This window comes from Mustela putorius, unplaced genomic scaffold (assembly GCF_011764305.1).
Source record: "Mustela putorius furo isolate JIRA1106 unplaced genomic scaffold, ASM1176430v1.1 tig00003870_pilon_pilon_pilon, whole genome shotgun sequence".
NCBI lineage: Eukaryota > Metazoa > Chordata > Mammalia > Carnivora > Mustelidae > Mustela > Mustela putorius.
Window position 1 is genome coordinate 1,632,882 of NW_025422022.1, and position 64,069 is coordinate 1,696,950.

The following is a 64,069-nucleotide window of genomic DNA, read 5'->3' on the forward strand; positions in this document are numbered from 1 at the left end:
GAAAGAATTTTTTAAATTCTAGAAATCAAAAACACTTGTGAAAGAAATGAAGAAAAGGGATGCCTGGGTGGCTCAGTTAAGTGTCTTCCTTCCACATAGGTCATGACCCCAGGGTCCTGAGATTGAGCCCTACACTGGGGCCCCTGCTCCCACTCATGCTCTCCCTCATTATCTCCCCTTTCCCTCATAAATAATGAAAAATAAAATCTAAAAAAGAGAGAGAGAGAGAAAGAAAGAAATGAAGAATGAATGGGCTTGTCAGTAGAATAGACAAGGCCAAGGAAAGAATCAGGAGCTTGAAAACAGATCAAGAGAAACTTACCAACTAAAATGCAAAGAGACAAAAATAATAGAAAAAAAATTAAATAGAATCTCCAAAAACTATGAGACAATTACAGACAGTATAATATATGTTTACTGGAACTGCTAAGAAGAGAGAAAAAAAGAACCAAAGAAATATTTGAAGTAATAATAGCTGAAAATTTTCTGAAATTAATGACAGACACCAAACCACAAATCTAGGAAATGCAGAGAACTAGAAGCAGGATAAACACTTAAAAAAAAAAATACATCTAGGCATATCATATTCAACCTGCAGAAGATCAAGGATAAAGAAAATATTTTGAAAGAAGCCATAGAAAAAGAATACCTATAGCGAAACAAGGATATTAATTATATCAGATTTTTCACCAAAAACCATGCAAACATGAAACTGTTGGGAGAAATAAAAACCAAAATACCAACCAAGAATTCCACATCAAGTGAAATTATCCTTCAAAAGTGAGAAGACTAGGGGTGCCTGGATCACTCATTTGGAAGAGCATGTGACTCTTGATCTTCGAGTCCTAAGTTCAAGCCCCATGCTGGGTACAGAGATTACCTAAATAAATAAACTTAATTAAAAATTTTTAAAAATAAACAGAAGTGAGAAGACTTATCCACCAATGTCCAAAGGGGGAAGATAAGTAGCAGAGTTTACTCAGGATGAGGATTTTAGGAGGCAGAATTTTTGAAAGGCAGATAGAAAAAGGAATTAAGCACATAATCAAGAAAGAATAAGTGAAAATAATGTAACATGGAATCTACGCTAGGCAGAGAGAAGAGTAAAAAGAAAAGAAAATATGAAAGAAAAAATGCATTTAGGTATCCCATGAGATCGAAAATGCTCCATTGGACAGCTAACATCATAATCAATGGTGAAAAACTAAGAACTTTTATCCTAAGGTCAGGAATGAGACAGGGATGTCCACTCTCACCTTTTATTCAATATAGTACTGGAAGTTCTAGCCACAGTAATCAGAAGACTCACTATTTGCAGATGAGATGATTCCATATATAGAAAACCAGAAAAACTCCACCAAAAACATTACTAGAAGAACTAACAAATGAATTCATTAAGGTTGCATGATACAAAATCACTGTGCAGAAAGCTGTTGCATTTCTATACACTACAAAGCAGAAGAAAGAGAAATTAAGAAAACAATCCTATTTACAATTGCAACAAAAATAATCAAATACCTAGGAATAAACTTAACCAATAAGGTGAAACAGTTGTGTTCTGAAGGCTATAAAACACTGATGAAGATACTGAAGACAGCAAATGGAAAGATATGCCATACTCATGGATTGAAACAACAAACACTACCCATTGGTCCATACTACTCAAAGTAATCTACACATTTAATGCAATCTCTATCAAAATACTAACAATATTTTTCACAGAACAAGAACAAATAATCTAAAATTTGTATGGAACTACAGAAGATCCCTCATAGTCAAAGCAATCTTAAAAAAGACCAAAACTAGAGGAATCACCACTCCAGGTTTTAAGTCATATTACAAAACTGTAGTAATCATAGCAGTATTGTACTATAACAAAAAATGACACATAATTCAATGGAACAGAATAAAAAGCCTAGAAACAAATCCACAATTAAGTGGTCAGTTAATCTTTGACAAAGAAGGCAGGAATATATAGTGGGAAAAAGTCTCTTCAACAAATGGCGTTGGGAAAACTGGACAACTACATGCAAAAGAATCAAATTGGACCACTTTCTTACACCAAACACAGAAATAAACTCAAAATGGATTAAAGACCTAAATGTCAGACCTGAAGTCATAAAAATCCTCAAGGAGAACGCAGTAATTTCTCTGGCATTGGCCATAACATCTTTCTAGATATGTCTCCCAAGGCAAGGGAAACAAAAACAAAAATAAAACATTGGAACTACATCAAAGTAAAAAGCTCCTATACAGCAAAGGGGGCCATCAACTAAACAAAAAGACAACACTCTGAATGAGAGAAGATATTTGCAAATGACATACCGAGAAAGAGTTAGTGTCCAAATATACAAAGAACTTAAATAGCTTAACACACACACACACACACACACACACACACACACAATCCAGTTTAAAAATGGGCAGAATATGGGGAGCCAGGGAGGTTCAGTGGGTTAAGTCTCTGCCTTCAGTTCAGGTCATGGTCTCAGAGTTCTGGGATCAAGCCCCACATCAGGCTTTCTGCTCAGCAGGGAGCCTGCTTTCCCCACCCCCCTGCCTGCCTCTCTGCCTACTTGTGACCTCTCTCTCTCTCTGTCAAATAAATAAATCTTTAAAAAAAAAAATGGGTAGAAGACATGAACAGACATTTCTCCAAACGAAGCTATCCAGATGGCTGACATATGAAAAGATGTTCAACATCACTGTTCATCAGGAAAACGCAAGTGAAAACCACAATGAGATATCATCTCACACCTGTCAGAATGGCTAAAATCAGAAACACAAGGAACCAGTGTTGGTGTGGATGTAGAGAAAAAAGGGACCCTCATGCACTTTTGGAGGAAGTCACTGTGGAAGACATTATGGAGGTTCCTTAAAAAATTAAAAAATAAAAAATAAATTTAATTTTTTAAAGATTTAAAAAATAGAACTACCACATGATCCAGTAATTTCAGTACTGGATAATTACTCAAAGAATACAAAGAATATGAATTTGAAAGGATATATGCATCTCTATGTTTATTGCAACATTATTTACAGTAGTCAAATTATGGAAGCAGCCCAAGCATCTATCAATGAATAAATGGATAAATAAACTGTGGCATATATACACACAAAGGAATACTCTTCAGCCATAAAGGTGAATGAAAACATGGATGGAACTTGAAGACATTATGCTAACTAAAATGAATAAGACACAGAAGGACAAATATTGTATGATTCTGCTTATATGAGGTAGCTAGAATAAGCAAATCATAAAGACAAACAGAATAAAGTTTACACTAGGGCACGGGGAAGGAGAAAAGGAAGAGTTATTGTTTAATGGGAATGTAGTTTATGTTGACAATAAAAAGTTGGAGATGATAAAAAGCTTTTGTGTATAAATAGTAGTGATGAGTACACAGCACTGTGAATGTAATTAATGCCACTGAGTTGTACATTTACAAATGGTTAAAATGATAAATATCATGGTATATATATTTTACAATTTAAAAAAATGTTAAAAATAAAGGGAAATAGTTACCCAGAAAACTAATTAACTGACAAATTCTAAAATTCATATGGAAATGGAAAGGACCCAGAATAGTCAAGCAATTTGGAAAAAATACAAAGTTGAAGGACTTATACTACCTGATTTCAAAACTTGCTATTAAAGTGGGGGTCCTGAGTAGCACAGTCGGTTAAGCTCTGATTCCTGGTTTCAGCTCAGGTCATGATCTCTCCCCACACTCTCTGTCCCTCTCCCACCCCATCTCTAAAATAAATAAAAATACATCTTTAAAAAAAAATTTGCTATAAGGCTACAGCAATTAAGATTGTGTAGTACTGGTATAATAACAGACATACTGATCACTGGAACAGAATGGTTAGTCCAAAAACATACTCATACATATATATCCATTTGATTTCTCAGCACAAGGACCAAGGTAATTTAATAGTGTTGGAACAATTGGATAGTCATAAGAGAAAAAAAATTAAAAGAATCTTATCTCACACTATAACAAAAAAATTACCTGGACAAGCTAAAATTACACAATGTCTAAGACAAAACATCAAAGAAAAAAACAGTTTCCTTTACTGAAAATAGATTTCTTGCATAAGAAACTGTATGTGTTGCAACAGATTCAATTTAAAAAATGGAATTAGTAACATATAGTTAATATGACTTTAGAAGAGCATTGAAACAAAAACTATTTCAAGGCAACCCAAAAAGTTAAAATAAAATACTCCCCTAAAGCAGTCAACTGTTTTCAATAATGCTTTTTAAGTTCTCAAAGCACTTCATAATTAGACTTATTTTTATAACAAGTTTAGAGAAGTTATTGCTTTAAAAGCCTCTGTTAGATACTTACCTAAAGCTATCTATTATCAGCCACTTTTCTTACAAAATATTATGTCTTAAATCACAGAGCTAAAAGTAACAAACTTCCAAAGAGTGATAGTTGGACAGCAGTTAGCCAAACATGTAAGAGAAAAGAAAGAGGATTAGTAAGAAAACCATGTAACTAAGAAGATAAATGATCATACCAGTTTTTTTCTTCCATAAATTACCAACTCAGGGATAGTACAAATTAATTAAAGAAGTGGGTAGTTGTATTCTTTTTCCATGTTTCTTTTTTAAAGATTTGTTTATTTATTAGAGAGAGAAGGAAGGAGGGGCAGAGGGAGAGGAAGAGAGAGTTCCAAGCAGACTCTGTGCTGAGCCTGGAGCGAGACACGTGGCTCAAAATTAACAGAGATGTGTATCAAATCCTAACGCACAGTGGAGAAGTGACAAAATTAAAGCTGTGCTAGACCACTCAATAGGAATGGTACACTGCTAAGTTTTTCAGTTACAGAGTACAATAATAGGCTCCCATGGAAGAGCATTTCCTAGGACCCAAAAGTTGCTCTAACTCATACAGAAAAACTGGAAGTGAAACAAAACAACTCATTATTCTCAAAACCCTTTTAATTACCATGGACTATCAGGAGCCACTGCAAAGGAGCAGAAAGAAAAGAGAATTAAAGGCAATATGTCTTAAACAATCTGTTTTTAAATCCTGTCTCTGACAACTTAATGGCTATGTGACTTGGAAAAATTACCTAACCTCTCTGTTCTGCAGATTTTTCATCTGTAGAATGAAGATAATACTGCCTACTACATAGATTTATTATGAAGGTTAAATGAACTAATATGTTTAAAACACCCAATACAGTGTCTAGTACATAGCAGGCACAAGTGTTTGCTGTCATCATCATTATAATATTATCATTATGGAAAATGCTAGGAAAAACAGATTTTTCAAAATTATTTACAAGAAGTGGTTAGGAAGATCAATTCAGCATATAAAGTCTGATGCTGATTTTAATGTTTGACAATTAATAGCTTTCAAGCCCGACATTCCCCTATCCTCCTTGTTCCACTTCTGAGCAAGATGATAAAGTCCAAATGTCCCCTATTTTGGTGTAAAATCAAACCACACCAGCCTGGACTCAGGCATGAGAACTTCACCCCTTAGCCACGATAACCCCAAGTCTGTCTCCTTTCCCTGCTCTCTAAAGCCATTTTCTAACCAGGTTAGGAGGCAGCTGTGCTCTCGCCAGAAAGCCTCACTGTGTGCATAGTACTTGCTTAGTATATTTGCTTAGTATATTTGTGGTATCATCAATCTCATAATTAAATTCTGAATGGGGTCTATGCTTCTATGCATGGGTTTCCATAGAGAGAAGAACTAATCCAAACAAAAATTAATTCTTCATTTTCACAGATCTCAGGATTATCAAATTATTCATAAAATATATTGATCAAAAGGCAAAAGAATATATATTTGAGGAGGGGCTCTATACTATTTCCAAATCCAAACTCCATTATTAAAATAGTAGTACAGAATATTTTAATTTAAAAAAATTTCCTAAATTTCATCCAAGTTTTGCCCTCCTTCACTGATCCTAAGTTTTTTGTTTGTTTGTTTGTTTGTTTGTTTTAGATTTATTTATTTTAGGGGTTCCTGGATGGCTCATTTGGTTGGACCCATCTTATGGGTCATGAGATCTTGCCCCATGTTGGCTCTGCGCTCAGTGGGGAGTCTGCTTTGCCCCTCCCCTCACTCATGTTCTCTCTCTCCCTCTAAAATAAATACATCTTTAAAAATAAATGAAGATTTATTTGTTTTAGAGAGAGAGTCTGTGTGGGTGTGCAAGTGGAGGAAGGGGCAGAGGGAGAAGGAAAGAAAATCTCAAGCAGATACCCTGCTGAGCCCAGAGCTGGACATGGGGTTTGATCTCATGACTCTGAGATCATGACCTGAGCCAAAATCAAGAGTCAGATGCTTAACTGACTGAGCCACTCAGGCACCAGGTTCTGCCTAAATTTTAAATGACTAAAAATAATCTATGAAAGCATCATTTTAGGTCTAAAAAAGAAAAAAAATAAGGAAAACCTCAAAAATTTGAAACTGGGAAGAAATGTACCAAATGTTAGTAGGATAATTTCTTGGTGGGAGAAATATAACCTATTTTTCACTTTATGGTGTTCCATATTTCCTAGCTTTTCTCCTAATAGCAAGCCACTTACAAACTGATGCAACTTTGTGGTTGTTGTTTTCTTTCCTTCACATTCAGTGTGCAAATATGAATAAGAATTGTAGGCATGAGCACTGAAATGCTTAGGAATCCCAGGAAAAATTTTATCTAAAAAAAAGCGCAGCAATATGCAGATAATCTATAATCTTCAAAATGATTGTGAAGACCAATCTGAAATATTATTTTAATTCTATGAATTTTAGTTACTACAGGTATTATTTTAAACCTTCACCTCTATATTTACAGATCAATATACATTGATGATCATAAGATCAATATATCAAACTAAACCCTATAGATGAAAAAAGCACAAGAATGAAGTTACAATTTATAAAAGAGTACAACGCTAAAGGATGGAAATACTGTCTCAAATATAAAAATCATCCTTGCATATTCATACTGGCCTCATATTTGTTTAAGGTAGCCTTCTCTTCCTCCAAGTGTTTTACCCCTGCTCTCATCTCTTTGGTAACTTTCAGTAACTAGTATTTGTATATAACCTTATAGACTACAGTGTACTTTTCACATATATTGTGTAATTAAGGGGAACCACTCAGAATATTGAAACAAACCCGGTAATGTAGTAGAGTTGTCTAAAGTATTTCAAATAGCATGCCTATAATTTCTTGTAGCAGTAATATTATAACCTGGCATTTATAGATTTTTGTTCCTGGAAAAATGAATGAACTTATGTGTACCTAAAAATTAGAAGCCATCTCACTGGCACCTTCATTTTAGAGTTTACAAGCCATTCCTATATTCTGGATGCATTCTATAAAGTTCTTAGTATTGAAGTATAGTTGACATACAATGTTAATTTCAGGTGCACATCATGGTGATTCAACACTTCTATATATTACACGATGCTCACCAGAATAAGTGTAGTCACCATCTGTCACCATGGACATATGTATTTCCTATGCTGTACTTTTCATTTCTGTCATTTATAACTGGAAGTTTGTACCTCTTGATCCCCTTTACCTATATCACCCTTTCTTCCAGCCCCCTCGCCTCTGGCAACTACCAGTTTGTTCTCTGAATTAATAAATCTATTTCTATGTGTTCGTTCATTTGTTTTTTAGATGCCACATATAAGGGAAATGATATGGTGTTTGTTTTTCTCTGACTTATTTCATTTGCATAATACTCTCTAGGTCTACCCACATTGCCACAATAGCAAGATCTCATTTTTTATGGTTGACTAATATTCCATTGAGTACATACCATACCACCTTTAGACATTCATCTACTAATGGACATTTGGGTCGCTTCCATACCTTGGCTATTGTAAATAAGGGTGCATACATCTTTTAGAATTAGTGGGGTTTGGGGGGAGTAAATATCCAGTGGTGGGGAATTATGAGATCATGTAATATTTCTATTTTTATTTTTTTAGGAAGCTTCATATTGTTTTCCACAGTGGTTGCACCAATTTATACTCCCACAGTGCACAAGTGTTCCTTTATTTCCACATCTTTGCCAACACTTTTTTTTTATATAATACCTATTTTGACTGATGCAAGGCGATATCTCATTGTGGTTTTGATTTACAATTCCTTGATGATTATAGAGGTGTTGAGCATCTTTTCATGTATCTGTTAACCATCTGTATGTCTTCTTTGGAAAAATTTCTATCCATGTCCTCTGACTACTTTTAATGGGATTACTTGATGTTGAGTTGTAGGAGTTATTTATATATTTTGAATATTAACCTCTTATTGAATATATCATTTGCAAGTATCTTCTCTTATTCAGTAGGATGCCTTTTTGTTTTGTTGACAGTTTCCTTTGCTATGCAAAAACTTTTTATTTTGGTGTAGTCCCAATAGTTAATTTTTGAACACATTAGGACATTTAATACAAAGCGATTTCAATTTTCCCTAAAATACTACCTAGGACTTAAAACTTGGGGCAGTGCCAACTAACCAACCAAAGGAAACAGTGGACTTACTTCCATGAAGAAAACCAAAGTTGCTACCAAAAGAGGAAAGAGCTCTCAAATGAAAAGAGAGAGTCCGGTAGCCAGTATCTTCTTCAAGATATAAGGAAAGTAAAGAAATGGTTCTCTTATAGAAATAATCCAATTCTGTCAGCCTTTTGTATGTCTTCTTTGGAGAAGTGTCTGTTCATGTCTTCTGCCCATTTTTTGACATGATTATTTGTTTTGTGTGTGTGTTGAGTTTGAGGAGTTCTTTATGGATCTTGGATATCAGCCATTTGTCTATAATGTCATTTGCGAATATCTTCTCCCATTCTGTGGGCTGCTTCTTTGTTTTGCTGTTTCCTTTGCTGTGCAGAAACTTTTGATCTTGATGAAGTCCCAAAAGTTCATTTTCACTTTTGTTTCCTTTGCCTTTGGAGACTTGTCTTGAAAGAAGTTGCCATGGCCGATGTCAAAGAGGTTACTGCCTATGTTCTCCTCTAGGATTTTGATAGATTCCTGCCTCACATTGAGGTCTTTTATTCATTTCAAATGGATAAAGAAGATATGGTCCACATATATAACAGAGTATTATGCCTCCTTCAGAAAGGTTGAATACCCAACTTTTGTATCAACATGGACAGGACTGGAAGAGATTGTGCTGAGTGAAATAAGTCAAGCAGAGAGAGTCAATTATCATATGGTTTCACTTACTTGTGGAGCACAAGGAATAACATGGAGGACAACTAGGAGATGGAGAGGAGAAGGGAGTTGAGGGAAATTGGAGGGGGAGACAAACCATGAGAGACTGTGAACTCTGAGAAACAAACCAAGGGTTTTGGAGGGGAGGAGAGTCGGGGCTGGGTGAGCCTGGTGGTGGGTATTATGGAGGGCACATATTGCATGGAGCACTGGGTATGGTGCATAAACAATAAATTGTGGAACACTGAAAAGAAATAAAATAAAATAAAATGAAAAAAAATTGGTAACAAATGAAAACAACCCAAATGAGGGAAAAAAAAAAATTCTGTAGCAGATCTCCTCACGGATAATCTCTTGTCAGATTCTCTCCTAGTAAGAATCAGATTCTCTACTAATAATCTACAACAGGAAGTCAGTCATCAGTTTAATAAACACCAAAAGGAAGCAGTATCTATTCCAAATAGTTTGTTGAAATGGCAGAAGGCTATAAATAGACAGAAAATAACTTGAGGAAGCAGTGACAGATACTGACAACATGTTTCCCCAGGGTATAAAAATGGCATATGCCCTGGAAGCTTTGATTTTATGTTTTCTTTGGTCCCAAGGACGTTCGTAGTACATAGCTATCTAGCATTTCTTCACTACTTTAGATTTGTGGCTATTAGGTTATACATTTTAAATTGTGCCTAGCTCCCTACTAATTTAAAAAGTTCAAAAGCAAACATCTATATAATTATATTTTATAACAATTTCAACAAGAAAACATTACAGAATACATTAAAACCAGATGATTTAACAGAAAAGAGAGTAAAACACACAGCATAGGCTAGCCCAAGAGAAGCAGCAGGGAAGACATAACCATTGGGAAAGCAGTCTCGTGCCCACAGTCCTTCCATCCCACTCAGCCATATAAGAACAGGCCTTGGGCAAGAACACTTCCTTACCGAGGCAAAGAGTCCACACAACCTGTGTTGATCTTATCACCTTGTGTAGGTAGATAAATCCCTGTGCTCCTTTGTGTGTGCTCCTTTGTCCTGCTGAAATGAGTGCCTCAGAGGCCTGCCCCTAGCATTCAGTATTTCAGTCTCCACAGGGGGGGGGTGTCAGGCTATTTGTCCTGCATTGGCTGTTAGGGGACCCACTGGCCATGGGGGACCAAAGCACACTATTAGAGCTGATCTTGTTCTGCCTCTTCCGTACATAAGTAAAAGCACTGCTCCATTCAGTACTTGACTGTGTTGTATTTTCCTTGGCGACTATGATACCAAGACACAGCAGGCAGAAGTGTCTGGACTTCTATTCCTGGTGCTAGCATAATGAGAAGCTATTCTGTCCTCCATATAGTTGGAGTCTTCTCTGGACATGGGTAACCGGTACCCAGGGTTCGACTTAACAGGAATGGCTAAAGTAATCCCTCCCTATTTTGTCTATTTGATTAACTTTTCTAACTACCATTGTAGTTCTCTAAGTATGGTCCATGAATGATTAGGGGTCCCCAAAACTTTTCTGTGGGGTTGACAATGTCAAAACTACTTTCATAATACAGGTTTCCCTCATTATCTGAAAGCAGAGCATTCCTGTGAAACCTTCCATTAGGCAAAATGGGGTAAAGCGAAGAAGTGATTATCATTATTTTTTTTAAATGTTTTAAGTGTTTCCAGACCCCATAAAACCCCCTTAGGCTATTCTTATACCCTGCAACTCATCTTGCTAATGGATGCATTAAGTAAGTTGAGCTAAAGCACAGATGCTCACAGACACAGTTCAAAGTTATAGTGACTCCGCACTGAGATGGTGAGTATAGTTCCTGGGGAAAGAGCTTGGCAGTGCTGTCCTCCCTATTTGGGGGGCATAGCCGCTGTAACTGCCCACTGCAAAACAGATGCTCACAACTATTTCCATCTTACAGAAAAGTGGAAATCCTCTAAGGCTTTCATTTAGTTAGTAAGGAAAGACTATGACATAGGTCTTTCATAAATCCAAGATGGCAAAATGCAAACTTCCAAAAAAACAAGGGACACCTGTAATACCAAGATGCTATTTGCTTTTGGCTGTGCTGATATTGTACTGATGGCACAAAATCAAAGGTGGTAAAACCACTGGCACCTTAGTACACCAAAGGCAGTGGCATCAAACTGTACAAGCAATTCTTGTATTCTTCATGGTTTTAATTCACAGTAAACAGACAGTAAGTCTATTGAGATGTATCTTTAACTTTACAAAATTAGGGACATATAGACAGACATAGATTAAAAGGAGACAATGTAATTCATACACTAGAAAATCATTTTCCACTTCCATGTGCTTTGATTATACCAAATTGTATCAAACTGCCTGAAATTATGCAAACGACAAGAGGTTAATCATACAGTTGCACTAAGATGCGCAGGTGCCATGACTGTTCATGTCTAAAATACAATTTCCAGAATATCACTGAAGATGAATGAGTAAAAACAGCAACAACAAAAAGAAATGTTCTAAACTTATGAGTGAAATTACTGAGCAGATTTAAATAAGTCATCATAATGATAAGTCTCCTGAGATTACTTCCACGTTCAGCTTCACAGAAAGCTAAACATTATGAACACTAAAAAAATACACTAAAAATGACTGATTCCTTTTCTTGGTGACTGATTCTTATGCACTCCCACCAATCATTTAGTTTCAAGAAAACTTTTTCCATATCAAGCACTCTTACTAGCATTTGAAATTTTAAGTGTCCTCCCTTCGAGTTCTAATAAGTCATGTGTCAACTACAATAGAAACATATAAATCCAAAAAGTCTCTTTTGGCATTCACAGTGTAACAACTTTGGTCTAAGATACCATGCTACATAGAAGGCTTCTCTCATCATAACATTTTAACAGGTGAACTCATGTCATTTCTTCCTTCTTTTCTGCCTTTTATCAATTCTCTGTTTTGAAACGACTTTGGACACTTTGATTATACCAAGATTTTAAGATTGTATACTATAAACTCATTATAAACCAACAGTAGTAAAGCACTCTGAGTAGGTCTTTTATTTTTCCAACCTGAATTTAGCTCAGAGGATATTAGCCACAAGAGAGAAAAGCCCCTCAGCAGGAATTGTCCAGCTTCTTCAAACAATGTTCTTGCTTCATGTGTCTGGGGTACATGAGGACTATTGTTTTGACCGCCTGGAGTTAGAATCTGCACATAGCATTTTTTGGGAGTACTCTACATTGATAACAGAAAAGGCATCTTTCTTAAGTTTTTTATATTTTTTTGTCTTGTTTTCTGAATAACCTTCATTCTAAAATTGTTGATGTGTTGTCTGAGTCAAAATTTATTTCTAGTTCAAAACCGTAATGCCACCTATGTTTTAGAAGAAAATTAAAATGTAGTTCTTGAGGTTTTTCTTTGTGCTCTGGTAAACTGGCAAAGCTTGCACCTATATATTTAATGAAAGTATTTCAACCAGTTGCAACTTGAGCTTCAAGTCCTTCCCCAGGGAAGAAAAAGGGTTGGGCATTATGATTTCCTCTGATAATTGTCAGGATCTCATGAAATTTACTAGAATTTAAATTTGAACTCATTGACAACACAGACCTACAAATAGAAGGAAAAAAAAAACAGAGAAAAGAATGTATGATAAGGCATTTTAAGACTGGTATTAAATTCTCTTGTTCTCACAGTTTTATTGAGATACAATTAACATACAAAGGGGCTAATGTTAAATGTGGTAGAGACTACAAGGCATAAAATTTAAAAAATAATCTATTGTGTGAGGTGCCTGGGTGGCTCAGTCAGTTAAGCGTCCGACTCTTGATTTCAGCTCAGGTCATGATCTCAGAGTCATGAGACTGAGACCTCTGTTAGGCTTCGTGCTCCATGCAGAGTCTGCTTGAGATTCTCTCCTTCTCCCTCTGCCCTTCCCCTCCTTGCATGCCCTCTCTCACTCTCATAAATAAATAAATAAATAAATTCTTCTAAAAATTATCTATTATGAATGTGGAGGGAATAATGTTGCTAAAAAGACATCTAGTCATCTGTAATTCCACCCACTAACACAATGATACACTTATATACAGGTCTACCTCATAAATTTGCTAGCTGAGGGCTTTTTTAATAGATTCATTTTTTTAGAGCACTTTAGCATCACAGAAAAACTTAACAGAAAGTACAGTATCACCATATACAGTAGTCTCTCTTTACCTGCAAAGAATATGTTCCAAGACCAACAGGGAATGCCTGTAACCTGATAGTACTGAACCATGTATATACTGTTTTTTCCTATACAAACATACCTATGATAAAATTTAATTCATAAATTAACACAGTATGAAATTAACAATAATAATACACTGTAATAAAAGCTATATGTATGTGGTCTCTCTCTCAAAATATTTTATTGCACTGGACTCCCTTCTTCTTGTGATGATATAAGATGATAAAACATCTATGTGATGAGAGGAAGTGAGATGAATGATGCAGGCACTGATGTAGTGCTAGGCTACTATTGACCTTCTGAAGATACAGCTGAAGGAGATCATCTGTTTCTGAACCATGGTTGACCATAAATAACTGAAACTATAGAAAGTGAAACCATGAATCGGGGGCAGGGAGGACTACTGTACTCTCTCTCCCACCCCACCCTGTTTCCCCTATTATTAACATCTTGCATTGGTGTGGTACAGTCTTCACAATTAATGAACCAATATTGATTCAATTCAATAATGAATTATTATTAACTAAAGTCCCTGGTTTCCATTAGGCTTCACTCTCAGTGTTGTACATCTTATAGGTATGGACAAATGTATAATGACATGTATACATCATTATAGTATCATACTATGCTATGACTTCTTTTACATACTAAGATTTCTTTCACTTAGCAATGTGCTTGTAATATTCCTCCATGTCTTTTCATAGCTTGATAGTTCATATCTTTCTATCACTGAATGGTATTCCATTGTACCAGTTTGTTTATCCATTTAAAAACATAGCCAAAGAAGAACATAGTCTACTGAAGACTATTGCATACAGTACATACAGATGTCTATTTAGGAAATTGCTGCAAATAAAAAAAAAATTTTAAATATAAAGTGCCTTAAATTCTAGGCAGATTTATAGAATTTTAAAAATTTTAGTGAAATGAAATTTAATGAATGAAATAAATTTAATGAAAATTAAATCACAATATATTATTGAGCCTATAACACATGGAAATGTAACATATTTGCTAAGGAGGTGGGTAGGAGCAAAGCTGTATTGGGCTAAAGAAATTATTTCAAATGGTAACATGAACCCACAAGGACAAGAAATGAAAAGAACCAGAAATCGTAAATAAGAAGGTCAAGGTTAGGGGTGCCCGACTGGTTCAGTTGATAGAGCATGTGACTCTTGATCCTGGGGTTGTAAGTTGAGCCCCACATTGGTAGAGGTAACTTAAAAATAAAATCTTTTTTTTTTTTTTTAAAGATTTTATTTATTTATTTGACAGAGATCACAAGTAGGCAGAGAGGCAGGCAGAGAGAGGGGAAGGGAAACAGGCTCTCTGCTCAGCAGCGGGGCTCGATCCCAGGACCCTGGGATCATGACCTGAGCCGAAGGCAGAGGCTTAACCCACTGAGCCACCCAGGCACCCCAAAATAAAATCTTTTTTTAAAAAAAGTCAAGGTCAATATAATAAAAGCTATAAATATGTACTTGCTCTCTTACTGCTTCTTTAAAAGATATAAAGTAATCATTATAACAATGTATTGTTGGGTTTGTCACAACAATATATACAATATGTATAACAATTATGCCACAAAAAAGAGGGAGATACGGAATAAAATTAATTTAGAGCCAGGTTTTTAATCTCATAGGAATTAAGTTAGCACGAATCTAAAGCTGAGTCTAGTAAATTAAGATGTTTATGGTAAGCCGTAGAGCAACCACTAAAAAAATGCTTTTAAAAAGAGTAAAAAAAAAACAAAAACAAAAACAAAAAAACCTATGAATAAACTTAACCAAGGAGGTGCAAGATTTGTACTCTGAAAACTAAAATACATTGATGAAAGAAATTAAAGATGACATAAATAAAAAGAAAGGTCTTCTGTCCTCATGGATTATAAGAACCAATATAGTTAAAATGTTCATATGATCCAAAGCAAACTCAATACAATTCCTATGAAAATACCAATAGCATTTTTCACAGAACTAGAACAAATAATACTAACACCCGTGTGGAAACACAAATGATCCCAAATAGCCAGAGCAACCTGAGAATGAACAAAGCTAAAGGTATCGTAAGTCCAGAATCTCAAGTTATACTACAAAGCTATGTAATCAAAACAGTATGGTACTATCACAAAAACAGACACATAGATCAATAAAACAAAATAGCCCAGAAATAAACACAGGCTTATATCCTAAATTAAGCTATGGCAGAGGAGGTAAGAATATACAATGGAAAAAAGAAAGTCTCTTTAACAAATGGTGCTGGGGAAACTGGACATGAAAAAGAGTGAGGCTGGATGACTATCTTACACCCTACACAAAAATAAACTCAAAATGGATTAAAGACCTAAATGTGAGACACAAAGCCATAAAACTCCTAGAAGAAAACATAGGGAGTATTTCTTTGACATCAGCCACCACAAAATTTGCTAAATATGTGTCTTTAAGCAACAAAAACAAAAGTAAAAATAAACTATTGAGACTACACACACACACACACACACACACACACACAACTTTTGCACCTCAAAGGAAACCACCAACAAAATGACAAGGCAACCTAGTGAATGGAAGAAGATATTTGCAAATGATATGTCTGGTAAGGAGTTAATATCCATAATATATAGAGAACTCATATAGCTCAACACCAAAACCAAACAAGACAAATAATCTGATTAAAAATGCACAGAATATCTGAATAGATATTTTTCCAAAAAAGAAACACAAATGGCCAATAGACACATGAAAAGATACTCAACATTACCAATCACTAGGAAAATGCAAATCAAAACTGCAATGAGATATCCCCTTACACCTGTTAGAATGGCTAGAATCAAAAAGACAAGAAATAATAAGTGTTGGCAAGGATGTGGAGAAAATGAAACCTTTGTACACTGCTGGTGAGGATACATATTGTTGTGGCCACTGTAGAAAACATTACGGAGCTTCCTCAAAGATTAAAAATTACAAATAGAATGATCCAGCAATTCCACTACTGAGTAATTACCCAAAGAAAATTAAAACACTAATTTAAAAAGATATATGCAGGGGCACCTGGGTGGCTCAGTCAATTAAGCATCCAACTCTTGGTTTTGGCTCAGATCATGATCTCACTGGTGGTGAGATCAAACCTAGCATCAGGCTATACATTCAGCAGGGTACCCGAATGATACTTTCTCCTCCTCCCTCTCCCCCCACACGTATGTTTTTTTTCTCTCTCTTTCTGAAATAAATACATCTTAAAAAAAAAAGATACATGCATCCCTACACATTATTTACAATAGCCAAGATATGGAAGCAATACAAGTGTCTATCCATAGATGAATAGAGAAAGAGGTTGTGATATATATATATATATATATATACACACACACACACATATATATAAAATGGAATACCATTCAGCCATATAAAAGGATGAGATCTTGCCCTTTGCAACAACATGAATGGACCTAAAGAGTAAAATGCTGAGTGAAATTAGAAAAATACTGTATGATTTCATTCATATGCAAATTTAAGAAACAAAACAAATAAAAAAAGAGACAAAGAAAAAAATAGATCCTTAAATACAGAGAAAAACTGGTGGTTGCCAGTTTTGGTGGTTGCCAGTATGTTAATTATACTTAAATTTAAAAAAAAAAAAAAAGAGACAAAGTGAACAAATATCATTAGAGTAACTGCTCCATTAGGAAATATTCACCTGATGCAAAATAAAGCAGTAAAAGAGGGACAGAGGAACAAAAAAACACATTAGATATAGAGGGAAGAAAGTAACATGGCAGACATAACCCAACTTTATCAATAACATTGAATGCAAATGAATTAATCATTCTAATCAAGAGACAGAGGTTATTAGACGAGATATAAAAGATACAACTATGTGCTGTCAATAGGAGACACTACAACAGTGATCTATCATGCCAGCAGCAATCACAAAAGGGACATTTTGTAATGATAAAAGTGTCAATCTAAATGGAAAAGATTTGTAAACATGAATGCACCTAAAGAGAAGTGAAAGGAGAAACAACTCAACTCAAAAATTGAAGTTTTTAAGACCTCACTTCCAATAAGACACTAAGACTCCAAAGTGTGATCTGACTAAAACAGAACCCTTATTTCCCACTTAAAATCTGTTCCGCCTTCAGTCTCTCTCTCTGGAAGCAGTAACTGCATCCATCCAATTGCTCAAGCCACACACCTCTAAGTCCAGTGACTTAGACTCTCTTGAGCCCCACATCCAAAGAATCACTGAATTCTATAGCTTGTCCTTCCAAAATATACCCAGAATCCAGCCACTTTTTCCATTTCCACCCTACTTGAAACCACCACCATCACTCAGGATTACTGAATTACACTCCTAATTGGATTCCATCTTGCCTTTTCTGGTGCCCTGCTGTCTATCTCCACACAGCAGCCAAATGGACCCTCCAAAATAAATTAAATCAGGTCATTCCTCAGCCCTAAACTTATTCTATACATTTGAAATGAAATTTAAATTCTACTACTTCCCCTTCCAGCTTTTTTCCTATTCCTTAATGACTTCACTTTCTTCACACTGAACACTTTGTTTATAATGCAATTCTTAAAAATAACAATGTACGTATGTATGTATAAAAGGTGAGAAAGAATAGGCAGTACCATAAAATGTGAATAATTATTTATAAATTATAGTCAAATATAACTTTTATTGCAAAAAAATTTCTTAAGTTTCCATGAATAATTTATGTAGTAAAGTATATAAAAAGTCTATGTAGAAAAACCTTTAGGCGCAATGTGGTGATAGTATTTAACTATATACCAAATGTGGGAATAAACCATGCATGTCACCAAAAAAATCGTAACAAAAGAAATTTAAAAATACAAAAATCGAAAAAACTTTATTTGTAGAAATAGTGTTTACTAATATATGATCCAGGCGTTCACATTCATTGTTTCAGTTAATTCCCATAAAAACCAATTGTGATGAGAACCATTATTCTCATGCTACTGATGTATAAAATGAGGCTCAGAAAGGTTAAATAAAATGTTTTAAGTGGCAGAGTGGTGAAGCCCAGGTCAACTCCCCTTGAATGGTCATGTTCTACATACAATTCTAAATAGCGTTTCATCATGGTCATATACAATAGCGCAAAACTGAAATGACATACACATCCACCAACAAAGGAAAAGAGACGTCACCTAGTTATAAAAATGTTTACTGAAACTAGAATTATGTAAAAATAAATGGGTGTGTTACATGAAAAAGCGAACTATAGCATTCTACTCATGAGTACAATTAAACTTGGTATTTTCATATGGGAATTGGCCAAAATAAGCCAATATGTTAATGTTGGTTCAGTTTCGACAATAGAACTCTGGGTGGTTTTGTTTTGTTTTGCTTTTTGTATTTTCCAGATTTTTCGTGAATGCATCAGAACTGTTTTTAAAACAAAACAGAAAACTAAATTTCATGGAACAAGAGTAAAAGTTTTTGTTTAGTAATAAAAAAAAAAATTCAGCCTCCAGTGTCTTCCCAGTTACGGATCTAAACTAGATAAAATCTTAAGTATTATCTAAAAGGGGATCTACATTCTTTTAACTGACATCTGAGAACTCTCCTCGGAGTAGGAGTTTTCTTCAAAGGATTTTATGATACACTTTTCATTTTGTTGGTAGCCTACGCTAAGAGGATCCAGTTAAGAGCTTGATTGATGACTGTGCAGCTAAGGCGGTCCAAACGTAATAATCTCTTGCCATGGGAGGAACAGAATTCAAAAGCACTTTCAAACTACCCCTGGAGTGTGTATCTTGAACGAAAATAATAATACTTAAAAGGAACCAAAGATGGTAAGGAAAAAAAAGTCAAGAGTACATGCTTGTTCCCAAAACCTTGTCTCTGGGGCAGAACACTTTGTGGTACTGTTTGGTAGCGGGGATCCAAGCGTTGTGGGTTTTACGCTCCCCGTCTGCAAAACACAGTCAACGTCCGCTTTTTTGAGTTCGGCCTTCGCGGGGGTCAGCAAAGCGTGCTGGGTCCCCTGGGCCCTAAACCGCGGCTTTCGGACCTACTCACAACCAGTCGGATTGGCCCCGTAGCTCCGGAAAACCGCCCTGGCTGGAAAGGTACCAAGAGCGGCGAGGCCGACGAGGGCAAAAGAGCGCAGGCTCAGGGCCCGAGGAAGGAAACGCCGCAGAGGTTGGGCGGTTTCTCCAGGCGCGACGAAAACGTACTGATCCGAGAAAGTAGAGCCCTGCACCCGGGGCGGGGAGTACAAGGGACCCCGCGAGCCACTGCCGCCCTCAGGCACGCCCACCCCTTTCGCCAGACGCACGCACGCACGCACGCACACACGTACACACGCACGCGCGCTCTTCCCTGGGCGCGCGGACGGAGTGCCCACGGTCAGGAAGCGCGAGCTCGCCGAACCCGTGCCTCTTCAGGGACTTCCGGCCGGCGGGTTCGGCAGCTACGCTGTCCCTCCAGCGCGGGCTGGGTCTCGCTGTGTCTGCACGTTTCCGGTGCGGCGGTTCCCGAACTCTGGGAGGAAAAGCACAAGAGTGAAAACTTGGACTTAACATTGTCTCTTAATAAACGTTTGCTGACTTACTAAAGTAGTAAGTGCTGTTTGCCTTAATTTTAACTCCGCCCTGCCTAAACCCCATTCTTCCAAAACCAACAGTTTCGGGTGCACTCTTGACAAATCCCTCTTAGTGCGGTAGTAACCTACTAACTGTTAGTAACCGTGTAAGGGAAAGCGAATGGGCGAGAAAATTCTAAAGGAAACTTGGCAGCATCATTTTCTGAAGTGTTTTGTTTTTGCTTTTACTACGCTCTTTTTTAAAAATTTGAAGGGTTTGTCCAAATCTGAGTTTGAACCAGTCAACGTGGCTTCAAACCTGAACAGCTTGGCGTCTATTCTCCCCACCTGTTCTCCCTTACCCACACTCGTACAGCATGGTGAGCATTGTCGGATCACTCTGTTACACATTTGAAACTAATAAAACATTGCATGTCAGTTACACTTACATTAAGAAATTTTTTAGATGGTGAGTGCAATGTGTAAACCTGACGATTCACAGACCCGTACCTCTGGGGCAAGTAATACATTATAATGTTAATAAAAATAATTAATAAAAAGTTTTTTTTTTTTTAAAGAATCATACAGCAGAGGTGACAAAGCAGATAATACTGTGGTTGAGGAAATTGAGATTTGCCTATGAGCTCTCAGTAATAAGCTACTCAGCAATAAGGAAGACGCTACAGCCTTGGAACCCAGGGACAACAAAATATCCGGATGCCCATCCAGTGCTCTTTCCATTACTTTTAACTCAAAAAAAAAAAATTTGAGTATTAAAGAGCTGTGTGTGTTGGGGGAGGTGGTGCTCAACAAGTAGATGCTAAACAAATGACATTTCTGTGGGAAGCAGCAGGGTAAGAGATGGGAACGACTGGAATTAGATTTCACTTCATATCCTAGCTTCACACTTGGGAACTAAGTCACCATAAGTTACCTTACCTCCTGGTACCAGTGCTCTAGGCTTCTTTTGCCTTAAGGTATATTCTACTTTATATCCAAGATGAGATCTCTTACAGATTTGCACTTACTTCCAAGAATAAATCTGAAATGGGTTTGCACCTACATACACTATGTTCATCTATTTTAATTTTAAAATTTATTTTTAAATAATTTTTTTGTTATTTTAATAAAATCTGAGCCAATCTGGATACAATGTCACATGGCCTTGCCTTCATGGGGGCTAGGGCAGAGAATATAATAAACCATAAATATAAGACTGAATTCAAGCTACTTTTGAAAAGAAATATAGGGATAAGAATTTAGAGGCAGAAAACAACCAGAACTCTGAAATCCCAACCCACACACTATTAGTACATAAATAGATATATGGTTGAATATATAAACCATCTTCCACCTATTTCTGAAAACTTTTTCCTATGAAGAATGTCTTCCAAGTTATACCTGAGTCTCATCGTTAAGGAGAAAGAAAAATCCTTCCCAAAGAAAGCAATATAATTAAGGACCATATAAAGAAATGCTACAGTGGAGTCAGGCAGGAGAAGGAATCCACAAAAATCAGTAGTTATCCAAGGATTAATGTCCCATATTTAGAGAGTCCACGAAGGTAAAAGGTCTAACATTTTGAACACGTTTAGGTGTAAGCCAATGAGGGACTCATTTTGTACAAACATTTGTAAATCTTCCCTTCTGAAAACCAAGATATATAACAAGCACAGATATTCTGAGGTCAAATTTCTATGGTGAAACCAAACTCAGTTTGGTTTCAAAAGCGATCGTCACCCTGATTTTGGGTTCCAGAGTATAAAGAAAGATTTTTGAAAGAGAACAAATATAGTAATCAACGTGGTGTTAAAAGCTCTCCAAGAGCTAGTAAATACTTTCTCATAAAATGTTTCATTTAATTGATTACTGTAGAACTCATTATAGAAAAAAATGACATTGATTTGGATCAAAAATACTACTGAACCAGCAAACCTAACGACTCTCGAATTGCTACCCCCAAATTAAGCAAAAGCTGAAAGGAAATGCAAAAGATTCAAGTAAATGTATTAATAATAATTCCATATTAAAAAGACATTTACGTTCTAGATACAGTCCTAACCTCCCAGAATTCTCAAAATGTATTTCTACAAACTTTCCCTTAATGCCATTTCAGATTGGATTATCTAGCCAGTAAGACATTTACTATGTCCCCATGCAACCCAGCAGCAAAATCACTGTTTGCCCTCGCTCTTTTGAAAATTAACTCAACTCGTAGGCCCCTCAATGAAACTTGCTCTCGAAACCGCACACGAAATACCGATATCCGACTCCCTCTCTCCCTTATATAGCAAGTTATCAGAACCAAATGTCCAGTGCCAAGACTGACAAACGGGTAAGCCAAAAGCACTCACCCCTAAACCCTTAGCAGGTGCCGCCTATACCTCCTCACGCCCAACCCCCGTCCCGGAAGTTGCGTCATGGCGCTCGTGCGCCATGTCCCCGGATGCACTTCTATATCCGGATTCTTAGAGCGGAATCAGAGCTCCGAGGTTCCCTACGCGGTTAGCACATGCGCGAGGGCTGTGCTCCCTCTTCCTCCACTTCCACTAGCTTCTACCGTCCGGGAAGCCGCCGCCACCGCCGCCGAGGAGTCAGGAAGTTCAAGATGGCCGCCGCGGAGACTCTGTCGCTGCGGGAACAGCCAGAGTAAGTAGTCTCCGCGAGCGGTGCGGAAGGCCGGCGCCCGGGAGACTGCCGAGTGGGAAACCGCGGAGACCTGCACGGGCGGGCGGGAAAGTTAAGGCCTAACGGCGAGAGCCAAACTTTGCCCTTCCCCGCGCGATACGTTGTTGGGCGGGAGGCGTGGGGGGCGGGCGGGCGGACGGCCTTCCAGCTTCGCTCTCCCGGAGGCCGCGGCTGTTGGGTCGAAGGCGGCCGCGGCCTGCCGCGCGTCGTTGCCCTGGGAGGCGTACGCGCGAGCGGCCTCTACAGGTCCCGTGCGCGAGGCGGCTGCCACGACTGTGCGGTCGCGCCTTAGTATTCCTTCCTCCGGGACCGAGCGGAGCTCCCTGGCTGCAGACTCAGTGGCATCGGAGTTGGGCACCCGAGGAGCAGTGAAGGGAGAGGGGCAATCCACAAGACTTTGCAAGTCTTAAGACGTCCTGCCGTCGTCCCGCTGCTTGTGTCCTAAAGGACTTGAAAACAGGAAAAAGGGATGCTAGGGCCACCCTCTTTGACCCTCCTAGAGCTATGTAATAGTTTGTCGCTAGCGGGATACTTCCCCTGTGTTTTTACTCCAGAATCATTCGTTAATTTTTTTTTTCCTCCTTTGCGTATTGGCAGCTTATTTGCCAACTTCCAAACTTGAGGCAAAGTAAGATCAAGTTCTTGGTTTTGAGGCCTGACATTTTTGGCCTGAGTTTGTAGGGCTTTGGGAGTACAAGAGGAAGAAGGAGTAGCTGCTTCCAAACCCAGTTTTTATGTCTGTAATTAAGCTAACGTAAGAATCGACGTGGCCAAGTGAAAACATAACTTGTATATGCTACAAAGTCTAATCATTGCTTAAAAGTAGTATTTTGTTCTGCTCATGTTGGGAAAACTCAAGAACCGAAAACAGAGTGGATTTTAAAACAATTCATAGAGTGGTCGTTTTATGCATTAGCATTATCTGATTTTTTTTTTTTTAATCCATTTTAGGAAAGAGGTAGATATAGACTCCCAGCAGTTAGGGACTGGGAAGAGAAATTTTTACTACCAGGCTCCCCAGCATTTCATTGCTATACATTCTGTTCTAGACTCCTCAATCATTTGCTTTACTCAGAGAATTATACTGTTTTTCATTAAGGGCTTTTGAAGATTGCTCTATTATCTTCACAAATTGACTTAGAAGAGAGCAGATGGATTTTCAAGTTTTAATAAAACTTCACCTTTTTGTTTCTCATTGAGTCCACAGTGTGGCACGTTCCAGTATTTATGCCAATACAGTACAGATGTTATGCAGCTGTTTCTTTCTAGTAACGTCTTCAAAGTTCTATAGTATTATGTCCATTTATTTGATTTCAGGGACTGTTCAGATTAATTTTGAGGAGTGCTTGAGTCATATTTTATATGCATATTCAAACTCTAGACTTAATAATTAGCATTTATTTATGCCTCTGCAGTATGAGTGCCCCTGAAATAAATGGTCCTTAATTCCACCTCACCTCCCCCACAGAACTCTTGTTATAACTGGAGTATTTGGTCTGTAAGTGTCCCACTTAGTTGGAAATGTTTAACAAATAAAATAAATTTTGTATGAAAGCAAGTACTGTGTGTGCTTCTTATAGTGAATGCTGGAATGTAGTGTCTAAACAGTTCTTTTAGAGGACACCAAGTAGTTTACAATTGCATGAACTCTGTTCGAAGTGGAACATTTGGGAAGAAATAAAAAATTTTAAGTAGTTCAAGGCCTTTTAGTGGCTTTTACGTTTGTCCATCTCTTTAGCTCAGCCTCTTTGATGGTTTTAAACATTTAAATTTTTATCTGCATTCACTTATTTGCACTTACCGAGTACCAAATACTGGTCAAAGCACTGTTCAAAATATCCTTATAACAACCCTTTGGATGTAGTTGCTGTTTTACAAATGATTAAACTAAAGCACAGAGAAATTAAGTTAACTTGCCCAAGGTCACATTAAGTGACAGATCCAGGATTTAAATCCAGGTAGTCAAATTCTAGAGCCCTGCTCCTAACTATTCTGTTGTCTAGCCATCCACTATACATGGTGGCTCCTTTTAAAAACAGCCTTTAAGGTTTGAAATCCTTTTTATTGACTTCCAGTGTCCCAGAAAAGGTCCATTTTATTTTGATGTGACAGCTCTAATTCTTTGAAGCTTAATTTTCCACACCCGATTTGGAAAAGGACGGGTGGAGGAGTTCATTTTAAGACTAGTTGGTTTTTTTGAATCCATTCTTATTTTTACATCTACATTAGTTCCGTATTAAAGTAGTTGAAGTTGTCAGAGAAACAGGCTTAATTACTTTCTTTGTAAAGAAGTAATGGCATTCACTTTGCTCGCCATTCTCTGTTTCCAGAGCATAAATTGAATAAGATGTCATTAAGAGTATTCTCTTTTAAAAATTTGAAATAGGAAATTAAAATAACAGTAGTGGTTCCTAATCAGTCTTTATTTTAAAGTTGTTTCATTGTACCAGATGCTCAGAGACCTTGAATGAAGGATGAAACTTACACGTTGCATTTAACAGTAAATGATAAAACCAGTCTTTTAATATTCGCATATAGTCTGCACTTCAAATCAGCTTCGTTTCCAAATAATGTGATTTGAAGGATATTACTCAATTCTCAGTAAGTACTGTTTTATGGCAAACTTGTTATAGACCATATTGGTTTAAATATAGACCTTCTAAATGTGTAAATTGCCAAAGTGTTAGATTGCAGAACGTAAATGCTAAAATGTAAATCCGCATATATGGAACTTAAATACCTGTGTTTATTACAGATATGAACTATGCAAGAAGACCATTTTGTTATCAGGGTACCTTTCCGTAAAGTTTTAGAAGAAAGTTGTTGATGTTGAACCTAAATTAGCTGCTTTAGCACAAGCTTGTTAGGTGTAATATGCCATCAATTCACTGAGTTCACAATTTCCTGATTTATGTATCAGACTTCAGCTGGTATTTTCTATGGAATTTGCATTGAGAGAGCAACTTGAGGGTGAAGGTCTACGAACCCTAGCATAGGAGAACTCTAGAATTTTTAAGGTTAAACTAATGGGCCCTAAGTGCTTTTCGGCACCTTTGTCAGTAATATAATCATTTCTTTAGATAACATTCATTAAGTTACATTAGAAACTAGGGCCACTCAGATAAGTAACTCTGAAGTGACACTGGACATCACGATATAGCTTCTAAATTCTCAGAAGCTTTAGGAGCTAGATTTTCTTTTGAAGGAAATTACTTCCTCTTTGGGTAAACTCTTAAGAATTTTGATTTGCAATTCCTCGAACACTTGTAAATTGTAGAAAGCACTAGAAGAGGATTCAAAGAGTAGATTTTTCTTGGGGAGGGAGGTAATTAAATTTAAATCATTTTGAGGTACTGCATTCACCAGATAGGTGTATGCAGTGGACATATAATTGAGCAAAACCAAAATGTTTCCTGTCAAGAGATCAGTGTAGTATAGGCAGTGTAAGCCAAGCTGTAGTCTAGTGAATACAATTTTTATGTGTTATCTATATAAATCATTTCATTGACACAACAAATTACTTACTGAGTACCTGGTTACTATAGGTTCAGAAGTTGACTAGGCCTTAGGGATAGAACAGTGAACTAATAAGTAAATTACAATTCTGCTCTCACAGGGCATATGTTACAATACAGAGAGGCAAACAAGAATTAGGTGGTGGCAGTTACTTCAGAGAAAAAAAATAAGAGCAAGGGGATATGTCTGTGGTAGGGTGAGGGTAATGATTAAAATGAATTGGTGAGGAAAACTTGACTGAGAAAGTAATTTAAGCAAAGATCTGAGGCTGGGGAAAGGAACCAGTAATGTATATGTCTGGGAAAAGCATTCTAGGTGGAGAAACCCTGCAAGGACCAGTACCAAGGCCCTGAGATAGGTTTTTTGTTTGTTTGTTTTTTAAAGATTTTATTTATTTACTTGACAGAGATCACAAGTAGGCAGAGAGGCAGGCAGAGAGAGAGGAGGAAGCAGGCCCCCAGGGAGCAGAGAGCCTGATGCGGGGGCTGGATCCCAGGACCCTAGGATCATGACCTGAGCCGAAGGCAGAGGCTTTAACCCACTGAGCCACCCAGGCGCCCCCTGAGATAGGTTTTAACTGTTTAAGGCGAGCGATGTGGCTAAAGCATAGTGAGTGTGGGAGGAAAGTAGTCAGATCAGTGTGTTGGGGAGGTTGGGCAGATAGTATGGGGCCTTGTAAACAGTTATGGTTTTTACTCTGTGATAGGAAGCAATAATCAACTGTCACACAGAGTAGTGATATGATCTGACATTTTAAAAGCATCCTCAATAAAATGGAAGAGCTCTTGACTGACTTGTAATACTAGCCTTCTCACTACATTGATGTATGTTTGACCAAAGGCAGGACCCTTTAACTTCCTTGAAACTTAGTCTCCTCTGTCCTGGAGACTTAGACAGTATTTCTTCTGTAATTTGTGTGGTAGCCTTTTATATATGAACTTATTGCTACAACAAACCTGTGATTTATCAATACTGTTATTTCCCCAGTGTACAATTAAGAAAACTGAGGCATGGAGGAACAACTTGCCTTAGGTTACACTAGGTGTGTCATGTTGGAAACACCATTTGAACAAGGTAGTTTGACTCAGTCCATGCTTTTTGACCATTTCACTGAAAATAATATTCTTAGTGTCAGCCCTGACAGCTCTGCAATGTCGTAATGAGAAAATCTATTTATCCAGTAAGAGTAATCTCTTTTGAGGCACTTGGTTTGTGCTAGGCACTATCATGAGCCTTAATAACATCTGTTAACAACAATGCAATCCTGACAGCTTGCTTTGAGTAGGTACTGTTTTCTCCATTTTGTAGATGAGGTGCCTGCAGAGCAGAGATAACTGAAATTTGCCCGAGGCCACACAGCTAGTAAGTATTGCAATCAGGATTTGAACCCAGATAGTCTCACTCTGGAGACTGGTTCCTGAAGACACATTAGAGGGTCTTGAGATAGTTTGAGTTTTAGCTTATTGACTAGAATTTTGTACTTTGAGACTGAGATTTTATATACCTGAAAATTATTGTCAGCCTTTAAGCAGGTTCTCCATACTTGTCTCCATATCTTAAATTAGCCTAATTCAGTTTTTCTCACGTTTCCCCCTACAAGTTGAGTTTTGGGGGGGGGGGGAGACATACACCATCACTTTCTAGATTGATGGGAGATTTCAGGTGAAGGGATGTGGTTACTTATATGAGGATACGGCCTGTAAGGAATAAAGCTGAAATGACTTTGTATTGGGGCACCTGGGTGGCTTGGTTGGTTAAGCATCTGACTCTTGGTTTCAGCTCAGGTTTTGATCTCAGGGTCTTGGAACGAGCCCCATGGAGGTCCCCATACTCAGCAGGGAGTCTGCTTAAGGATTCTCTTGCTCCCTCCCCCTTTGCGCACTCTCTCTCTCAAATATAAACCTTAAAAAATAAATCTTTGTATCTTTACTTAAATCTGTGATCTCCCCTCTCTCCTCGCCATAATAGAACCATACTGGGTTTAAGTCTTAGAAAATTTGACGATCCCGGAGAACCTTACTGTATTTATTCTGTCATCTTCATTCCCCATTAGAGAGAAGTCAGTCCATACTAAAGTCTGTCATCCAGAAGATCCAGCTTTCTCTGCAGCTCCCTTCAGTACTCACAGTTCACAGTACCAAAATCGAGATTGGCAGTCTGACAAAAATTAAGGTTCTTGCTATGTGGTAGTTGTATGTTTTTCATGTTCTCCACACCACCTCACTATTACCAACTAAGAACTTTTCAAGCATACCTCTAGTATGTCACCTCCCTCTCCAAGCCTTCCAAGTTTACTGAAGACTGAGACCTGGCTGGGGGACCGACCAGACTCCCCTCTGACTCCTGCTGTAATGGCAGTGTCCTTACAGACCACTGTCTAGCAGTCTAACCCTGTAGATCTGGGCCTCTGACCCCAATGAGCCTCTGACTCTCTATCTCAGCCATTCTAGGAAGAATCTCCTGTAATATCTTTTTATCTCCTGGAATTGGTGCATTTGAGATCTTAGCATTTAGACCGGTTTCTTTACAAGTTTGATGCCTTGGCAACACTGATCTGCTTATAGTTTGCTATTTATAACTATACCTTTTGTCACCTCCCCCCCCCCCCGCCCCATCTAAAGTATTATTTTCCTTGTTAATTTCTTACTCATTCTTTAGGACATTATTACTCAGCCTTTATTTTCTGATCCATATTCCTTCTCAAATATTTCTTCTCACCTTTCAGAGTCTCTGCTTAACAAATAACTTGGGTTTTTCTGTGATCTTGATCTTTTTCAGAATGATGTTAGGTGATCAGTGTTCCATCATGCCCTTATTTGTGTCTTTTATCACTGCATTCTTCCAGTGTTTCATGTGACTTTCTTTTCCTTGAGGATGGCTGGTACTAGTCTTACAGATCTTTGTTTTCCTGCTACCTCCCTAAATGCCTGTATTAAGTGTACTAATTTTAAAAAAATTAAAAGAAATTGAATTCCGGGGTGCCTTGGTGGCTCAATCAGTTAAGGGTCTGATTCTTGATTTCGGCTCAGATCATGATCAAAGGGTCATGAAATTGGGGTGCCTGGGTGGCTCAGTGGGTTAAGCCTCTGCCTTTGGCTCAGATCATGATCTCAGGGTCCTGGGATTGAGCCCTGCATCAGGCTCTCTGCTCAGCAGGGAACCTGCTCCCCCCCTCTCTGCCTGCCTCTATGCTACTTGTGATCTCTCTCTTTCTCTCTCTCTGTCAAATAAATTAATAAAATCTTTTTAAAAGGGGGTGGGGGTCATGAAATTGAGCCCGGGATTGACTTTGTTCTGGGTGTGGAACCTGCTTAAGATTATCTCTCTCTTCCTCCTCCCTCCCCTTTCCCCTTCCTTCTCTTAAATGAAAAAAAAAAATTGAATACCTTAGTTCTTAACTTTGGCACAAATCACAAATTTACTAGAAGTAAGGAGTACATAACTTGAAGGACTTAGACAAAATAATCCATCATATCTTCCTCCAAAAATAGTGTGATTATCAGAATCCAGATGATTTAATGTCTGGGATGTGATGTTTTAGTAGGAAATGATTTTAAAGGAGAAGGTTAAATACTATTGTATTCTGTGTTTAGCCTGGGGTTAATGAACTGCAAGGATTTAGCAAAATAATTTGGAATCAAACTCAGCATAGTCTAAACATTTAAGCACAAAAGTTACCCCTTTGGTGTAATTAATTTTATTAACATTATCTTTGCATGGCACCAATCAGTATGAGCATACTTTGGGAAACTAATCTTTCATTTGAAATTTAAAGAGATTAAATAGCCCATTGAATAAATACTGGTTGAACTGTAAGCTTTGGCTGATATTGAACTATTGTTGACCTACAGGAGATCCTTTGATGTGATTCAGTCTAATACCACATGGCTGCTCAGTGACCACTTCAGGCTGAGCTTTAAAGCTCCTGGTCAGATCACTCTGAAATTTTAACCCTTGGAAGGTGTGTTACATTCAACATCAGCCACCACTGCACATTGATAGAATGCCTGTTTTGGATATAGCTGAATACTGGTTTTAAAAAGAAAAGTATACTTCTCAATTTAACGTGGGAAAGATATGGGGGGTGGCGTGTAGATTTGATTTTAAGTCTGTGTGGGAAATTATGGTTTAAAAACAAGTTACTGAGTGACTGTAAATCAATATTAACATTTTATTATACTGGTTTTGGACTTTCTTTTTATTAAGTGTGATTATTTTAACCTCCCTCATGTATGTAGTCTGTGTATTTGAGTTCAATCATTAAGTTAAATCACTAAGTCAGTTTTTGCCATATATCTTTGCAGTAAAATGTCTGAAGCTGTTCCAAAAATATTTCAGTGACTAATTTCATGTATTACATTGGGATGTATTTTATTATTATTTTGTTGTGACTAAATGCTTGATAAATGATAGAATTTTGAAATGTGTTTGATACATTTATAGGATAGAAGATGCTGATAATTCCGAAAAGAGTGTAAATGAAGAAAATGGAGAAGTATCAGAAGACCAATCTCAAAATAAGCACAGTCGTCACAAAAAAAAGAAGCATAAACACAGAAGTAAACATAAGAAACATAAACATTCCTCAGAAGAAGACAAGGATAAAAAACATAAACATAAGCATAAACATAAGAAACACAAAAGAAAAGAAGCTGTTGATGCTTCTGACAAAGAAGGTCTGTCTCCAGCAAAAAGAACTAAACTTGATGATTTAGCATTGCTGGAAGACTTGGAAAAACAGAGGGCCTTGATTAAAGCTGAACTTGATAATGAGTTAATGGAAGGAAAGGTCCAATCTGGGATGGGGCTCATATTACAAGGTTATGAGTCTGGCTCTGAAGAAGAGGGGGAGATACATGAAAAAGCAAGAAATGGAAATAGGTCTAGTACCAGATCTTCAAGTACAAAGGGGAAACTTGAACTAATGGACAATAAAAATAGTACAAAAAAGCGAAGTAAAAGCAGATCCAAAGAACGGACTAGACATAGGAGTGATAAAAAGAAAAGTAAGGGAGGTGTTGAAATAGTTAAAGAGAAGACAACTAGGAGCAAGTCAAAGGAGAGGAAAAAGTCCAAAAGTCCATCCAAGAGAAGTAAGTCTCAAGATCAAGCAAGGAAATCAAAATCTCCTACGCTTAGAAGGCGATCTCAAGAGAAAATTGGGAAGGCCAGATCTCCTGCTGATGACAAAGTAAAAATTGAAGATAAAAGTCGGTCAAAAGACAGGAAAAAATCCCCAATTATAAATGAAAGTAGAAGTCGTGATCGAGGCAAAAAATCCAGATCCCCAGTTGACTTAAGAGGTAAATCCAAAGACAGAAGATCACGGTCTAAAGAGAGAAAATCAAAACGGTCTGACACGGATAAAGAAAAGAAGCCAATTAAATCTCCCTCTAAAGATGCTTCTTCTGGGAAAGAAAATCGGTCACCCAGTAGAAGACCTGGTCGAAGTCCTAAAAGAAGAAGTTTGTCTCCAAAACAACGGGATAAGTCAAGGAGAAGTAGATCTCCACTTGTAAATGATAGAAGGTCTAAACAAAGCAAATCACCTTCCCGAACTCTGTCTCCTGGTAGAAGAGCCAAGAGCCGATCCTTGGAAAGAAAACGAAGAGAACCAGAAAGGAGACGACTTTCTTCTCCAAGGTAACTTGTTTTCAAAATGTCAATACTTTTTACCAATGCACCAGATTTTAAAAAGGAGAAACTAGAACTTGTTTCTTACGGTAGTCTTATGGTAGTTTTATGGTTTCAAGAAGATCTTGTCTACTAACCATATTAGTATTTGTACTTTTTTAATGAGTAGCTTGACTAAAAGATTTAAAGATTTATAAATACAATCAGTTTTTTTTTCCCTCAAGTTCTTAATTTAGTATCAGATTTGCGGTCGCTCCTTTAAATCCAAGTAATTTGGCCGATAAATCACATATACCCATTTATGTAGTCCCATTTATAGGAAGTGAGGGGAATTTATATAATACTTTTAGCCCATCAGTTTTTTCCCTCAACTTCTTGTGATTATCCCTCCTCACAAAGTGGAATGACTCTCATATTCAGTTTATAAGTGAGAAAATTTATAGATTGAGAGATTATTCCGTTTACCTCGTATCATAGAACTAATAGGTATTTAAGGCACAAGAAGGATTTTAGCAGAGTGGGTGGGGATTATTTAGACTAGTCTAAACTACTTTAGAAACTGATGTTTTTAGTATCTTTATATTGAATAATTGGATATGTGAAATTATCAGCCAGGTTTAGCTTAAAAGAAGATTTGCTTATACTACGTAAAGATAAAAATTCCTGGCCACATATCGTGTGTGAATATAAATACAAGCTGACCTTGAAGTTTAAATCGTTTTCTGAAAAATTTCAAGAACACTGTTTGCACAAAGTGCTGTATCTTAGATACTCTTAATTCTTCTAAGTGGCATTGTAATTAAATGGCCCCCTTCTTCCTTTAGCTTTCTAAATTGAGACAGTTAGTATTGCTGATTATGTCCTCTAAAGTGTTTCTAAATCTTTGTTTCTTTTAATTTGTCTTCAATTTGAAAAGGAAATTCTGAGCAGTTTGTTAAGGACTATAGTTGAGAATATTTGAAACAGTTTTTTTTTTTTTAATTACAGAATTAAAGAGAAATTCAGATAAAGCAGAAGCCTGTAAAGTCTTTCCCTTTTCATCTCTCCACTACAAGTGATAAGAATATGTCCTTCTAGTTCTTTTTTATGCACATACAATTATATGAATGTTCTTTCTTACAGAAATGGAGTCCTACATGTTAAAGTGTGATCTGACTTTTTTCCTGAAATTTTTCTGTGGCAGTAAAATTTAGCTCTTTTTAGCTCTTTATATAGCAACACTGTATTTCATAGTATATATATACAAAGTTGAACTTTGAACAACATGTTGTGGGCACCAGTTCTTTACAGTCAAAGATGGGCAGATAACTTTTGACTCTCTGGAAACTTAATTACTAATAGCTTACTGCTCACTGGAATCTTTACCAATAACTGAACACATATTTTGTATGCTCTAGTATTATGTATACTGTATTGTTATAATTAAGTTAGAGTTAAGAAAATCCTAAGGAAGATTAAATACATTTGTAGTACTGTACTGTAAAAGCAGTCTGCATGTGAGTGGACCTACTCCACTCAAACCCAGATTCAGGGGTCACTTCTGATCATTTCCTTGTTGAAACACGAAAATTATGGTTGATTCCAGTTTTTCAGGATTATTTGCAAAGATGTCCATTGTTTATGTGTGAAGTTTTTAATAGAATAGATTCATAGAAGTGAAATCCCAAAGTCTAAGGTAATGTACATTTACATTTTATAAAGTATTGTCACATGTCTTTCCAGGAAAGTTATATAATATGTATTTCCTTGAGTAGATGACTGTCCCTTTCTCTAAACCCTCAGTTACATTTTCTTTGTTCTAAGGTTAAGAGTGAGTGTAAGATGCTGTTATATGGAATATATTAAAAATAAGACTCTATATTATAAAGATGTCAAAATTTAGACAAGTTTTTATTTGAATTGTTTTTCTGGAATTAGAATCAGTGGCTTAACAAGGTGAATAACCTTTATAATTTTTCAAATTGTGAGACCAGAGGAAGTAGACCTTTTACTGTAGTGCATACCATAACACCAAAATGTCATTGTGATTTTCTGAATTCAAGTTTTGTTGCAAAACATGTTAATCTCTGTACTGTCTTCAGGTTAGTGTGCCTTTCTTAAGATATCTTTTATGTGCAAAACAAATTCATTAATATATTTTTCTATTAACCTGTATTTGGTCCCTTTAAGAACACGACCTCGAGATGATATCCTCAGTAGACGTGAAAGATCAAAAGATGCCAGCCCGATCAATAGGTGGTCTCCAACCCGAAGAAGAGCAAGTAGATCTCCCATTAGAAGACGGTCTCGTTCACCACTCAGACGTAGTAGGTCACCCAGGAGAAGAAGCAGGTCCCCTCGGAGGAGGTAGAGATATGTTATGTATATTGACCTTTTTAATTCTTTAAACTCTGTATGCTTCTCATATTAGCTCATTTGGTGGGTTCATATTAGCTCATGTGGTAGGTTTTTCTTAAAGACCATTTTTCTCTGAAAAATTGTAGCTGCAGTACCAGATGGTTTCCTTTTTTCCACCTTGTGATATTTCACACACACTGATTTTCCTTTATCTTTTTTTCAAATTTAAATCAGTGGTTCATTAAAAACAATCTTTTCAAAGGGGGACACTTTTTTCTTACTTCTTGAGAAAGATAAATCCTACATGAACTATGCTTACAGGTTTGTTTTGTTTTGTTTTAAGCAGGATGGATCATAAGGTAATAAATAAGTAGCCCAGTTTCCAGTCTTTATGTAATTGCGGCTCTCCATTTTTCTATTAACTTGTATTTGGTCCTCTTAGAACATGATCTCAAGATGCTATCCTCAGTAGTTGTGAAAGACTCTTGGGCAAACACTTGTTTAACTCAACAGTAGTAGAAATCATTTTTTGTGAAGCACACGTAGTGAGTTGGTTAATCAAAATGTTGGTTTGTAAAGCAGGAATCATTTTAAAATATATGCATTAAATTTATTTTAAAGGTGTATCTATTTTAGGGAAAGCATGAAGTTGGGGGGTGGGCAGAGGGAAAGAATCTCCCGCAGACTCCCCACTGAGCGCAGAGCCAGCCTCAGGCTCCATCTCACAGCCCTGAGATCAGGACCTGAGCCAAAACAAAAGTCCACCACTTAAAACCTTAACCAGCTGAGCCACTTAGGCAGTCCTGTGTTTAAACATTTTAACTCAGACATAAGTGGACTTTCATTTGCCAATTTTTTGAATGTTTTTAATTGAACTAATACATTAATATAGTTTAAAAAGACAGCACACCAAGGCTTATATTCCATTTGGTGGATACATCATTGCATTATCTCCGAGTATTTTTGTATACTAGATTTCTTGAAGCAGAAGTGCTTTGTCGCAGGTTGTGTGTATTTAAATTTTTGAAGTTACTGCCATATTATCTATTGATTTCTTACTTTGGGCAGTTATGTATGTTTGTTTTTTCTTTTTAAGTGGACTCCATGGTCATCGTGGAGCCCAGTGTGGGGTTTTAAACTCAAAACCTCATCTGAGATTAACACCTGAGCTGATACCGAGTTGGGCACTTAACAGACTGAGCCACCCAGACACCCCAGCATCTCCTTTTTTTTTATTCCACGCATCACACTTTCTCTTCTACCTAATTGTATAACATTTTTCTATGTTGCTGTTACAGTTATTATGCTCTTGTGCCTATTGCTCTTTGTTGAGCCAAGTAGTCAGGGGAAGGAGACAAGGAAAGACCTTGCTCCTAATGCTTCTGACCTTCTGGCTCCAAGCTGACTAATGGGCTTGTTTATATAATTACTGTAGAATTTGTTTTCCATTTTCTGTCCTCCGGATATTCCCTTGTTTCTGTCTTATTTTGTGATTCCCTTTCCTGTGTCCAGCATCATCAGGTTTTACTTCCTTGCTTTGTTAATGCATCTCCAGTAGCTTTCTATGAAAAGGATATTTTGGGAGACTTTTGTTTTTCAGAAGCCCTCCCTTTTTTAAAATCCCCATTGCTGATTTGATTTGTCAAGGAGTAGAATTGTAAATTGAAATAATTTTTTCTTAAGAATTTTGAAATTGTTACTCCACTGATTTCTAGTTTCCAATACTGCTAGTGAGAAGTCCTGTTCTGATGCCTGGGCATTTCTTAAAGGACTTGCTTTTTCTCTCTCCCTCTCTTTATAATAAATGTCCTGTGTTCCTGAATTCCACTATAATGTGCCTTGGTGCATGGCTCTTTTCTTTCCATTAATTTTGTTGGACACTACATAGGCCCTTTAAAGCCAGAATATTATGGCTGCCTATTCTGGGAAATTTTATTTCTTTGGTTTTGGTTTTGGTTTGCTTTCTTGCCCATTTACACCCCCCTTCACTGGACCTTCTTTATTGTTCCATTGATATCCCCCCCACACACAGTCCTCTTTCTGTTTGTCCTTTGGTTCAATCTAGGAGATTTTCCCATTCACCCTTCTTACCTATTGATTTTTTTTTCCCCCTGTGCTCATGATATTTATTTTTTATTTCTAAGACTTGTTGGCTGTTTAATTTTTTTTTATGCCCTTTTACTCATGTGTTATAGAAGTAACATCTCTTGGGTCAAAGGTGATAATGAGTTTATTTTATGGAATTTCTGTTCTTAATAGTTTTCTTACCTATGCTTTGTTTCTTCCCATATTTCTTTTGTTCCTTTACCTTTTTCATTTGAGCACTTTACACATAAACAGCTGGATCCTTCTTGTTGCCTATTCTCATTTAAAACTTAGCCACTGTGAAAGCTGAATGGAAGCTTTCTTCCATTCTGAGAATGTAGAATTTGTGTATTCGTGGGTATCACTTCAGTGTAATTAAATCTCTTTAGAATATCAGTGACTGTAGCCCTATTCTTTTGGGCTATCAGTTTTCCAGAATTCTCTCATCTTCTGGAGAATATTGACATGGCTGCTGGGAGAGTTGCGGTTCTTCATAATATAGACTTTCCCTTAATCCTTTAATGTTCAGTACTGTGCCTCCCTGCTACCTTGGGTCAGTTTTTATAACAACCTACACCTCTCTATAAAATAAATGTTAAGTATTATGCCAGAACGTGTACAGGAATGTTTGGCATTTTCTGCTGAGTAAGGAATGGGACTGTACAGAGACAAGCTGTTCCTAAGGCTTTTAACCAGTTCTTTTAGCTTTTACCTCACACTGCATCCAACAGAATATGTTGTCTCCAATTCCTGAAGCTTTTTTGGGTTTTGTGGCATGCATTTACTGGTTTCTTACTTACTTGTCTGTTTCTATTGGACTAATATTTAAATTTGATTTGTTACTGTTTTATCCAGTTCATACATCAAGATTTTGTTGACATTTCTGTTGTCATAGATCTTCGCATTCTCTTTGCCTGAGGATTTTCTTTTCAGTTGTTCTTTTCGTGTTATTTTAGTAAGGTTTCTTGAGAAATGTGACATAGCTTGGTAGTCAGATGTGACATTAACTGGGAGTTTGCCAATTCTTTGTAGACTTAGCAACCTTTTCTCTTTGGAATTCCATAGCATCTTTCCAACATAAGCTTCACCTTTAATGCTTGAGCCATGATACAAGTTTTTGTTAGACATGAGGCAAGACCTTTATGCGCTTACAAAAACATCTGAAGGCCATATTAATTAGACTTGGAATTTTTGTCACATTTATCTTTTCTATACCTTATTACCAGTGATCTCTTTTTAAATTTGGTTTTATTTAAGCATTCACATAAAATCACCCTTTTTGGTGTAAAGTTATATGAGTTTTGACAAACACATAATCACCATAATCAAGAACATTTCCATTGCCCCCAAAGTTCTTTTGTGCCCCTTTGCAGTCCAGTAAGAACAATGGCTGTGTTTTAGTTATCTTCAGTTAAGCTGATTACCCCAATCTTTCTGATAATGTCACTTAGCTTTAAATTTTTAATTAATCTCTTTTTAAAAGATTGCATTTTTAGAGCAGTTTTAGGTTCACAGCAAACTTGAGCTTTTGAAAAGTACAAGTTCCTATATACTACTGCCCCCAACACACCCACAGATTCTCTACGTTTAATTGATCTTTAAAATGTGTGTATATATAATTCCCTCCCTTCCCCCCCCACCCCCAAAATAGGGACAGAGGTCGGAGGAGCCGGTCACGCTTGAGAAGGCGGTCTCGATCACGGGGTGGTCGTAGACGTAGGAGCAGAAGCAAAGTAAAGGAAGATAAATTTAAAGGAAGTCTTTCTGAAGGAATGAAAGTTGAACAAGAATCTTCATCGGATGATAAGTAAGAATGGAATTTCCCATAATTTCCCTTTTTCCAATTTAGACGAGTACTATTGGACTTGGAAATCTTTTAATTTCCACCTGGATATTATAAGTGACTCTGTTAATAAGGTCCTGAATTTAAAAGTTTCTGGGTTTTTTTTTTTTTTTTTAATTTTATTTATTTATTTGACAGAGAGAGAGATCACAAGTAGGCAGGCAGGCAGGTAGAGCGGGTGGCAGGGAGGAGCAGACTTCCCACTGAGCAGAGAGCCTGATGCAGGCCTCAGTCCCAGGACCCTGAGATCATGACCTGAGACGAAGGCAGAGGCTTAACCCACTGAGCTATCCAAGTGCCCTAAAAGTTTATTTTTTTGTACATATTCTATAGGTAACGTGGCAGAGATCACAGTTTTCTGAATTTAGAGGTTTCAATTTTGGCTGGAGTAAATATGAGCCTTCCCTTTTTCATTTTTACTAGAGACAACAGATCTGTTAGGTAGCCCTACCAATCTTGATTACAAGTTTTGCAGTAGTTGAGGTTGGAGGGTGTAAAGTAATTTTTAAACTTTTCAGTTTGTGAAAATGGTAACCTGCTTTGCAGTTGAGGCTGTCTGCTGTTAGGAAAGCCTATCACAGTGTGGAAAATACAGAAACATTTCAGTGTGTCTAGTGAGAAAATTTTTTAATGTGAATTTAGTTGTCTGGTTGGAACATCTCAAAAAATAAGATAATTTAGAGCATTGATCCTCAGCTGGGAGTAATCTGCCTTTCTGAGGACAGAAATATCTGGCAATATCTAAAGGTATTTCTGGTTGCCATCTTGTAGCTAGAGACCAGAGATACTGTTCAACATCTGCCAGTGCACAGGCACTGTGCACTGTAGCACCTTCTTCCATAACGTATTGTCAAAATATCAATAGTGCTAAGGTCATGAAAGCCTAGTCAGAGCTATGTGATATGCAAGTTAAGTTAAGGACCTATTGAACATAGGTTCTGATACCTTTAGAGTACAGTTTGCTTACTAGTCTCTAGTGAACATTCAGCAAATCATAAAAGAGGCTGTGTAGGGAGGGATTGTAAAGATTTGGAGGTCTTCAGGAGGAAATTGGGACCAGTCAGGGCCAGTGTCTGGAGGTAGAGCCACATTCTCTGTCAGATTGTATGCAAATATTTACATCTGCATTTTTTATAGGAAAAGGATCCATAGCTTTCCAAGGATCTGTAGCTTTCTATGACCCAGAGAAGGTACTAGTTTTATGTGTCTCATTCTTGTTCCGTTAGGGGTTAAAACTGAGCCTGGCTAGGTGAAATGACTTTAGTAATACCAAGGTCATGGTAGAGCCAGGGGTCACTTTTTTGAACTTAAGGGTCTTTCTTTTGTTCCCTAGTTTGGTGCCATGAAAAAAGTGAGGAGAAAAACGAGATATAGAGGGTTAAATTACTTGGCAGGATTCTAAACCAGGCAACTGAGAGAGTTTATAAAGAGGATAGAGTAAGAGTAAGATGGCTTAAAACTTTCGCTGGAACTTGTGGATGACCTATGTTTTCTAGTTTTTATTTTAATACTGTGTAACAGTTATGACTTTCTAATTAGGGATGTTTGGAATTAATTATGTGTATATATATATATATTTTTTTTAAGCCTTGAAGACTTTGATGTAGAAGAAGAAGATGAAGAAGCCCTAATAGAACAGAGAAGAATACAGAGGCAGGCAATTGTTCAGGTATGTGATATTAGTAAAGTGTTGAGTAATCCTTTTTAAATAATTACTCTCCAAGTAAAAGGGTTTTTACTTTAATAAAGAATCAATGGTAGTAGCAATTGAGGAAGTCTTAAAGAAGTGTATATGTGAAATTATCTTTATGAGATTTGAAAAGATAGTTTCTTAAGTTTAAATGGTTGTCCTTTTTTGTTATATAGGATTAAGATATAAACGTTTTATTAAAACAAAATTTGAAGTTGTTTTTTTTTTTTTTTTTTAAGAAAACCCTCATAAATGAGTATAGAATAAATTGGAGGAATTTCATGTACCAAAAAATTATGTACTTGTTTCTTTGTGGGGGGGGGAGAAGAACCATTTTAATGTCTAAAAAAAACAAATATTGTATACAGATTCTTAAGTAAATGTGATTGCTTAAATGGAACATCTCAAAAATAATTTTAAATGTAGTTTAGAAGTAAGTGATTTAGAAAATGGGGTGGGGAGAGGGTGTTGTACATAGGTCTTTGTGTGGTCATTTAATAATACTACCTGCCTTGGAAGATTGTCCATTATATCTCAGGCACCCTGAGATAGAGGCATGGCCACTAGATCCTTTGTGGATGGCAATCCCTGTGAAGTGTAACACCTTCTCCTGATAATGGGAAGGTGAGTGATAAAGTTGAGAACACATTCTGGAAAAAGTGAAAAATGTTTAGATGCTATCAGGAAGACAACAGGCAAAAGAAGAGAATAGTTTGTGCCAGCTTACCTACACATACATAGCAAATCCTAACTCAGGCACTGGTAGGTCAGAGCAAAGGAAAACTTGAATCACTAGAGGATGTAGGGCAAAACTGGAATTCCAGGAGAAACTTTTCTGGGGCAGTGATGAAATTGTTGTTACTAAACTGATATCCCTAGAGACTTGGTTGAATCTTTTTTTGTTCTTGCCCAGGTCCACAATCCCTTATCTCCAGCCCTTGGGGCCAGATGTGCTTCAGAACTCAGAACTATTTGAATTTTAGAAAGGTAATACGGTGCATCTCTGTATATTACTTAGCCCCATCAGTGGGGTCTAGAACAGCACCCCACTATCAAACACATTAGTATTTCTACAGTGAGACATACTGTGTTCACACTGGGGGAGATAAAAATAATAACTCAAATAGTATCACATCTGTTCAGGTGAGGTTTTGTCACCTAACGAATGTGCACCAAACATAGAAGAACTTTTTCAGAATTTTGTGGATTTTGGAAATAAATGTAAGGGATTGTGGATCTGATTCAGTCAAGACATCAATACCTTTTAAAAATTTTTAACATTGACAGTGTTTTGAGTGCAATACTTCTTGGCAGATACGCGTCAGATTTTATGAAAATAATACGTTGTATTGTTGTTACAGAAATATAAATATCTTGCTGAAGATAGCAATATGTCTGTGCCATCTGAACCGAGCAGCCCCCAGAGCAGTACCTGTACACGGTCACCTTCTCCAGATGACATTCTGGAAAGGGTAGCTGCTGATGTGAAAGAGTATGAACGAGAAAATGTTGATACATTTGAGGCCTCAGTAAAAGCCAAGCATAACCTAATGACTGTTGAACAGAATAATGGTAAGTTAGATTTTTGTTTTGGTATGTTTTTCACTGAATTTTTAGTTCTGTAAATAATAAAAGAGATTCAGGATGGGTAAAAGTGAAAGGGATTAGAAATTTTGCCCCTGCTAACTCTTAGAGTAATACAGTATTAAATGTGTCCCAGCAAATGTCCTTTATAAATGTTTTCAATTGGTTTGCGTAATGTAAACAGTATTATACTGAATCTCATGTATTACCTTCTGTTTGAGCCACCTGGCTGGTTCAGTCAAAAGAGTATGTGACTCTTGATCTCAGGTTTATGAGTTCAAGCCCAGTGTTGGGCATAGAGCTCACTTTAAATACTTTTTTATTTTTTTAAGATTCTTTTATTCATTTATTTGACAGAGATTACCAGTAGGCAGAGAGGAGAGAGAGGAGGAAGCAGGCTCCCTGCTGAGCAGAGAGTCCAATGCGGGGCTGGATCCCAGACCCCCGGGATCATGACCTGAGCCGAAGGCAGGGGCTTGAACCCACTGAGCCACCCACGTGCCCCCATAGAGCACACTTAAAAGAAAAAAAAAAAAAAAAAAAAAGTCATTTCCTTCTGTTTTGCTTGCTAGAGTAATTTAAAGCAAATCCCATCCATGATTTGATTGATTTCATCTGTAAATACTTCATTGTGCATCTGTCTCTTCTAGATAAGGACTTTAAAAAAAAAAAAAAAAAAAAAAAAAAAGCATTACTTGGGCACCTGGGTGGCTCAGTCTGTTACCTGTCCAGCTCATGATTTTGGCTCAAGTCATCTCAGGGTCCTGGGACTGAGCCCCATTTCAGGCTCCATGGTCTGCATGGAGTCTATTTGAAGCTTCTCTTTCTTCCTCTCAGGGGAGCAGCCTCCCCCTGCTCGTGCTTTCTAAGTAAACAAAATCTTTAAAAAATAAAAATAAAAAACATATCTAAAGAATTGGTCATTTTTAAGTCTTTCTAATTACAATTGGTTGGTTTGAATCAAAATCCAAGTAAGATGCACATATCTCTTTTAAGATTTTATTTATTTATTGACAGAGATCACAAGTAGGCAGAGAGTGGGGGCGGGAAAGCAGGCTCCCTGCTTACCAGAGCGCCCAATAGGGGGCTCGATCGCAGGACCCTGGGATCATGACCTGAGCCAAACGCAGAGGCTTTAACCCACTGAGCCACCCAGGCACCCCAAATGCACATATCTCTTAATCTCTCAGTCTTTAATAGTTATTCTCATCCTTCCCTTCCCTGCTTTCCATTTTCTTGTGATGATACTGAGGCCATGTGTCCTTTAAACTTTTTTTTTTCCAATCTGATTTTACCACGTTCTTTTTTCATTTATCTTGTTTCCTCTATCCTCTGTGTTTCTTGAAAACTAATAGAAGTGTTAGAGACCTGAGTAGATTTAAGTTAATTTTTGGGGGCAAGAATACTGCCTAAGTAATGGTGTGTACTTGCATTGCATCAGGTGGCGTATGTGGTGTGTGCTTGTCCTGTTTTGATTGAGATTGAGATTGTGTGTTTAGGTAAAATAATCACATCTGTCCAACATGAAGTTGCCCTTCAGCTGTTCACCTGGCAGTTTCAGCAGCCATTGGTGATCATTCCTTAGATCCACTGTTTTTCATGAAGGTTGAGGGCATGTGGACACACTCCAAAGTGGTGATTCTTTAATTTCCATATTTCTTTTTGAGTTATTAGCTGTAATTCTGTAAAAAAAAAAAGAGAGAGATTTCCATCCTTTGGTTACCCAGTAAATACAGTTTGTACAGGAAAGTCGGGATAAATGCTTGGTTGTTTTCTTTTATTGACTAATACTTACCATAGAATAGAATTGGTACATTAACAACCTCTGGAGATGACTGGTGAGATTGGGGTTGTTTTTGTCAGGTTTTATTATTTGGTATCATGTACTTAAATTCTCTCTCCAACTGAGATGGGGACGGAGGAAGCCTTTTTAAGTTGGTTTCCAGTGTCTTTTTGATCCAAACCCTACAGGATATATTGGTATTAATATATTTATTAATGTGTTTCTTTCTAGGACTGGTTAGCAACTAAGGTCAGATAGTATTTAGGCTTTTGTAATTTATGTGTTTTTTTGTGTGTTCCAACTACTGAACCCTGCTCTTGTAATGCAGAAGCGGCTGTGTTCCCAAGAAAACTGTGTGAACACCAAAATTTTAAATTTGATATAATTTTCACATGTCACAAAGTATTCTCTTGTTTTCCCCAAAAACCTTTAAAAATGTAAAAATGGGCCCTATAAAAACAAGCAGGGGACCAGTTTGCAAACTCCCGTTCTGCTACATTGGAAGGTATCACAGGATCACCTTGCACATTATCATGTTCCAGAACAGAAACCGCTATTGCTCCAAGGAACTGTGGTTCCATTTAATAGCAAATGCCATTTAGACTTCACAAAGCACTTAGGAGTGCTCATTATTCATGGCATTTTTCAGTGGGCAAAGCTAGGACATACATACATTTTTGGAAAGGGGAGATTCATACTGAAAAATTGCCCTTTCAAACTTGAAATTATAGGAGTTTTAACATTGATTTTTTATTTTCTTATAGTGAAAAATGTGATCCTTAATAACATGATTATTTAGGTTATTTTGAAGCTTTTTTTTACATAGTTATCAGTATAATCACCAATATTGAATGTAGTGAATGCAAATTGAAAATTTAATGGTTCTTTTTATCCTTGGGGTACATTCTAAGGTGTAAAGTCATTTGAAATACTTTGGTATGCTTATACCACACATTTGATAGATTTAGGTTAATTTAATTTGCTTTTGATTTTTAGTATCATCTGTTTGATTATTAAAATGTTTTTCACACGTGTGTATATTTTGCCCACACAAGCACACACTGAATTTAATATGCCACTTACTGGTATGAAAAGATCTTCATTCCTTTTTATAGTTACGTGCTATTCCAGTGTGATGAATGTGCCAAGGTTTATTTGAACTGTGTCTTCTAATGGTGGACATTTGGGTTGTATCCAATTGTTGATTATTCATTGGAACATTAATTATAGTGGCATTGCACTCATTTTTTTAATGCTTACCACTGTGTCTTTGAAGTGATTTCCCAGAAGTGAGGTTGCTGGGTCAAAAGAGTGTAATTGTGCTCTGTTTCCTTACTCTGTAAGGCTTGCACAGTTTTTGCCCCCTGCAAGTAATGTCTGAGTACTTGCTTAGCGGGGCCTTGTTACCAGGATATTATCCTGCTTTTCGGGTTTTTTAGCCCATCTCAAAAGAGAAAGGGTATTTTGTTGTAATTTTACTTTGCATTTCCCTTACTATAAGTGAGATTGGATGTATGTTCTTATACTTAAAGCCATTACATTCCTTTTTTTAAGGAGTTCCTTTTATTTTGCCCAGTTTTTCTCAGGGTTATTGGACTCTTTAGGGGATACATAGAGATCTAGATCTGTAGTGGGGTTGTTAACCTTTTGAGATTTAAGTTGCAATTTGGAAATGGAATTTTTTGAAGAGGAACTTTGATTTTAATACATAATCATCATTTAGCTATTAGCATATTAATTTAAATATTAGAGAAAACAGTGGAGAAAGTACTATCATTAAGCCTTTCAACTTTCTGAAATGCATCCTTTTAGTAAAAAATGCATAACTTCATACATCTTAAGTGTTACAAAGTGACTTTAAGTTGTGTATTAATGAAAAACATGTACAAGTTTGAATTGCTAGTGATATTACATTGATGACTTATTTGTGTTTTAATTTGTATCTCTTCGTTTTTCAAATTATTGCTGTCAATTTCCATTAAGGTTCATCTCAGAAAAAGCTCTTGGCACCTGATATGTTTACAGAATCTGATGATATGTTTGCCGCCTATTTTGATGTAAGTAATTTTAAATCCTAAAAACATAACTCTTAAACAAAATATATATAGGGGCACCTGGGTGGCTTAGTTGATTAAGCAGCTGCCTTTGGCTCAGGTCAGTGATCCCTGGGTCCTGGAATCAAGCCCCACAGCAGGCTCCTTGCTCAGTGGGGAGCCTGCTTCTCCCCTGCCTGCTGTGTCCCCTGCTTGTGCTTGCTTTCTCCGTCTCTCTCTGTGTCAAATAAATCTTTATTTTAAGAAAAACATATATATGTGTGTGTGTGTGTATATATAAGTATGTGTTTGTGTTGTACAAAAAGAGAAAAAAGGATAAAGCGAATTAATAAATGTTAATATTTGGACAGTCTGAGTGAAGGGTATCTGGAAACTCTTTGTACTAGTGTTGCAACATTTCTCTTAAGTCTAAAATTAGGTCGAGATTTTAAAAACAAGTATGGTAGAGCAATTCAAGAGCTTCAGGAAAGTTAAACACCAGATGACTTAAATGTGTATTTTTTTGAAACAACTTTTTTTTCATTTTACAAACTGGGGTTGGGGGGAGGGTTGTGGTGCATAGTTAGCTGAAAACAAGGTGATGTCAGTAATTTCCAGGCCTGTATTAGAACAGAGTCTCCTTTGGACTTCGATACTGTGGGTGATTGAGAACTTAGGATTTGGATCCTAGTACATTCACTGAAGAGTTGGGAATGTTATTACAAGGAAGTGATTAAGAAATTTTGGGTTTTTTAGCTATTAGTGACTTTTTTGAAAAAATCTTAAAAACATATTTTAAAAGTATGAGACCATTTTCGTTATAAATTCAAGAGAACATGAGAAATAGGGAAGCTTTAGCAAGGGAAAGTGGACGTAAAATAGAGAAATTAAGAATAGAGTAAGATTAAGCAGTCTGTGTCCATCACCCTGAAGACATTGGTCATTGGCTTAAGTAATGTATCTCTACTTTGCAGCAGGAACGTCAAAATGAAGCTTAGGTTAAGAGAGAATGAAATGATTAAGCCAGTGAAAGTATCCGTGCACCTCATTTGCTTGGACCTGGAAGGGTCTTCCAGGTATCATGGAAGATGGTGCATCATACTCTTCAGAAGTGCAGATACAAAAAAAAAAAAGAAGTGCAGATACTCTTAATTTCCCACACGAACTGTTAGTGCAGCATATATGTGAAGAGAAATCAGCAATAAAAGAAATGTGAAAATTGGTAGGAGAGTTGAATACTGTTAACTGAATGCCCATCTGTAATTTTTGTCCTCCTTTGTCTGTTAATAGCTGTAGAAAACAATATCTGGTTTTTGAGTTTTTATTTTCATTTATAATCCCCTAGTCATATTCCTAAGAGTTTTTGAAGATAACTTTGTTCATTTCTTTCCTGAGCATCATTGTGATGTGAGACTTTGCTAATTGTGTTTCCAGGTATATTGCATTTACGTAGTTGATGGTAAGAGTTGACTTAATTTGGCTAAAATGTTTTTCTTAAATTATAGCCGGTTTTCCCCATTTTGGTTTTAAAGGAAGTGCTTTAAGTGTCTGCCTGATTAGTAGGTAAATAGCTTTTGTTGCCTCCTTCATTTCAGAGTGCTCGTCTTCGGGCTGCTGGCATTGGAAAGGATTTCAAAGAGAATCCCAACCTCAGGGATAACTGGACAGATGCAGAAGGCTATTACCGTAAGTTCACAGTTCTGATTAATTTTAGGTTTGTTAACAACATTTTTTAGAAGTATGTTGCTTGATGCAGTCACACATTGAAGAACTCTGAAAGTCACATCCCAGTGCCATCACTTAAAATGGATGGCACATCTAATAGCTGCGTGAAGCCATGTTATATTCCAGTAAGCAGCTCAGGAGCTTCATGCATAGAAGTGAGGTAAAGACTTGATGTGCAACCTAAATCTATTCAAAGTTGTTTTCAGCCATGAGATAATCCTCCAGGAGGAAGGGGGAGCGTCACTTCCTCGTCTTGATCTGAAACCAAGAAAAACGACACACAAGGAACTTGGGATGCCAGTCATGCAGTATTTGTCATTCAGGACTACAGTTGGAAACACTTCAGTGAGCACATTTCTTCCCTACTCAATGTTAAAATCCTCAGCAGTTAATAGGAAGTGGGCATGCAGCTTGAACCACATTATGAAAGAGTGACTGATGGCGGCTCATCTTTGATTCTCTGTGGTGTCTAGGAAACCAGGCACACAGTAGAGATTTGACACTTTTTTTTAATAAGTGACTGCACTGTGTTTCTTTGTACTTTATTATGTATATCTCGTAGTTTTGTTAAGTATTTATTATGGTCAAAATTCCCATTTTTTAATTTTACTTTTTTAGGTGTGAACATAGGTGAAGTCCTAGATAAGCGTTACAATGTGTATGGCTACACTGGCCAGGGTGTCTTCAGTAATGTTGTACGAGCCAGAGATAATGCAAGAGCCAACCAAGAAGTGGCTGTAAAAATCATCAGAAACAATGAGCTCATGTAAGTTCAAAAGACCTATGTAATGAAACTTAAAAACACAGGTATTCACAAGTGAACATTTTTAAAAAGGTAACACAATCTATAAAAGTATTGCAGTTTTAAAATGACAGAAGGCTGGTAGTGAATCTGTTGCCCTTTTTTCTTTTGTATAATAGTAATAGAGGTAATTGTCAAACCCATAGGTTTTAATAAGCACAGTCTCTACCACACAGTGAGCTGATGTTAAAGTCAACTTGCCATCAGCTTTAAAACACTGAAAAGAACTGTTATATTATAGATATACATAAACATCTTCAGCTACCATAGGCTTAGAAAACATTTTTAAAGCCATTTTAAAAATATGACCTATTTGACAAATGATAACCAAAATTCTAGAGGAAAACCAAATCCTAGTATTTGGTAAGACATCTGTTCTTAGACTCTTATATAGTGTGGTTCCATTTTTGTTAAAATAGCATTTACATCAAGATGTCTTTGAAATAAAAATAGGTAAGATTTGGGGCACCTGCGTGGTTTAGTCATTTAAGTATCAGACTCTTGATTTCAGCTCAGGTCATGACCTCAGTGTTGTGAGATCAAGCCCCATATCTGGCTCCGAGCTAGGTGTGGAACCTGCTTAGGATTCTCCCTCTCCCCCTCCCCTCTCCCTGGAAAGAAAGAAAAAAAAAAAGAAAATGTACAAGATTGAATATCCTTCAGGCAAGGTGGGTTTATTCCTGCAGTATTTCTTTCTATTAATTATTGTGGAAATAAGCTCCAGGGGAACCGTATTTGACTAAGTATAAAATATTGTGTGAGTGACATACAAAGTTGTCATTCCTTAACAGAATTACTATTAGTACTTAAAAAATCCGAGCTACTTACCATCTATGATACATCAAATTGGAACTAGTAAATATTATTTAATTTTCTTCTGTATTCAGTTTTGAATTAATTCTCTTTTTCTTTTCAGGCAAAAAACTGGCTTAAAAGAACTAGAATTCCTGAAAAAACTTAACGATGCTGATCCTGATGACAAATTTCATTGTTTGCGACTCTTCAGACACTTTTACCACAAACAGCATCTCTGTCTCGTATTTGAGCCTCTAAGGTACACTGTCAAACCTGTACATTACTTAAAATTTAGATAAACAGCATGAGAAATTTCTGTGTGTTTATTTTTACTAGTTAGCTGGTTTTGTTGTTTACTTTTGGTTAAGAACTAGCTTTGTGACAATCATTAATGTAGAAAGTAATTGACCTGTGTGCCAGACACTAACCTAATGTAGCCTTCAGCTCAACAAGAGATTCTCTGAAAGTTAAATACTTCAAGAAAGGATCACAATGTAATAAAAAGAAATGGGAGTAGTGAAGTAGAAATACAGTTTTGATCTTCAAAATTATGGCTTCAGTTTTGGACTTTGAAATGTAAACCCATTCTAAAATCAATCAGAACTTTGCCACTATATGTCTTCCCTTCCATTTATTTTGAAAATTGAGTTTTATTGGAGAATTGTCTTACATACACACAGGTTCATGTGCTTTCATTTCAGTGTAGAGTAATTTATTAAACATCTGAGAGGGCTCATGAACAGATACTTTCATTTTAATTAATATTTTGGATTTGATTTTACTTTATGCTTGAACATGTTTTTGCCTTTTTTATTTCCATTTTGCATTTTAACCCCTAATTTTGTGGGTTGTTGTTTTTTTCTCTCCTAAAAGTATGAATTTACGAGAGGTGTTAAAAAAATATGGTAAGGATGTTGGTCTTCATATTAAAGCTGTAAGATCCTACAGTCAACAGTTGTTCTTGGCATTAAAACTCCTTAAAAGATGCAATATTCTACATGCAGATATCAAGCCAGACAATATCCTGGTAAGTTAAACAATCATGCTGCCTTGTACATCCATATAGGTTATGAGGAATGTGATAACCACTGTATTATTCTAGAAATGATGTCTTAAAAGAATAACTCAGCATACTACCCGTTACAAAGGACTTAGCCAGTGTTTACTTTTTTAGAAATGAGTCCATGAAATTTTATAGTAAAGTACAAAGAAAGGAAATAGGCTGTTGTCTCAGTTTTATCCTTTAAGATTGATGGATTTAGAGTACACATAAATCCCAAGAGGGCCTTAATATAGTAATGATGGGCTTCCTCTGGTACCTAAACACAAAAAATGCACATCTTGCTGATTTGAAATAGTGTTCACAGCTCTTGGTTCTCTGATTTGTGGTCTCACAGGTTTAGAGACATTTAAAGGAATTATCTCTTAACTAGTTGTATAGAGTAGTGTTTTTATAGGTGCCCAGGAAGGGCCCAAAGACAGAAGAGCTCAGTTGTGATTAGGTAGGTGTTAAGTTGAAAGGTGTTCTTTCACATTCTTCACCTCTTAACTAAAGACTTCTGGAGTGGTAATACGCAACTTTCACGGGGTTTGTGTTTCTTAAATTTAGAAATAATACATTTTCATAGGGGAATGATGAATGCACACAATGCATACATACCACTTCCTTCCCTGGCCCCATTTCTTTAACCCTGTTCTGAGGTATTCAGAATTGGGGTTATGTTCACAACTTGGGGAATTCCTAGCTTGTCTGTTGATAACATTCCACACTTTTTTTTTTTTTTTTTAAGATTTTTTTAATTTATTTGACAGAGAGATCACAAGTAGGCAGAGAGGCAGGCAGAGAGAGAAGGGGCAGCAGGCTCCCCGCCAAGCAGAGAGCCCAATGCGGGGCTCAATCCCAGGACCCTGAGATCATGAGCTGAGCCAAAGGCAGATGCTTAACTGCCTTGAGCCACCCAGGTACCCCATATTCTACCCTTTTAAAAGATTATGACCCATTAAAGTTCATTAAGAATACCTCATCAATAGCTTAGCTCTTACTCAGATTTTTCTTCTCTTTTAATACCTTAAAATATTTCCTTCCAGATGACCACATTAGTTATGAAACATGCTGTTGTAATAGATTTTATTTGACTTCACAGTCTGTTACACATCTAATATAACTTGGGTGTAGAGGAGCTAAATAATTACAGTGTAATAAACCAATTGTAGACTTCATGTTATGAATGAATTGTAGATTTGTCTAGTCAGCTTCATAGTTAATTTTTACCTCAATATTATTTCTCTTGTAAATTGTGAAATATATCATCTGTATCAAAGCATGTATACAATATGTAAAATTTAAAGGTAGCTAAGTACAGTGAACATCTGTGTAACCACCATAGAAGTTAAAGAATAAGACATTTGCCAGAATCTTAGGAGCTCTTGTTTTTAAAACTTTGTTTTCCTTAAGTTAATGCTACGCTAGTATAGGTTTACACCTGGACTTCAGACCCTGGATGTTGTCTCCTTCCTGAGAAAGGGGGAAAGTAGACATCAGAAACTAGAGGGAGCTGTTTGTGAATGAAAATTCAAAGCTTTTAGCCCAGAATCAACCATCAGTGTGGTAAGGAGTACCATGTTCCTCAGGGAGGATAGATGTTGTCTAGCCAAACTGGTGGAGTGCGTATAAGTGTGGATACCCAGCAATTGTTAAAGGCATTTTAGCCAGCCCAAGAGCCCTACTGATAGGTTCTAATTTTAAAATTGTCCCAGGATTTCTCTGGGTTCTAAACTGCATCCTTAAGTAGCTGAATGCAGTTTATACCTCAAAAAGCTTCAAAAGTATTTTGTATTTGAAGATACCGATTTTCCTGGTTCTCCAAGAGAAGAGAATGGTTATGGATATGGCAGTGAGAAATAATCATTTCCATTAATAGCTTAATTCCGTGGGTATCATCTGTAATGGGCCAATCTGTAACACTGACCAAACTTTATGATATCCCAGTAGAAAGTGCGTAAGGCTATTTATTTAAAGTTCTATGTTTCTTTGGGGTGGGAACGATAGGCCAAGTTCAAGTCCCAACTCGGAATTTGTGTGTGTCTCTTTTGAAGGGGGGAAGGGACTCTGGAATATGAATTATCTTCACTTGTTAATCCTGAACATGCTTCTGACTCATGAGTGGCAGCAGCCATGGGAGCAACTCCAGCCTTTCTCAGCAGATGTCACTGTTACTGTGTATGTTGAAGTATTTACAAAGGAAAAAAGAAACAAATAACTAATATAGAGTTCATATTTATCAGTTGTGCCAAATGTATTTAACATTTTCTTGACTAATACCTTCTTTATATTTAAGGGATTTAATATTTTTTTAGACTTGAAGTGATTGCTAAATTTGGGATGGTCTAGCAGCTACGGATGAAGAATGTTTTTATTCTGTTTTTGTCCAGATTTAATCTGAATCATCCTCTGCTTTTATTGCTATCAAAATTTTCTGGCAACTGAAAGTTAACTTCAGTCAGTTGAAAGTTAATCTAAGTCTGATTGTTTATTAATGAATTATCTTCATGTTCCTTTAAATAGCAACTCAACTTTATACAGGTATTCTGGGCATTTTTAGAAGATGCTATGCTCCAATGAGATTTTTCTCTTACTACTCCCCTTCTCAAAGTAACATTGGTTAAAATTGAATGTACTTGGTATTATCCCATACTTCATTACTGAAAAAAGTTCTTTTACTAATTATATTCAAATATTTGATAGCTCTTAATTTTTTATAATTAGGAAATTGAATTATAAGATAATTAGAAAAGGAATTGTAAAATGGGTAACTTTGTTTTCAGTATTGGAAGTAACTTCTCAAAGCCAATTATTTTTATCTGATTACTTGCCTTAATTATTTCTGGCATGAATTAAACTTCCATGATAAAATGTTTTGCAGGTTAATGAATCAAAAACTATTTTAAAGCTCTGCGATTTTGGGTCAGCTTCACATGTTGCGGATAATGACATAACACCTTATCTTGTCAGTAGATTTTATCGTGCTCCTGAAATCAGTAAGTTTCTTCAAATGTTTTTTGACCTGGGCCATCATACACAGTGGAAACAGCATATTTAATGTCTAAGTACTGTTTTCCATCGCACTTCAGCAGCTGCACGAGGTCATTGATGAGGAAGGGAACCGTAGCAAGTTCATCCTCCTCAGGTGGAATGGTGGTAGTTGTGACAGGAGTCTTGATCATGTCTGGCAAGAGTAGCAAAACAGTTGTGGAAAATCCTCGGCTTTAGAAGACTGCTCTTGATTACTCAAGGTCTGATTATCAAATTTATGGATTGTATGGGACCTTTGTTTTTTGCTATTCCTGTTGCCTTGGTTGAGGCTGGTTAGCACCTCCACCAAAGGTGAAATGAGAAAAGAAATATTCATTTCCTTCTGCCCCCCCCCTTAAATTCCTTCCTCATTCCCTCATTTTTTAAGAGTCTGTTAAGAATTAATGGGGAAAAAACATGAAGCTAATGCCAAATAGAGGTATTAAGATTGCAGTTATGTAGGCGAAGCTAAAGTAACCCCCTATTAACGAAAATAGTTGATTGTTTCTGTCATCGTGTATTAAACTTCAGTTTTGTTTTCAGTTATAGGTAAAAGCTATGATTATGGTATAGATATGTGGTCTGTAGGTTGTACCTTATATGAACTCTACACTGGAAAAATTTTATTTCCTGGCAAAACCAATAACCATATGTTGAAGCTCGCCATGGATCTCAAAGGAAAGATGCCAAATAAGGTAGGACATTAACATGAGCTGTTTCTAGTTGTTTTTTGAGGTCTTAGCAATAGTTTACTGTAGACCAGTGGATCGCTGCCACTTTACTCATCACTAATGGCTATAAAACCATTTCAGAAAGGCAGGTATATGGTTACTGTGATTGCTTAGCTCTTTTAAATTTCTGCTATTTAAAAATAATTGTTCTCATCATCCAAGAGCTATCAAAAGTGATTAAGAGAACTCCATTTTCCTCTTCACCTCTAATGTCTCTTTGCTTTTCTTTACTCTGTTAAGCAGGAGGGTAGGGTCCTACAGTTTAGAGTAGAAGTGGAGTTGAGGAAGAGAGATTGATGAGCATAAATTTGTTAAGCACCATACTTGTATATATATGACTGTTTCATATCTTTGTTCTTCCCTTGTTCCATTTATTATCCTTTAATGATGGGCAGAGAAGCAGCCTTGGGAGCACACCGTTATTGGTAACAGCACCAAACATGCTTGAGAGGTGGAATGAAAAAAGATGCAGGTCAGGTTAGTTCAGATGTGAAGAAGGGCTCAGTTGTCAGAGAATGACGGGGTGAATATTGGAAAAGGAACTTGATGGCAATCAGTTTATTATTAAAGATTGAAAGTTATTTGGGAAAGGTACCAAGAAAAACTCACCTAAAATTGACCTCTTTCTAACATAAAACTCACCCTTAATGCTTCAGGTACAATAATTAGTTTCAGAAATGAATCAGAAATTTCAGGCATTTATAAACCTGTCCCAGGGCCATATCTTAAAATTTGGTAATTTTAGCTTATTTGCTGAATTTCTGAGCGAGTACAGATTTTGCCCCATATAAGTCAGAAGCCATTATGTTTTTTATTTTTTAGGTACTGTCCCAATTCTCTCATGTTGGACTCGTTTAGAATAAGTTACACAGGAATTAGTTATGTTGGTATTTGTTTTAACAAGGTCTGACCTGTATCATTTCAGGGCTCTTGGAACATAATTTGTGAAACGTCATCGGGTTTCTTAAACTGCCAAGAGAAAAGGCCCCAAATGTGTAATATTTTTCCTAAGAACAAATGATTTCATATTTGAGTCTGTTTTGAGTAGTGAAAGCATAATGTGATATTACAATTGGTTTAAGTCATTGCCTGGGAAAATATAATTTCAGGTTATTAAGTAGTTTCAGGCACAGCATTTATATTAGCTTTTTCGAATATGTTAAACCCTCCAGAGCAAGGAATCTAAGAGATTCCTTAAATGAGAATAGAAATCCAGAGAGACTGAATAAGTCTTATTTGTGACTTGTTATGCATTAAATTGTTGGTAGGCCAGACTGTTTCGTAATAGTTCAAAACCCAAGTTTTATTTTGCTTTATTGCCAGATGATTCGGAAAGGCGTATTCAAAGACCAACATTTTGATCAAAACCTCAACTTCATGTATATAGAAGTTGATAAAGTAACAGAGAGGGTAAGTCCCTTTTAACTGTGCTACGTTAAATGATTGTCTTTTTGTAAACAAGCTGAATACGGGGTGGTACTAGGAGCTGTGAATATTTAAAACACTAAAAATAATTTCTTTTTGCTGGTGGCCAATTCCTGAATAAAACACAATGAGGTTATGAGAAAGAGGAAGGGAATTAAAAATGTTTGTCTAGTATAATGACTCTGTTTTTATGATAGGTCATATTTGGGCCCTCTTCCTCTGTTCTTGGGAGCATTTTCTTTCTCTGCCCTCCTATCCAGCTTCTGGACTGCTTACCAGAGTGATCTTTTTGAAAAAACAAATCTTATCATGTTATTCTCGGTGCTTAAAATCCTTATCCTTTTGTTGGGTTCCTCTCTGATGAACTCTGTGGTCTTGAGCAGTTTGCCCACCCCCTCAGGGTCTCTGTAACCTCCCCCATCCCACACTTGGCAGTCAGCTGAAGGGCGTGCCATGTCATGTCTCTCTTCTGCCTTTGTTCACAGACCATCCTGACCTTACTTGCCTCCTCTCACTCCTCATCCCCTAAAAATAACTTATCCAGCTTCAAGCGTCAGGGGAAATACATGCTCTATATGAGCTTTTCCAAGCCCTCTAGGTTGAAGTATAGGGACTTTTCCGCTTTTTTGCCCCATTATATTGTCTGTTCCTAACTTTGTCAGAGCACTTAACCAGCACACAGTTCCATGTCTGTCTGTCACCACTTCAGGGCAGGGAGAGGAGAGTTGAAACAGGAAGTGCTTACTGTTGTTATTACTAATTACTATTAATTGCTCTTAATCATATAATTATTATTAATTATGTAACAGTGGGGGGATTTTCATAGACTTCCTGTTAGCAGTTTGATCTTTTTACAGACTTACAGTATGTTTTTTAAAAATCTTCATAGCTAACTTGGGGTTGTTTTTTCTTTTCTGGTGGGGGGTGTTGGGTTTTTTTTTTCATTCAGTTTTTTCAATTAGTTCTTACAAAGATAAAGAGAATAGGGGCATCTGGGTGGCTCAGTCATTAAGCATCTGCCTTCAGCTTGGGTCATGACCCAGTGGTCCTTGGATAGAGCCCCACGTTGGGCACCCTGCTCAGCAGGAAGCCTGCTTCTCTCCCTTTCCCCCTCCCCTACTTGTGTTCCCTTTCTTGCGGTCTGTCAAAATGAAGTTTTAAATGAATAGATTATATATATCATCTATATATCTGTATAGGTGATATATATGTACATATATTAAAATTTTCGATAGACCAATCAGTCTGATTTAAGATACATATGCTCAGTAACTCTATAAAAGTAGACATACACATCTTGAAAAATTATTTTTAGGAGAAAGTTACTGTCATGAGCACCATTAATCCAACCAAGGACCTGTTGGCTGACTTGATTGGGTGCCAGCGGCTTCCTGAAGACCAACGTAAAAAAGTACACCAGCTAAAGGACTTGTTGGACCAGATCCTAATGTTGGACCCCGCTAAACGAATAAGCATCAACCAGGCCCTACAGCATGCGTTCATCCAGGAAAAAATTTAAACGAGATGAAGAAGCTCCAAGGGTTTGAGTAATTAAATACAAAGACTGAAGAAATTTCACAGCAGTTTATTAATGTATATAAACTTATAAATATTTCTCCAGCAAATTTGAGGAAGCATGATATATTTGAATTAACACCAAGGGTGATATTTCTTTTAGAAATGTTAGTTAATCTGTTTTGTGTCTTATGTGAAATTTCACTGTAGAACTGTTTTAATTGCCAAGACTGCACAAAATTACAGTGCTAATGTACATGGTTGCAGTTCACATAAAAGACAAAAGCATCTGTTATAAAATGAGTAGTAATACTGGGTGGTTGATTTATTTTTAGCAAACTTGGCTTCATATTGGTCTTCAGATAAAATGGCCAGCATAAATGCTGTTTATATTCACGTTTTCCTAGGTGTGTGTGTGCAGGCCACAGCAGCATGCCCTTGGTGTAGTCAGTGCCGAAAGGGGTCTGTTCCTTCTTGAGCCTGCCTGCAGGGATGGTCTCCTCTTTTAAAGCAGGTTGTGTACAACATTCAGTACACTGAAGGTAAGCTAAACCATCAACATCACTGGTGTTTTAAGATGTTATTTTATTGGAACAGTTGACAATGAGGGATATTAGCTTTGTGGCGGAATTCCCTGCATGTGTGATAGCTGATGTTGTGTTATTTTTGGCATTGCAACTGTGGCGTAGTTACAGTTTCCTTTCTGTTCATCGCATTTAAAATCGGAAGAGTGTGCGCTTGATGGACACAGCGCCTTCAGTGTACTGTTTCTTACTGACTTTCAGTTTTTTAGACCAACTTGCTATAGACTTTATATACATTTTGTTAGATACAGTTCGTAGTGACGTAGAGACAAGGCATCGTTTTCCTTTACTAATGACACATGTTGAGGCCTAATTCTGAAAGTCCTCATATTTAAAAGTTAGACAACATAATGAAATTTTTAACTATTTGTATGTCATTTTGAAAGTGTACTGCTTTATGGTAAAAGTGTTTTTCATTTGTTCATTGTTTTCATTATTTGTGATCATGTTGTCTTTCAATACAGGCATAAACCTTCCACTCTTGAACAAAGCAGCTGCTTTTTAAAAGCGGTAATTGCTTCTTTACCTTTTATTTCTTTTGTAAATGAAGCTTTTCTTTAAGAATGTGACTTTAAAGTGTTGTCTATTGCATAAAACAGTTGACACTCACTTATTGTAAAGTGAAGATTGTTCTCCTGCATGTGAAGTGGACCATGCAGATTTCTGTATGTTCTCAGTATGCATCACTAGATAATAAAGTCTTTTGTGAACAAGGCATTTGTAGCCATTTTTAAAAGTTTTTGTCTTCAGTGCTGGTAAGTCAGGTAAACCATAAATAGTTAAAAAGCAACCTTTCATTTCTTCCTTTAAGTCTTTAAAAGATTTTTTTGTTAAAAATGTAAGCTTAGCCACAAGTTGATTGTTTTATTAATAATCAGGATCCTAACTATTTCATCAAAAAAAAATCCTACAAATATTGTCAGCTTTCAGTGTAGTGAGATAATTCCTGTAGGTTATGGGGTGTAATTCAGGATTTAACTAATGTTTCTGCTATTTTCTCACTTTTCCTTTTGATGGTGCGGAAAGAGAAAAGGAAAACGGGGCACAGGCCACTCACCGCCTTCTCCAAGGGGTCTGATTTGCTGAGACACCAGCTTCACCTTCTTAACAAGGTTATTTCTGACAGCATGTGTAGATAAACATTTAGCAACAATTTAAAACCAAATCATGTAAATCAGCTTGGTTTTGCAACACAAAGGAATTTGTATTTTTAACATGGTAGGAGAGAATTTTCAGAAATGTGTGTACATCTTTTCTGTTTGGGTGGTAAAATTAATGCTTATCTTCCTGAGCATTGTGGAAAATAACCAGATTTTAGGGGTTTAAATAATATTTTTAAATTGTAAATGGGATTTTTTTATTCACCCAGGCACTAATTACAACAAGCATGCACATTTTGGTGCATTCAAGAATGGAAAATCAGAATAGCAGCATTCTTCTGGTGGGTTTTGCTCCATTTAAAGACATGAACTACAGCCAGGAAGGTGATAGATGATATAATAAGCCAACTTTGAATCTACACCCCGTCTCTTCATGGTTTAGACTTACTAAAAATAAATAAAAGGTGGTTTCCATCTTCAGGTAGAGTGAAGCCTTTTAAATAAGGCCTCACGGGTGCAGCTTGTCTACCTTTACCAAAATGGGTAGTGATTTTCCCACCATGACTTACTTTATTTTGGTGATAATATGCTGCATATTCAAGTCTTTTGTAGTTATTTTCACTCAAAAGTAGTAAACATTTTGATGCTTCTGGTGATTTTCATGGCTTCATTTTATATAAGTGTTTAATAAGTAAGTTAACTTCCACTAGAAACAGTTCATCTTATGCCTTCAAAACTATTACCTATTCCTTAAAAAACAAAGTTGCTTGTTACTTGTTCTTTGTGTTTTAGGTGCAGTTCAGTGGAAGATGATGACAGCCAGAAGACATGAGCTAAGGTTTCTGTCCTATAAAAGATTTAAAAAAAAAAAAGAAAGAAAAAGAAAAAAAGGAATTCTCCATTTAATTTTTGTCTAATTTTTTAGTTTTCAGCATTATGATTTGGGTTTCATTAATGTTTGGCACTTAGAGTAGTAGTGCTATTGTGGTGTTCATCTGTAAAGTGCTTGTTTTATCATACTTCCCGCTTCCCTCCCTCCCAATAAAAACAGTGGTTAAATGTAGTAATATTATGAAAGGCTCTTGAATGTGAGATTCCACATAATACATGGCCATCAAAATTGGTTCCTAGGGGTTATTAGAAAAGTAGAAACCACCACAATCACATACATCAAAAAGTAGTTTTTAGCTTTAGGTATCTTATCTCCTTGGCAGATGCAAAAGAATAGAAAGTGGAACTTTAAGAGTGCTGTTGCCCAACTCCATTAATAATCTATTCCCTGACTTTCTCTTTTAGTAACTATTTTTGTAAGTACTTCAGTCATGGTCTTAAGATAGATAAATATTTAGAACCAGTCAGTTTTTCTTCTTAAGTGAGAGAAGTAGATCTTTGTTCCCAAATTTAGCATTCCTAGGTTTGTCTACTCTAAAGGAACCCTGCAAACATTCTTTATATACATACACATGATTTTCTTAGAATTAGAAATTTTGCTGAGGCAGAGATTTGGAACTTTGTTAAGACCTCTGTTAGATGGTGGTCATAATTTAGTGAATTATCTTTAGCCTGCATTCATGTTTCAAAGTAGCTATATAGTTTTTAAATAAGTTAATCTCTGATAAAGCATTTGGGTTTTTTTAGACTTCACAGCAAAATATCACATGGTTGTCAGACGTCAGGGTTCCTAAGTCTTAGGACATAACCCTTGAAAAGGTCATAGTTCTTTCTGTAGTCAGGGGGTAAGTGAGATCCAGAAACCAGATATGCTGTAGTCCCCGTTCTCTATGTGGACCTTCTTAAAGGTATCAGACATCAGGTGGGAGCATCGAGGTTTTGAAGGAAGGGAGTGTCTTGTCATAAATTTTAAAGACCTTCCCAGTATTCCTGTTTTCCTCTTAGTCTTTATTAGTTGCATCCTTATTATTCCCCAGTGTAGAACTCATTCCACTCTACTACTTTCAAAATGAGTTTTTTAAGATACTCTAATTTTTTTTTTCATTATAGTAACCACCTTTTTTTCCTCCAAAACAAATACTCAGGACATTTCTACAATACAAAAAATGTATGTTTTAGGGTATGTGGTAGAGGCAGAGAAATGTAATAGTCTCAGATCTATTTGATATTTGCATTCCTCCTACTATGTATGCTCTACTTGTTCTTTATCATCATTTTGTAATGCTAGCTGGTTACGTAGAAATAAGATCTCTGGAATGAAACAGAGAAATCAAATATCTTCAAATTTAAGCCAAATAGTTAAAGAATGCCCTTTTAAATGTTGGAGATAGGGGAAAAAAATGGATACTCAAATAAGTAATTTCCTTTCATTAATTATGATGACATCATTAGAAGTTGGGCTTCATAAAAAGTGTTTCTTTCCTTTTCATATCCTAGTTCAAGCATATTTTCAACATGAGTTCTATCATCCTTCTAGATGGGATGTCTTCCTTATGGAAATGTTCACTACAAATTCATTTGTATTTTTTTACATGTCAATAATGTACACTAAATTGACTTAATTAAAAGTGTTTTCCAGTTACTTGATAGATATCATCATGGCATCTTTAATTTTTTTTTTCTCCTTCTATATGTAGGGTAAGGGACTGTTCTTCTGAAGAATCTTTCCGTTTAATGATCAAGATATGGAAGCTGGTCTCTGAAAATAACATGTATCCCAGTTACTGTGGTATCATGTGAATTGTAACTTGCATTTAGCAGCAATGTTTCCAATTATTGGAAAACTTAATAAAATATGCCTCTTGTTACCATACTGTTTCCTGATTTCCTTTGCTGGGGTTTGCTATTTTACGTTTAGTTTTAAGTTAAAACAGCATTCTCTCTCAAGGTTTCTGATGGGCTATTTCACTGGTGTTCATAGATGTGCTTTGAAAGGTATTCTCTGCCCAAATATGATTGGCAACTGTCAGATTAAATTTAAATATTTATGTTAAAACTTCTCAGAAGATATCTGATATGCATTGTGAACCTCAGTGAAGGAGAACGGTGTAGAGAGAAGTTTACCAAACCACTTGGCAGAACTTGCTGCATGGCAACAGCCAATTTAGTATCTTCCTTACAAACATCAAAATACTTCTAGCAGCTAAGTGCAGAACACATGCCAAATAGAAACATCATAAGTAAGGAGGTAGCTCCCTTTTCTGTAATGATTTAAATCAGTTGGTTCATTGTACATGGGGAAGCCTGACAAATACGTACCATATCCTTAAGAGTATCTACATCTCATTTTCTTCTAAAGAAATGTCCTCAGCTTAAAACAAAAAAACTGTAAAATACCTAAAAGAGGGACAAGGAGATCGAATCTTTAATATAAAGCAGGATTGGAGGAGGCAGGGCCAGAGTGTCTGGCTGTGTCGGGTACACCCATCTAGCAGGTGCTATCTTCTCTACCTAATGGTCGAGTCCTAGTTGTTCTAAGAAATGGGCCAGAATGGCAATGGCTCTGGACAGCCGCCTTGCAAAGGCCCCAGCTGTAGTTCCTCTTGGGCTGGCAGAGGATGAAGAACTACATATTCTGTCTAAAGCAACTGACAAGGGTCATGAGATCCTGCTTTTTATTAGGGAAGGTAGTATGCAGGTTGCATTCGGTTTGGTGGGGGCTGTGGGTGGGGGGTTATGGCAAACTTGGAAGAGACTTTTCTCCCTGTGCTTTCATTGATGAGAAAAGAATCTGCCTTGGTTAAGATCCAAAAAGGAGGCAAGAAAAGGTGTCAGTACTGGACAGCCAAAGTATGGGGAATTTTTAAGCCAGCCAGAAAGCCAAATTCAACTGAAGTTTCCTGAACAAGAATCACTTCAATTTCTAGGTGTCTGTTAGTAGCTTCCAAGTGTTTCTTCAAAAATAGTGGTGGAAGTTGGCTTCCAACAGGTTTGAAAAATTGCTAAGTCTTCCAAGTCTTTTGATAACTACAGTACTCCCAACCCCCAATGATAAGTTTTTCTCTTAGCCAAATATTGCCTGTTTTACTCCCATCATTTGACAAGATGAATTTAGGATGGCTACATCTACTTCCCATGTATGTGCCTTTTCTGACCTCATTTTAGGGACTCTGCTTAAAAAATTCCACTATTCTTACTAATCATATTAAAATAAGTACCTGTGACTTATAATTGAAATCAGCATTGCTGCTAATGCATTTTTTACATAGTTAAATTTAAAACAATTTGGGACTAATAGGAAACTCTGATAAGTGTTTCAGTAACTAGCTCCTTTTTTAGGTCTAATGGCATCCTAAATAAAGTAGCTTGGTTATGTTTCCAGTAAGATTTGCCCTGCCTGTCTCTAAGACATCAAAGCCTCCCACCCCACCAAAGCAATCCTTCGGTGCAGAAATCTATTTCTTGGAACTGCGGACACCGTGATCTTCCATTACCCCTACCTCTGAAATACTCCTCCCTACCTCCTGTTTCCTCTCTCCCATGTCCACTCCCACTCTTGGTCTTCCTGGAAACAAGGGCTTGTGTCTTCACTCCACAGCATGTTCCTGATGGTGGACACATGTCTTGTAAGAAGCAGGACGTGAATAATCCTGAGTTGTTACTCCAGTGACGATTAATTTAGTCCCAAGAGGGCCCATTTCATCCAGTTTGCCCTCGTGTCATTCATGTCTTTCCTCTGATCTGCTTTTTAATTTGCCAGGCACTTGATTCAATCCTCACATGATTATGTGCGCTGAAAGATCCACTACCTTCCTGACACATTAGGAAAGTGAAGAACTGAGGTTAAGGAACCTGCCTGAGGTGCAGTTCGGTCACATGGCAGAGCCTGGCTGTGGAGAAGGCCCTCGTGAATGCTCTCACATAACCGTTCTCGAGGCTGGGCCGAGTCCTTTCCCTAACCCAGGGTATCTACATACCACGCAATGACTGTTTGGGATAGAGTGATGAACCGAACAGGCATGTCCCTTTCCTGAAGCTTTTATGGATAAAAATTACATTACTATGACCCTAAAAGTGAAGGGATAAGATCCAAGCAGGTAAAGAAGGTAAAAATGAGAATGGGTACGAAGGCTGCCAAATAAGGCTCGGGACTCAAGTGAGAATTGTAAGAATGAGAGGAAAGGTGGTTGAGAGGGGAAGCTGGGATGGTATGAAAGCACGAGACCATTTTTTACATGCTGTTCTGGGAAAGGGATGTTCTACCACTTGGGATAATGACACAACTGTATGGGGTTTAGGTAAAATACTGTTCTATGGTAAGTTATCTTGAACAGTTTATTTTTCTGTTGTATTGATACAGTTCTAGAAAGTTCTTTGAAATTAATCTAAAAACTAAACCTACTCTCTCTGACCTCTGCTTCTAAGAAAATTCTTTGAACCTTATTCTTTTACTAAAAATAGAATAGAGGAAAATGAAACCACAGTTGCTTTCTTCAACATGTGTTTGAAGTGTCTTTTAGTTCATCTCCCCTATCCCAATCTTGAATATTTCACCTTGCTTGTTTTGAGGGGGGCGAGCGGGTGCAGCAAAGATGATACACAATATTGACCATGCCTTGGCAGTGGGCTGGGAGTAGGGAGAGCTTTTTACTTCTCATTTTCCTTTGGGCAATGCTTGAAGTTTTCATCGTGTTATTTTTAATGTTTACCAAAAACTCATTTGAGGGCAACCCTATTGGGACCCCTCTCACTCCTGAGAGTTTTCTCTGTCTCATTTAATAAAACTATTTCTTTCCTCACAAAACAAAGCAAAACAAACTCATTCGAATTCACCAAACATCCACTGAAACCAAAGCACACTACACCCTCCCCCCCCAAACATCCATTTTACATCAACTTTTTCCTTTAAGATGTTTTTCAAAGTGTGATCCAAGAACCACCTGCATGGGATGTTTGTTTATAGTGCAGGTTCCCCAGCCCCACTCCTGGATTCCACATCCTTGGGGCTGTAAGAGAACCCCAGATTAGGTGTTTCCCTGATTAGGTGCAGTAAGGTGTGTCAGTCGCATGGTCTCCCTACACCCATACACTTTTCTTTTCTTTTAAGATTTTTATTTATTTGACAGAGATCACAAGTAGGGAAAGAGGCAGGCAGAGAGAGAGGGGGAAGCAGGCTCCCCGCAGAGCAGAGAGCCCGATGTGGGGCTCGATCCCAGGACACTGGGATCATGACCTGAGCCGAAGGCAGAGGCTTTAACCCACTGAGCCACCCAGGCGCCCCGATACATACACTTTTCTTTTGAA

The 64,069-nt window shown here is 37.0% G+C and overlaps 1 protein-coding gene and 1 long non-coding RNA gene across 16 annotated transcripts; one reads left to right on the forward strand and one right to left on the reverse strand.

The window, feature by feature from the left end:
• Positions 1-18,225: 18,225 nt before the first annotated feature.
• On the reverse strand, positions 18,226-22,421 carry LOC106005917. The gene is made up of 2 exons (XR_001179636.2): positions 22,287-22,421; positions 18,226-19,892 (listed from the first exon to the last, which is right to left on the reverse strand). It is a non-coding gene; the product is annotated as an uncharacterized LOC106005917 (long non-coding RNA).
• PRPF4B (pre-mRNA processing factor 4B) lies at positions 22,411-60,636 on the forward strand. Of its 15 annotated transcripts, none has more exons than XR_006602604.1 (18): positions 22,411-22,581; positions 30,580-31,779; positions 33,940-34,116; positions 37,844-37,999; positions 39,623-39,704; positions 41,087-41,297; positions 45,076-45,149; positions 46,721-46,811; positions 47,469-47,616; positions 48,569-48,706; positions 49,321-49,474; positions 52,371-52,485; positions 53,063-53,214; positions 54,574-54,660; positions 55,991-57,886; positions 58,144-58,215; positions 58,667-58,712; positions 60,463-60,636. XR_006602604.1 is itself a non-coding variant. In XM_045067030.1 (16 exons), exons 1-15 carry the CDS (start codon positions 22,445-22,447, stop codon positions 54,609-54,611), a joined length of 2,955 nt encoding a protein of 984 aa, XP_044922965.1. In that variant the 5' UTR covers positions 22,411-22,444; the 3' UTR covers positions 54,612-54,660; positions 55,991-56,077. The 15 variants fall into 15 exon arrangements, 3 of the variants coding, with proteins under 3 accessions (XP_044922965.1, XP_004753689.1, XP_044922966.1); XR_006602605.1 differs by lacking the exon at positions 58,144-58,215 and having other exon boundaries at positions 55,991-57,284; positions 57,801-57,886; XR_199514.3 differs by having other exon boundaries at positions 55,991-58,215.
• Positions 60,637-64,069: the final 3,433 nt, after the last annotated feature.

Bases quoted from the DNA above. Each gene is read 5' to 3' on its own strand.
- PRPF4B (XM_004753632.3), top strand. From the start codon at position 22,445: ATGCGCGAGGGCTGTGCTCCCTCTTCCTCCACTTCCACTAGCTTCTAC. The intron at 34,117-37,843 runs GTAGAGATATGT...CCCCCAAAATAG, and splicing joins AGCAGGTCCCCTCGGAGGAG to GGACAGAGGTCGGAGGAGCC. The intron at 46,812-47,468 runs GTAAGTTCACAG...TTACTTTTTTAG, and splicing joins AGATGCAGAAGGCTATTACC to GTGTGAACATAGGTGAAGTC.